Source organism: Macrotis lagotis, unplaced genomic scaffold (genome assembly GCF_037893015.1).
Source record: "Macrotis lagotis isolate mMagLag1 unplaced genomic scaffold, bilby.v1.9.chrom.fasta BILBYCTG106, whole genome shotgun sequence".
NCBI classification, from domain to species: Eukaryota; Metazoa; Chordata; class Mammalia; order Peramelemorphia; family Peramelidae; genus Macrotis; species Macrotis lagotis.
Window position 1 is genome coordinate 300,442 of NW_027422013.1, and position 72,089 is coordinate 372,530.

Here is a 72,089-nt window from a genome sequence, read left to right on the forward strand (position 1 = left end):
ATTATGTTACATCATAACTAGGTTTTTCCATGCTCTTGTTGGGTTTTCAGTTGCCCAGGTTTTCTACCATTGGTTCCATAACCCTTTAAGGGTGCTCCCTCAATAGTAATACTTAGTTTCCTGAAGTCTAGTTCAAGTGATAGACTAACTTCTTGAAGGAAGTATTTACTTCAGGGGTATAATCATAAATGTGGGGACACATGAGGGGCATAAACTATTCCTCCTTCCCCATACTACCTATGTGTCTGGTAACAGGGGATTAGGTTCACCATTTAGCAAAGTTTCCAGAGAACACACTTCCAAATAGTATAAGAATACCATGAATATTGTTGTAATGAAAGAATAATGATAATATAATAATAAATGAAAATTAAAACAATTCTGAGATATTGTTTTATACTTATTAGATTGGTTTAAAAAATTGAAGAAGAAAGCAACAAATGTTGGAGGAGATGTGGAAAAACTGGGACACTAATTCATTGTTGGTGGAACTGTAAATGAATGCAACTATTTTGGAGAACAATCTAGAATTAAGCTCCAAGAGTTATTAAATTGCCTATTCCCTTTGGCTCAGGAATATAATCTAGGTCTATTTCCAAAGATGATTTAGGAAAAAGGGGGAAAAAAACTTACTTGTCCTAAAATGTTTGTAGCTGTTTTCATTGTGGGAGAAAAGAATAGGAAGTTGAAGGTATGCCTATCAATTGGGGAATGGCTAAACAAATTGTGGTATATGATTGTGATGGAATACTTCTGGCTATAAGAAATAATGAGCTCTATGAGTTTAGAAAAACATGGATAGATTTGTGTAAAATAATTGAGGGTGAAATAAATGGAACCAAAAGAATGTTGTTTACGGCAGTAGCAATATTGTTATAAGATCTATTTTAAGTAAATAAATCATTTTGACTATTATAAATGCACAAATTAACTACAAAGGACATAAAAAGTAAGATACTATCTGAATCCAGAGAAAGAATTGATAAATAGAAGTAAATATGGAGAGACTTTATATAAATGTGCTTATACACAGGTTTTTACATGAGAATATTATGTATTTAAATGGAATAATAAGTTTTATGTGATAGATTTGCAGTTTCAAGTGCATTCATCTATTTTTAAATTATGTTATTTTAAAATTATATTTAATTATAATCTTAATTATATTTTGGAAATCCTTGCTTCAATCCATAAATTTAAAATAATATAAATAAATTATATTTTAAAAAGAATGTGAACTTTACTGCTAGATAGTAGCAATCTGGTGATTTTAGATTTTTCATAGTATTTTTAATATTCAGTAGTTCTTTTTTTAATTTTTAAATTAAAAAAATTGTTTTTTTTGCAAGGCAATGGTACTAAGTGACTTGCCCAAGGCCATACAGATAGGTAATTATTAAGTGTCTGAGACCAGATTTGAACTCAGGTACTCCTGACTCCAGGGCTGGTGCTCTATCCACTATGCCACCTAGTTGCCCCTAGTATTCAGTAGTTCTAAAGAATTCATTAATACAGAATGATTAAGTATATCAATTTTTACATAGAATTCAATAATATTAAAAGTATCAATATTTGAGCAAGTTAAACAGTCAACAAAAAAATCATACCAAGTGCAGACCTGACCTGTGAGGGAACATACACTGGGGAATATCTATTGTACACCAAATGAAATATTTTCTCTAGAATCTTGAGACTTAGAATACTCAAGGAAGTGCTCTAGGTAAAGAATCTCTCAAGTGATTCCCCAAAATTCAAAGGTTCCTATTTTAACTCCTGAGAAGACCAACTTTGCAGTAATTTCTATCCTGTTCCCACTGTTGAAAACCATGTGTTACATTTCACCCATTTCTCAAGATTTTCTGCTATCCTTAAGTATCATGGAGTCTAGCCTCTTTGTCAAGAGGGTCAGGTCCCACACATGATGTTTCCTTAATTGTAAGAAGTAGGTGCTTTGCTCACCAGTTTCATCTTGCAACTTATAGGGTGATAAGCTTTTTTTTTTCTTTAGATTTTTCAAGGCAATGGGGTTAAGTGGTTTGCCCAAGGCCACACAGCTAGGTAATTATTAAGTGTCTGAGGTCGGATTTGAACCTAGGTACTCCTGATTCCAAGGCTGGTGCTCTATTCACTTCGCCACCTAGGTGCCCCAGGTGATAAGCTTTTAACACAATTTACTTCAAAAGGTTTAATCACAAATATTCAAACTAAATCCCCTCTTCCCCAAAACAAGGCCCTGATCCTCCCCAAAATACATTCATAATAATGTGTTTTTACTGTGCCAGGGAAGTCCATGGAACAAATCCAGAAGGGGTAAATAACTCTAAGACATCAAAATCTCAAAAAGGAAAACACTAGGTTGGTCATTAAGGCAGTTAGAAATCTTAGAATTGAAACAAGATCCTTTTAAAAGGGTTTTTTAATGATGTTATAACTGAAATAAGAACTCTAGAGTAAACTTTCAAAAATGAGGACATCAGAAGAATATCTTGGAAGGGGAATTTATAACAGCACCAAAGGGACAGCAACTTATGTAGGTAACAGACATCCTAATAACTAGAAACTACAAAATAAATGTTATTAACTGCATTGAGCAATAATAGTGAAACAAAGTCAAAAGACAGAAAAATGTGAAATAATGCAAAATATCTCATATCAGAAACAAATGACTTAGAAATTTGCTCTTTTAACTCAATTACCTAAAATTCATACCAACAAAAAGAATTTAGATAACTTAGTTTAGAAAACATTCCAAATCTATTAGAATTAGAGGACAGAGCAAATTACGAAGGATCCATTGGTCACTTCCTAGAAGAAGCCCCAAAATTAAATGGCATTTCTTACCTAAAATCCAGAGTTGAAAGTAAAAAAGATATGGTTATCACCAAAAAAGAAAGATTGTGTGTACAGATGAGACATACTGAAAAGAACCAAGATTTAGAAGGTACAACTATTAAAAAGGAGTGTAGAACTTCAAAACTGAGATTACAAAAAAGAAAAAAGATGAAGGCTTAGAACCAAGAATAGTTTACCCCTTTAATGAGCTTAATACAGATCAGAAGGGGGCTGTCTAATAAAATAGAGACCATCTAAACATTACTGAGGAAAAGAGAAAAAACTGAAAAACAAATACAAGAGAAAAGAGAAACAATCAAAACGAATTATTAGTGTGTCCTTAGCTTGATCTGGGCAGACCAAGTTCATCTCAAATGGAAGTAGTATGAGGAGCCATTACAACATGTCCCAATTGTCTACTATGGAGCTCCCTGTGCTGTCTATCATGTGGGGTAGTAGTAGTGGTAGCCTTCCTTGATTGACTGGCTATCTGCATCCTTTCAAATGATGATACTGAGTCATCCTCTTTTCCAACATTCCTTCAGTTGCTTTTGCTTTGGAGGGTGTTAACTTCACTCATATCATGAGGGTCATGAACTATGCTGATGAGAGGGGTAGGACTTCTTTATGAAAATGGATGGTGCAGTCCATTTATTTGTTTTAGGTGTTGCTTGTCCTTCACAATTTCAGGTGATAGAAGTGATTCTCACAGGACCAAAAAGTGGTGAAACCAACTCACACAGCAGAGAAGACCTATAAAACCAGGGTTTCTGGGACTCAAGAGCCATGCTAAACCATAACCTAATCCCCTTCTCCTACGTAGAAGGAGGCAATGCTGGCACAAGGAGTGGGGGAAGCCTTATGCCCCACACAAGTTGTCAGTGTTAATTTTGTATACTTGCAATTTAACCTTTTGAAATAAATTATGATTGTTGTTCAGTCATTTCAGTCACATCCAGCTCTTCATGGCCTCATTTGAAATTTTCTTAGCCAAGACATTGGAGTATGTTGACAAATACTGAAGCATTTGCCATTTCCTTCTCCAGCTCATTTTATAGATGAGGGAACTGAGGCAAACGAGGTTAAGTGATCCTGCCAGGATTGCATAACCAGTAAGTTTTTCCTGTTAGATTTCAACTCAGAAAGCTGAGTCTTCATGACTGCAGGTCTATAACACCACTGCATTACCAGGCTAACCCCTCTAGCCAATCATAGCTGCATTCAAAACCTGAATAAAAGTAAATTACCATTGCAAGAGATTTTTACTTCATATATATAGCAAGCTTCATTAATTACAGCTTAGGGTAAGGTACAGTTACTATTTCTCTAATATTGTTGCAATAAAATAAGTTAACAACCCTTTCAAAAAAATCATGCGACATTAAAAAATTACTCATAAAAATAAATTCACTCAACATTCTTTCCTTTTTTTCCTAATTAAAACTCAACCTGGTATAAAAATCAATCAGAAAGTAAGAAAATGATCACACTGTACATTTTGACATTATGAAATTCTGAAATTATCAGATTTTTTAATGATGAGTTAATTTGATTAAAGGACAAAAAAGGTAAAACAAATGAGCAACATCAAACTTGGAAAAGAGAATTTACAGCAAATGAATAAAAAAACCTATGAAATTAATTGAAATTATTTTGCCCAAACAACATCTCACTTTAAAAGACAAATCAAAGGAAATAGGTGAATAGTTATAAAAATATAAAATATTTACTTTAGCTGAAAGAAATAGAGAATTTAAACAACCCAATATAATTTGATCCAAATAGAAATGAATGAACAAAATGGAGGAACTTTCACAAATAGGTAAATTTGCAAGCAAATTCTATTAAACAGTCAAAGAAAATTGAATTTCAATGTTTATTTTTCCACAAAGAGGGAAAGATGGGGTTTTACAAAATTTCATCTATTATACAAACATGTTCTTGCTAACAGGCAAGAAAGGTCAAAAATGAAGAAAGAAATTGACAGACCAATATCCTTAATGGACATTGACAGGCAAATTTTAAATAAAATATTATCAAGGAGGTTATAGCCACTTAACAAAAAATTACACACTATGAACATATTTGATTTATGTCAAAAATGTAAGTTCAATAGGATGAAAATTATATTTAAAAATATGAGCAACATTAATAATACAAAGAAAATCATATTATTTCAGTAGGTAGTGAAAATATTTTAATTCCAAAGCCCCTTTTGAAAACTCATTGGAAAAATCGAGGAAAAAATGTATATTTTTAACATGGTAAATAGCACCTATCTAAAACCAAGAGTCAGGGTTTTGTATAAAGAGAAATTGCTAAAGTCATTTCCAATAAAATTAGAAGTAAAGCAAGCATATCTATTATCACCACTATTATTTAATATTGTTTCAGATCCAAACTTACCAATAAAAGGAGCAAAAGGAATTTAGCAAAAAAAAAAAAGCATATGCACAGAAAGAGAAAATATAATTCCTATTTTTTGCAGATAAATTCTGGTTTCCTTAGAAAATGGTCAATTTGAAATTAGTTGAAAATATAAATAATTCCAGTCAAGTTGCAGGATATGAAAAAATACATATAATTATCAATATTTCTATATATCATCAGAAAGAAGTTGGATCAGTGGGCTATATTAGATATAAAAATGAACCTATCAAAATCCAAGAATTTCAACAAGGCAAGGAAGTAAGAAAGAAAGGTACTTAAAAAAATAATCACAGAACATATACAGTATTTAGAAATCTACCTACAAAAACAAATGCAGGAACTATGTACATACAACAGATATAACGACACAATACAAGGAAAGAAATATTCATTGATCATGAACAGACTGAGTCAATATAATGAAAATGGCCAGACCACATACATTATTTATTCACTCCCTCACCAATCAAATCACCAAAGGATTTTTAAATAGATCTAGAAAAAATAAGAGCATTATTTATCTGGAGGGGAAAATACCAAAATTCTTAAGGAGGAAAAAATGAAAAAAAGAGGGAAAGAAAGTGACCTGGACATGAAAGAAACTCGAAAATCTAGGAGACAGAGATGAAGAGAGAGAAAATTTTCAGGCATGGGGAATAGCCAATGAAAAATCTTGGCACTACAGAAAATGTCTTTTCTTGGGAAACAGGAAAAAGACCAGAGTTGCAGACTGACTGTGGAGTGAGGAGGTATAAGAATATTATAAAGGTTTGGGAGCAGATAGATTATGAAGGATTTCGAGTATCAAAAAGAGGAGTTGCTATTTCCTCTGGAAGATGGTCATATACCTGAGAGTCAGTGAGTCTTCAGGAAGGACTGAGGAATGGTCCCATGGATATAATGTTTGCTATATGATGACTCTAGGAGAAATTCCAGGATCAGAATACAAATCCTGGCCTAGTGTTTTTGCATTCTTACCAAAGACTTGGATGCTGTCAGTCATGAGAGTTTGGGAAAAATTATGTTAAAATTTGATTCTGCAAAAGAATTCATCAGCATTATATATCAGTTGGATGATGGCTAGATGGACAATGCTCATGTGCTTTCCAAATCACTAATGGAAGCAAACAAAGCTGTGTGCTTACTCTAAGCTTTTTAGCATGATGATTTTTTGTTGCTTTTCTTTAAAAAATAATTTTTATTTATTTAAATTTTCCGACAAGATACAATGATAGTTTTCAAAAAATCTTTTTTTGGCAAGGTTTTGAGTTTTGCATTTTTTCTCCCTCTCTCCTTTACCTCATCCCCCTCCTTCTGACAGAAAGCAATCTAATATAGACTCTACATATATAATTATAGCATGATGTTTTCAACAATGTTGTCAGACGCCTTCAGTAAGGATATAAACAGCATCATAGTCAGGTCTGTACAGATGGTAAATTATTTAATTTGAAAAGACTATAAGCTTTTTACAGATTAAAATGGAGAAAGTTGATGAATGGTCTTTTGTTCACAGATGACTGACAACTGAATGCAGCCTCTGAGTTTGGTGAAGCAAAGAATGAATTACATATCATAATACATTGGTTATAGCAAGTGGAGAAAATTTGTACTCAATGGATAAGTTCACTTTCTTTGGCAGTATACTTTCCAGAGATGTACACAAAGATGACAAGGCTTAAACATACATTGTCAGAGGTAGCTCAGTGTTTTGGAGGCCCTGCAGGAAAGGGTGGGGAAAAAAGTAGTAGATTGCCTACCAAACTGAAGGTCTGCAGACCTATTGTGCTGACTTCATTGTTGAATGACTGTGAAACCTAAACTATATGATGCCATGGCAGTGAAGTGAATCACTTCCATTTAAATTGTCTTAGGATGATTCTGAAGGTAACCTGGCAAGATAAGGTAATCTTTTCTTAAGCTAAACTGGCAAGAATTAAATTCTACTGCAAAAACCGAAACTGAACTGGTTGGTCCCATTATTTGAATTGGAGGAAAGAAGAGGGGAATGAGGGGTGGATAAAGTAGGGGAAGGGAGAAAAGAAGAGAAAAATGAGAGTAGAGTAGAAGAGTTCACAAAAGAATAGAAGAATGGGATCACTTGTGAATGTGCATAGTTTTGTTTTGGCAAGAAGGGCCACTTATTCAGGAACAGCAGGATTGAAAGCTGAGGCACTAACAGAGTACACAAGAAAGTTGTGAGAAATGGAATAAGAAAGAAGTAAAACATTTGTTCCCTGGAAAACTCCCTTTGGGTAATGGCTTCCATCCACCAACTTTGCCTCCTGTTTCTCCTGCCCTGTGGTTGTTTTGGCCTTTGTTTCAAAGAGAACCAATGAAATCATAAGGTGAAGACTTGACCCAAACTTGAATTGCATTTAAGTAAAAGAGAGATGCATGAAGTCATCATGTTCTCTTCCAGAGTCAATGATGTTAAGTGGCAAAACTAAAGTCAGGATAGCAGGCTATGAGCTTGGGTGCAGTGGATTACTTTGGTGTCTTTGATGGTTGACCAAACTCTGATGACTCCATAGCACCTACTTCAGCCGCCTTCATGGCCACTGGGAACAAATTCTTCTCATCAGTCCATCTGTCCAGGGAAAGTCTTCACATGCCTAGGTAGATATCTCCCCCAACAAGAGCTTTGAGTCCTGTCAGTTACCCTCAATCTGCTTTTCCCCATTTGCCAAGAAGATTAGGTGCACAGGGTGTGGCCTCTTTACATGTTACACCTTCTTGGAGCCACAAGGGAGAGTTGGATATAAGAGGATTCCTAAGATGGATGAGAAATTATGAAAAGGGCTTGGTAAGAACACACACCAGATCTATGGTGCATCTCAACTGCTTGGTGCTGATAGATCCACATTAATTAATAATAGGGACATGATCCTAGAGAGAAGGATTTAACACTTCCATGATGTTCATAACAGGCCATCATCAATCAATGCAGAAGCCATTGACTACTTCCCTTAAAACTGAAGTCAATCAATCAGTTCCTAGCTGAAGTTCCAATTGAAGAAAAATGTCACTAGGCTTTCAAGTGGCAAAACACTTGGTGATGATTCTACTGCAGTTGAGATCTACAAAGTTGGGGTGTCCACTGCTCCTCCAAAGGCTGACATGAAGAGGCTATTTCATAAGAATTCAAGAATGTCTCCATCATCAATTTCTATAAAGGTAAAGTGATTAGGTTGTCCCAAGAAAATCCCAGGGATATTTCTTTTTGAGTCATTGTTGGTAAGATTCTTCCCTGAATCCTTCTGGTTTTTTTGGGGGGGGCATGGTAATGGGCTTAAGTGACTTGTCCAAGGTTTGAATTCAAGTACTCCTGACTCCAGGTGCTCTATCCTCTGTGCCTCCTAGCTGCCCCGCCCCCCATATGTCCTCATTTTAATAATACTGAGTATGGGAAGGATATCTCAAGCATGTTGTGGTTGTTGTATTGTTGTGGTTCTGTTCTGTTTGATTTTTCAGGACCAACGCATAGCAGGACTTTCTCTACTCCACTGTCTCTCCAAGTTTATGTTCACTGTTTCCATTCCATCATCTACCAATCTTGTCTTCAGCAGTTCCCTTCTCTTTTTTGCCTTCAGTCATCTTCACCATCATCATCTTTTTTGACCAGAATATTTACGCTTCAGCTTCAATGTATTCACCTTCCAGTGAATAGTACATTGAACTTCTGCAAGAACTGACTGACTTGATTACGCAGCTGTCCAAGGGACTTTCAGAAGTCTTCTCCAGAAGACAATTTGAACACAGTGATTCTGTAAGCCTCAGCTTAGAGTCCAACTCTCATAATCTTAAATTGCTTCTGGATTACTATGATTGATTAGATGAACCTTTGTTGGCAAGATGGTATCTCTGTTTTTGAATATTCTATACAGATTTGTCATAGATTTCTTCCAGTGATCTTTGAGCTGAAGAATATAAAATCGGACATTACTTCCATTTCTTCTCCCTCTATTGTTCAGGAAACGATGGGCCCAGGAGGACAAAATGGGATGTCCAAGTTGCTTTTCATCCTTCATTCTCAAAAAGGACCAAGGGCAGCAGCAGTATAAAGTCTCAATGTGCAAGTGAATTGGACTGAGGTAAAGCAGGACTGTGCAAAGTCATCAGCATCATTCTCTCCTCTAGAGCCAGATCTTTGTCTGTTTAAGCTAAGGTCTCTCTCAGGTCTCAATTTGTGGAGACATTCAGTGAATAAAGGCTAGGCCTAATTTGGGGGTAATTAGTCATGTATTAATTATGGCTGGCAAAGAGTTATTAGAGTGAGATCAATGACTTTCGTTCCTAAAGATGTTAATAGCTAGTGTTTTAATGGTGTTTGAGTATGGTCTTTTGCAAGGCCAGTGGGGTTAAGTGGCTTCCCCAAGGCCACACAGCTAGGTCATCATTAAGTGTCTGAGGCCACATTTGAACTCAGGTCCTCCTGACTCCAGGGCCGGGGCGCTAGCCACTTCGCCCCCTGGCCGCCCCATGGGTTTGAGTATTTTAAAAAAGTCTCACGCTTGTTCTAACTGCTGGTCTTCAAGTTCCGTTCAGCATCTCGGTCGGGGTCCTCAGCAGCGCCTGGGGCAGGATCCGAACTCAGGCCTCTGGGACTCCAAGTTGGGTGCTCCTGCTTTTATGGAACCGAGTCTGAAGGCGGGTCCGGGGAGGCGACACGTGACGCCGGGCCGGGGAGGGGGGGGTCCCCGGAGGGGGCGGGGGGCGGGGCGGCCGAACCCCCAGAGAACGCGCCCCTGCCAGCTGCTGACCAATGGCAGGCCGGGGCGGCGCGGGGGCGGGGCCGGAAGCAGGAGGGCGGGGCAGCCTTCGGGTTCCGCCTTCCGGCCGGGCCACACGGGACCGAGGTCACGTGGCCTTGCTGCTCCCGCCGCCCGCGCCATTCAGGAAGCGGCTTCTGCGCCGCCGCCCTGGGGCCCCCTTCTTCCTCCTCCCGCCCCCCCCCTCCGCCGGGTCCCCCCCAGGGCGCCCCCCCTTCCCCCCCCCGGTCCTCTCCCCGCCGGGGCCCAGACGCCCCCAGAGCCCCCGCCTCCCCCAGCCGCCTCCGGGGGGCCCCCATCTGCTCCCCCGAGTCAGGTCTCCCCCCGGGGGCCCGGCTGAGCCGCCCCCCAGGGCCCCTCCCCCTCCCCTCTGCCTTCCAGAACCTTCTCCCTCCGGCTCCCCGCCGCCTCCCGCCCCGGAAGGGAGACCCGAGAGAACCCCTCCTCCGGGACCCTCCTCCCCCGAGGGAATGGCCCCGCGGAGCCGCAGACCCCCAGCCCAGGTGAGTGCCCTCCGGCCCGGGTGAGTGCCCTCCGGCCCGGGTGAGTGCCCTCCGGCCCGGGTGAGTGCCCTCCGGCCCGGGTGAGTGCCCTCCGGCCCGGGTGAGTGCCCTCTGGACCCTGGAGTGCCCTCCTGCCTGGGTGAGTGCCCTCCGGCCCGGTTGAGTGCCCTCCGGCCCGGGTGAGTGCCCTCTGGCCCAGGGCAGGTACCACTGTGCCATCTCTGTGGCGCAGTGCCTAGAGCACCTCCCCTGGAGTCAGGAGGAGCTGAGTTCAAATCAGATCTCAGACACTTGATGGTCTAACTGCTTGACTTTGGGCGAGCCACTTCATGCCCATTGCCCTGCAAAAACAAAAACAAAAATTCCCTACCAAAAGGGCACCGTGAGGAGGTGAAGGAGAACAGAACTTTTTCCGCATTAGGAGGGCAAGACTAGATCTTCCTTTCCAATTGTCAAGGCTGCATTTCTTTTCTGGATTAAGGAGTCCTGGACTAGTCTGCCTTTCAGGCTAAAGAGGACACATTCCCTCCCTTCCTAAGAAAAATGATCTTTGATGAGGAATAGTTGTAAAAACTTGTAGGCACCCAGCAAACTTAATATCCATTTGTTGAACCAGTGGATTAGGATTTTCAAGCAATTTCCTAGGCTGTATTTATTAAAACCTAGAATGAGAAGTGAAGCTCTGTCTTCTGTACCCAGCTGCCCTTATTTTGGGCCATAATCCCTGAGGAAATGACTTTAAGGAGGGAGAAGTTATTGCCTCAGGAACGTCAAGAACATTGGAAAAGAGGGGAAATACTTCTGCATAGGCAATTAGGAAACCTGGTTTCAAATTCTGCTTCTGCTATTTACTAGAGGTGTGGTCTTGGGGGGATCACTTCTGGCCTCTCTGGCCCTGCTTTTCTCAATTCAACTCAAATGTTTAGCTCTTACTGTGTATAAAGCAGTGGGAAGTGTTCTCTGCCCTTATCTTTCACTAAATAAAGGAGAATATGACCTATTCATAGTTAAGTAAAATAAAAGCTCCAGGGTTATGGGATCAAAAAGGAAATGTCCTCAGCCATTTCTAACTGCTTGCCCCTGGGCAGGTCACTTACCACCATTTGCCTCAATTTTCTCATAATAAAATGAGCTGCAGAAGGAAATGGTCAACCATTCCAGTAACTTTGCCAAGAAAACCTCAAATGGGGTTGAAAACTATTGACCAATAAGAACTACTCTTGGAAAATAAATGGTAGGAAATTAACCATTTATAGAGCATTTGCAAGTTGGCAAAGCACTTTATAAACATCCTCTCAGACTCACCACAAGCCTGAGGTTAGTTACTGTAAGTGTCGGCCCCATTTCACAGATAAAGAAACTAAGAAGTTAGTTGACTTGCCTAAGGTCACACAGGTAATGAGTATCCTAGACAGGGTTGGTATCCAGGTCTTCTTCTGTCCAAGACAAGGATTCTGTTCATTATCGAAAAACAAAAGATTTCATCTAGGAGATGTCAACTGAGCCAAGCCTAAAAGGAAAATTAGGGTTCTGCAGGCACAGATGGGGAAATATTTCCTAATCCTTTTTAAGCTCTGCAAACTTACAGAAATGTGCAAGATGGGTTGTAAGGTCCCCTCTTGCCCCAATACTTGATGAAGTGCAGCTAGGGGATTCAGTGGAGGGAGAACACTGACATTGGAGTCAGGAGTTCAAATCCAATGTCATGGACTTGGTACTCACTAGCTATGTAACCTTGGGTAAGTCACTTAACCCTGATTGACTTCCCATCTAAGGCCATCTCCAGTGGACCTGATTCATATCTGGTTACTGAATCCAGATGGCTCTGGAGGAGAAAATGAGACTGCAGACAGCACAGCCTCCCCTTACTCACATCCAGTTCGTGTGTTTCCCTCATGTCATGATATTTTTTGAGAATGAATGGCAAGCAGTATTAAAATGGATAGGTTTAGATTTGAAAATCTGATATTAGGCAGGTCTCTTCCCCATAGCATGCCCATCATGGGCATCACCTAAATTGACTTTGCCTAGTCTAACCAGACATCAGTAACATCTCTGGAGCTGAGAAATATCATTGTATTGGAAGACCCACCCATTAGGACTTCTCAGTCTTTCTGCTGAAAAATAATCTTTTCCACAATGACAGTTCTTCAAAGAATTTTCCCTGCCCATGATCTTAACCTGCCTAAGAGGAAGCCAGGGCAGTCATTTTACAAAACAGGAAACTGAAGTCCAGAGAGGTTAAGGAATTCGGTTAGATTCACAGTTCACTACGTGGTGGAACTCAGTTCTGTTTTGAACTCTGAAAAGGTGTCCATTCCTACCTTGAGCTAATAATGCCTTTACCTTATAGTAGAGGACATACGCAGCCACAAGAACTCTGCAAAAGGAAATCCACACATGGATAGAGGCTGCTCAGACCCTGGTATTCTGTTCCTTCTCCTTCAAGCTGCTCCCATGGCTGTTGTCCATGGCCCTGGCCATGGCTGTGGACAAAGTGGTGAAGTATAAACCCCATTCTAGCAAAGAGAAGAGAGCATCAGTGAATCCTGGGTAGCAGGTTTAACCTCTCAATCTTCAGAATTATTTTATGACTTCTAACCTCTACAGGAACTTCTGGGAAATGTAGGATGGAAACTTTTAAGGGAGTGTGGCCAAAAGCCCAATTAAGTGACTACTCTTAGCCCATCCTATATCTAAGTAGAACTTAAAAGCTAATTCCATAGCTTGGTAGCCCAGAGAAGGTACCAGAATCATTGTTCCCACAATTCCCTACTCTACCACCAGGAATTTCACTTTCCAGGAATCCTGGAATCAAAGAATTCTAGAATCTTAAGTTGTATAAATGAAATAGGAAAATTAGATCCTGAAGGAGCAAAGGGAAGATATGTGTGCTTGTTCTCTTCCATTTAAACAGGGGATTGATTTTTTTTAGAAAAATTTATTTATTTTGAGCTTTACAATTTTGCCCCATTATTGTTTCCCTCCCCCTACCCCCACAGAAGGCAATTTGTTAGTGTTTACATTGGTTCCATGCTGTACATTGATCCCAGTTGAATGTGATGAGAGAGAAATCCTATCCTTAAGGAAGAAAAATAAAGTATGAGATAATAAAATTACATAATAGGATAATTTTTTTTTCTAATTTGAAGGTAATTATCTTTGGTCTTTGTTCAAAGTCCATAATTCTTTCTCTGGATACAGATGGTATTCTCCATTGCCGACAGCCCCAAATTGTCCCTGGTTGTTGCACTGATGGAATGAGCAAGTCTAACAAGGTTGATCATCATCCCATGGTGCTCAAACAGGGAATTGATTTAAGCATCCCAAAAAACAATTTAAAATTATACAAGGAAAGTTACTGAATTATTCATATTCTTTATAACAGATGTTCCATCTCATTCCTCCCATCCTCTCATTCCTCATCCCTTCCCCAAGGAAAAACATTATTTTGATTAAAAAAAAAACAAAAACTAGATAGCTTTGTAATGCTTAGGGAACAGTTGAAGCACATTGAAGATAAGAGTTATTGTGGGTATAATTATATCATAAAGAATTGTGAATAAGAGGAATTCAGAAAATCATAAGAAGACTTGTATGAAGTGATGTAAAGAAGGAATAAAAGAACCAGACAATGGCTCCAAAAATGTCAGTAAAAAAAGTTTTGAAACATAGATGAACTCAGTTCATCTACAAAGAGGCATAATATGATTAAAGTTAAAGAACACATAATTTCCCTTTTGTTAATAAGCAGCAAACCACATAAGTGAAAAGTGACACATTTTAGCAGTTGAAATCAGGATGTTCTGCTTAACTCTTTGGAGGGCAGGATGAGCATTATTGGGGATGTGTTGAGGGTATGGTATTAGGTAGTATTTAGGAAATAGCAAAATGTATTCTCTGAAGTACAGTCAAGAAGCTCCAGAGGCAGAATGTAAATACAAATATAAAATTCTGACCTATTTCTTCTTTTTTCCCTGGATGCATTTGATATCCTTTGTATCTCCAGGAGTCTGTCAGTGATCAGGCTTTCTCCACATATATTGAGGTTACTTGTATGTATCTTCCTTTCCGATAAATGCAATGTTTCAGTACAAATTTTTGCCCAAAACCTATGATTTTTGAAACTCTTTGATTTACTAATTGGCAGGCAGAGATCTTGGTTTACAAGTAGAACATTTTTCAAAACCAAATTTCATATAATCCAGTTTCAAAACTCTTTTTGAAATACTTGAAATAACTCTATTTTCCCCATTTGGAGGATTGTGTTCCACTAACAAAAGTAACTTCCATAACAATAATCAGGTATACATCAGTTTTAACCATTTTTTTTTGCAAGGCATTGGGGTCAAGTGGCTTGCCCAAGGCCAAACACCTAGGTAATTATTAAGTATCTGAGGTTGGATTTGAACTCAGGTACTCCAGACTCCAGGGTAGGTGCTCTATGTACTGCGCTACCTAGCCTTCCCACCATTTGCCCATTTTTAAAAGAGTCAGAAAGGGCAAAAAAAAAAGATAACAAAAATGAAAAGAAAATTTTAAAACTAGACCACAGGTCTCCTTTGTATGTATTTAGTTGACTTGCTTAAATATTCCTTTAGCACTTTGAAATGCTAAAAGATCTTTATTCTCACAGAATCATGTGACTCATGGCTTTGCAAAATTTTGGGGCTGAGTGCAGCCTGCCTGTGGGTCTACTAAATGCTTTCCTAAAGGAAGTGGAGCTACAGGAGACCTCTCACTAAAATGGCAAGAAGTATATATTGCCTATGGCTTCAATAAAAACTTTTAAAAGCAAGATTGGACAGCCCTGATGTGGTTGATAACAAATGCCTAGGTTAGCCCATCTAGCTTTTAGAATTAGATAGTTGTAAGCATGTATTTCTCTGTTATACTGATCATCTGACATAAGAGAGGACAACTATCCTTTGTCATTGAGATGAGAGTTATTGTGACTATAAGAATTATAAATAAGAGGAATTCAGAATGTCATAAGAAGACTTGTATGAAGTGATGTAAAGAAGGGATAAAAGAACCAGATAATGGTTCTAACAATATCAATAAAGACACCTTTGAAACACAGATGAACTTAGGTCATCTCCTAAGAGGAATGTTGACATAATATGATTAAACACAGCTTTGAAACACAGATTAACCTCAGGTTATCTACAAAAAATGCAAAGAATAGGAAATTGAGGCATTGTTCATCAGTTGGGGAATGGCTAAACAAATTGTGGTGTATATATGAGATAGAATACTGTTCTATTAGAAATCTGGAGGGATAGGATTTCAGAGAAGCTTGGGAAAACTTACCTGAATAAATGCTAAATGAGATGAGCAGAACCAAAAGAATGTTGCACACCCTAAGAGCAACATGAGGGTAATGATCAAATTTAATGGACTTGCTTACTTCAACAGTGCAATAATTAGGAACAATTTTAGGGAATCTATGATGTACAATGACATCTGAATCCAGAGAAAGACCTGTGGAGTTTAAACAAAGAACAAAGATTATTATTTCAATTTTTAAAAAAAGTTGCCTTTTGTACTACATAATTTTGCTATTTCTAATACTTTATTTCTTCCTCAAGGATTGTTTTCTTCTCTCAACACATTCAGTTTTCATAAATGAATATCATGGAAACAATGTAAAGATTATTAAATTCCTCCTGCTGTGGGTAGTGGGGAGGAAAGGGAGATAGGGGGAAAATTGTCAAATTCCAAACTTCACAAAACAATGATTGGTAGAAACTACTATTGTATATAGTTGGAAAACAAAGAAGATATTTATAGAATAGATATCATTTTCCAGGTAAGGCTAGATTGATGACTAAGTTTGCCTTGAGTCAGATCTCAAATCTGCCAGGTAAGACATTTCCAAATGTCATATTGGAGAAGTGAGTTCAGAAGTTAGGAAAGTCCAGTCTCAGTACTTGTTGAACAATTGCTTCCCCAACCTCTCTCAATTAATCCATCTCAGTCACTGGTCCAACCAAAATTTCCTTTTTCTTTAGATTACAGACTCAAAAGACCAATTTTCAGGCTCATGAGGTCTTTGCTAGCAATTTCCTATAATCAGACAGAGAATGAGTCCTATACTTTATAGTCCAAAGGATCAGAATATGCCACACAGTGACTGTAATCTTTCAGTAGCAACAATAATTTACTGTTACAAAACAACCTCACAGCTCAGTTCTTTGGTTTCACAAAAAGACTGTGGTTTAAGAATTGAAATAAATTTGGGATTAAAATAAAATTAACAATCCCAATTGCCTCTTGATTAGGCCTTATTAAAAAAAGATGTTTTTGTAGAAGAATATTTAGTTATTAACCAAGGTTAAAAATCAGCATAAATAAAAATTGCTTTTAGAATCCTTTTAAACAATTAAAACATCTTAGATTAGATGATTTTTTAAAAATTTAAACAGGTATTATGAATTTCAAACAAAAGTATTATAAGAACAGTCATATTTCCGGGAAGGATAGCATGAATTATAAACATGTCTTCCTACTCAAATCTTATTTCTTAGCAGAGTCAAAATAGCATAGAGGTTTTCTTAATTTTAAGCTTTTGCTTTTTTTTATACATTTACTTCTACCCAGATATGTTCTGGATAGAACATACATTCTCAGAAGAAAATGAGATTGTTCAGGAATTTATTTTTTTTGTGAAGGATTTTATTTTGGATTTTACAATTTTCTCTATACAAATTTCTCTACTTTATTCTAACTGCAAATATAAAAAACTCTCCTAGTATTGTACTGAGCTTTTCCTGACTGTGATTCTAAGTGTTGACTCTGATCCTCATGAGGATATAGGAACTTTGGGGAAATCCTTCCTTTGTGTTTCAATTTCCTCCTGTAAATTGATGAACATTAAACTAGATGAATTCTGAAGTGTCTTTCAACTCTAAATCTTGGTTTTATTCATGGATTAGGTGCTGGTGACTTTCAAGGATGTGGTTGTGGACTTCACTTGGGAAGAGTGGGGCCTGTTGAAGTCTCCTCAGAAACAGCTGTATAAGGAGGTCATGCTGGAGACTGCCCGGAACCTGCAATTCCTGGGTAAGGGCCATTCCTGGGTAACTGAATCTGCTATCAAAGGAAATGCTTTCATTCCCTCCCTCATGTTCAGGGTTTGCAGTATTTATCAGTTCTTAGAAAGACCAAAATGGTAGTCCTCCTGCTGCCTGGTTTTCCCATAAAGGGTCTTTGCCCTGTGTTGCAGGATACAGGGCCTTTCGTCTCCTTCCCCTGGGACTGTCTCTTGATGATTCTAGAGATCCTGAGGTCAAAGATCACAACAATGTTAGAGAATCTCTGACTTAGATCTAATCTTAGAGGTTGTATATAATCTGCCATCTCTCTGAACATTATGTTTGTCTGCGAAATCTGAAAACTGCTCAAGCAGCTTTTCCTTTGATATGGGCAGTGTTGAAAAACCCTTCCTTCACAAAGTAGTCCCTTCCTCTTTGGGTTGGGTCTGGTCTTTGGAGGTTAAAAGAAGTCTAAAGTTGTAGGTCCTTACTCCTACTCTTATTCTTAGAAGGCTGGTGGAAGTAGTGTGTCACTGGTTCTGCTTCATACTTCTCCCAAATTCTAGAACAAATGGTAGAAAAGGAAAAGAATGAGGCAAGCATTTGTATATACTTAAATGGACTAAATGCTTTCATTACAAGTATTTTCTAATTTGATCCTCAAAGTAAGAGTGTCAGATGATATTATCATCACTGTTTTACTTGGAGAAAACTAAGGCCAAAAAGGGTTTGTGTATCTTGCCTCAGATACTCAGGTAATAACTGTCTGAGACTGGATTTGTAAAACAGGGCTTCTGGAATCCAGGAGCAAAACTTTCTACCCTGTATTGTCAGTTGCTTTTTAATTTTTAGATCATGGAATCTATGAAATCAGTCAATGCTTCAATGAAAGAAGTATATAAAATTGATTTTTCTGTTTCCAAATTACTTCTTTCCCAACTCCCACCAAAGTTCCTAGATACAAAGACCATGAAAATGATCCTGGAGGTATCCTGGAAACCATCTGGTGACCCTTCCTCTATGCACTCTGTCCCCGAAGAGAACCATATTGTGGGGCAGCTAGGTGGCACATTGGATAGAGCACTGACCCTGGAGTAAGGAGGACCTGAGTTCAGATCTGGTCTCAGACACTTAATAATTACCTAGCTGTGTAGCCTAGGGCAAGCCACTTAACCCCATTGCCTTGAAAAAACTTGAAAAAAAAGAAGAGAACCATATTGAACATGCCTCTCCCTCTTTTATTTCCCACTCCCAGGTGTTCCAGTTCCCAGGGAAGATTTGATCTCTCATTTAGAGAAAGGTGAAGGACCTTGCCTACTGCAGCGAGGAGATCCCAGAACCTCTTGTCCAGGTGTGTTAAATGGAATCAAGTTCTTGAGGGCTGTCATCAGAAGAACCAGCTATATGTCACAGAGAAGGGAATGATAGACTTGGGGGTATGAAGATCTGATTGCTAATCTCGTTTAGGCATTTTGAGCAGTGGACTCCTGGGCAAGTCATTGAACTTCTGAACCGCAATTTCACCCATCTGTGAAATGAAGTGACTGCATGGCCTAGCCTTTGACTTCCAGGGATAAGACTGTGATCCTGTCAGATTCACTGCTTGGAATTCTAGGTCATGGAACTCTCAGGTATCCAGAGAGAACTCAGCTTGTCTAATGAAAGCTGTTCTCTAAACTCTTTTCAAGTCAACAAACATTTATGAAATGATGGAGAGGGCATCAAGGTCAGCTATCACACTGCTGGTAAATTCTTCAACTTGAAAAGGCTACAAGCCAAGTTCAAAATGGAGGGAGTGTTGGTGCATGGTCTTCTGTTTGTAGATGATGGGGTCCTCAATGCAGCCTCTGGAGCTGAGATGCAACAAAACATGAATTCTGTCTCTGGTTGTTTCTCAAGCATTCTAACATTATTACAGAGAGCAAAACTATGATGGACTGGCAGTGTTATTCTAAGGACAGAAATGAGGTTGACAAAAAGACTATTTTATGGAAAATTCACACAGGGCAAGTGCTCACCTTAAGGTTAGAAACATCAATAAATGGACACTGATAAATGTACACTCTCAGGATCTCTCTTTTTTAAAAAAAATTATTTTATATTAAGGTAATGGGTTTAAGTGACTTGCCCAAGGTCACACAGCTAGGCAATTATTAAGTGTCTGAGGCCAGATTTGAACTCAGGTCCTCCTGATTCCAGGGATGGTGCTACATCCACTGAGCAACCTAGCTGCCCTGTGGTGGAGCATTCTGAGCTCATATTGGTCTGATCAACCTTAATTGGACACATTGTAAATGACCTCTATCATAATGATGTCATTTTGTTCTTCTTTTATAACAAAGGACAAGAATCAAACATCCCAACCATGCTTCAGGCTAAGTGCTCTATTCTGGTGATTCAGAGAAAGATAATGCATACATATCCTATCCTGAGAGGGAAAGACAATTTGGAAAAATTGTGTAAAAAAGTTATATAAAGTATAAATCAGGAGGATCTTTTGTGAGAAAGGAATGCAGAAGGCATCTCATTTCTATGAGATGAGGAGAAGGTAGAACTACTGATAAATGTACAATTGTTTTAATGACATATGAGGTCAAATTTTATACCAAGAGCATGCATACAGGGTAGTAAGTCATATGGGAATGCTGGGAAGGAATGAAAAGATTTGGAAAGGCTGTTGTGAATGGCATAGGGAGTCAGGAAGAAATCAAAGGATTGCCTTGTCATAATGCCAGTTGAGAGGATGTTGCCTAAATTTTTTTGTGGAGAGTAGCAACCTCTAGGATACTGTGGGAGAGGATTAAGGGCTCATAGATCCTCTGTCAGATTATAGATCTTCTGTCAGATTTCATCCTTCCCTACAGTATCCCACAAAGTAGGATGGACACCTCCTGGACTTGAAGCATTGCTTCCCATGGTCAAGATCCTATAACTTTTCTGACTGTGAAGACCACTGGATACAACTGCAATAAAACATTACATTGTACCATGAAAACTTGGTAGCTGTGTGCTGCATTATCTGAGTGTCAGGAAAATATAAAAGACTTCTCTACTCAAAGGCATCCTTATATGAAATCTATGGCAGCTGCAAACAATGCAGAGAACTATTATCATATGAATCATCCAAAATATGCTAACACAACCACTGAAGGAGAGACTCAGAAATATTTATAATTATAAGCAGGAAAATATTTACTATAAGTCTGGGGATCAGATATATTCTTGCTCCTAGGACTTGGCAATGACAGCCACCTAATGCTGGGTGAGATGATAGTTCACTTCCTAGAATCAAATGGTAATAATCATTGGTAACAAGGTTAAGAAATATAGAATGTGACAAAGTAAAGGTTTAAAGCATCCAACTAAACTTGGATTTTAAGCATGTCAGGTTACTTTTTCTTACCATTCATTATCTCCTTCCAGTGCAGCAATACCTCATGCTTCCAAATTTAAACAAGTGGACATAATAACAAAAGAGTTTTACTATTTTTTCTAAAAAGGGGTAATGGGGGTGGCTAGGTGGCACAGAGGATAGAGCACTGACCCTGGAGTCAGGAGTACCTGAGTTCAAATCTGGCTTCAGACACATAATAATTACCTAGCTGTGTGGCCTTGGGCAAGCCACTTAACCCCACTGACTTGAAAAAACAAAACAAAAAAGAGGGTAATGGAGAAATATTATTGAGCTATGGACAGAGATTGACTAGTCACTGAATTTATCTCTTGTCTGAGAGGTTGGTCAGGAACGTGTCTTTCAGATTCATAGCCTGATTTGAGAAAAGAATGAGAATGTTGGTTTTGTCTGTGTTGCAGGTTTGTTTTGAGAATCTAGTTACATGTGAAACTCTTTGTAAGTGAAATCAACCTGGAAATGTGAACTAATATTGTGTTTTTCTCTGTTTTCTGACTAGTATTTTTTGTTGTTTCCTTCAGATGGAAAGACCAGGAATGAAATGAGGGCGACTACTTCAAAGCTGAGCATGTCTGTGGAAGCATCACGAGGGCAGGATGCTCACTGTGACCTACATCTCAGGGAAATCTGTGATTCTGAAATTGAGAGAGGGAAAAAGCAAAAGAGTCACTGGGACTTTGCTACAGATAGGATGAATGTTAGGCAACATTCAGGCCTAATTCAATGTAAGAAAATATTGTCAGGAAATGACTCTTCTCAAGACAAGAAATATAGTGAGTGCTTAACTGAACAGTTAGGTGTTCAGTCTTGTGACAAGTGTCCTGAAGTGCAAACGGCTTTCAGCTTGAATTTGGAAAATATTATACCTCAGAACAGCCATGTTGGAAAAATGCCTAATATCTGTAATGAAGGCGAGATGGGTTTGAACTGTTATTCAGAGCTCAGTGACCTTCAGAAAATTGAAAATGGAAAGGAACATTATAGTTGTAATGAATGTGGTAAAGCTTTTAAGCAACAGTCATCCTTCATGTACCATCAGAAATTTCATATGAGAAAGAAGCTACCTAAGTGTATGCAGTCTAAAAATGCCTTCAGGAGACAGTCATCGCTTTCATCCCACCAGGGAATTCTTACTAGAGAGAAGTTCCAAGAGTATGTTGAATGTGATAAATCGTTCAGTGAAAAGTCATCTCTCCTTATCCATCAGAGAAACCAGACTGGAGAGAAACCTTATGAATGTAACCAATGTGGAAAGACTTTTAGATTGAGCTCCAGTCTAGCTCGACATCAGAGAATCCACATTGGGGGAGAACCTTATGAATGTAATCAGTGTGGTAAGACTTTCAGAGTACGCACCACTCTAGCAAGACATCAGAGATTCCACACTGGGGAGAAACCTTATGAATGTAAGCAATGTGGAAAGGCTTTCGAATTGAGAGGCAACCTTACTAGACATGAGAAAATGCACAAAGAGAAACCTTATGTATGTAATCACTGTAATAAGAATTTCAGGGAGAGATCCAGTCTTACTGCACATCAGAGAATCCACGCTGGGGAGAAACCTTATGATTGTAATCAGTGTGGTAAGACTTTCAAAGTACGCACCACTCTATCAAGACATCAGAGAATCCACACTGGGGAGAAACCTTATGAATGTAAGCAATGTGGAAAGGCTTTCGAATTGAGAGCCAACCTTACTAGACATGAGAAAATGCACAAAGAGAAACCTTATGTATGTAATCACTGTAATAAGAATTTCAGGGAGAGATCCAGTCTTACTGCACATCAGAGAATCCACGCTGGGGAGAAACCTTATGAATGTAACCAGTGTGGAAAGACTTTTGGAGTAAGAGCCCAGCTTACTAGACATCAGAGAATTCACACAGATGAGAAACCTTTTGAATGTAATCAGTGTGATAAGACTTTTAGAGAGAAACACAACCTTGTTACACATCAGAGAATCCACACTGGGGAGAAACCTTATGAATGTAATCAGTGTGATAAGACTTTTAGAGGGAGGTACAGCCTTGTTACACATCAGAGAATCCATACCGGGGAGAAACCTTATGAATGTAATCAGTGTGGTAAGACTTTTAGAGAGAGACAAAGCCTTGTTAAACATCAGAGAATCCACACTGGGGAAAGACCTTATGAATGTAATCAGTGTGATAAGACTTTTAGAGATAGATACAGGCTTGTTGCACATCAGAGAATCCACACTGGGGAGAAACCTTATGAATGTAATCAGTGTGATAAGACTTTTACAGGGAGACACAGCCTTGTTAAACATCAGAGAATCCACACTGGGGAGAGACCTTATGAATGTAAGCAATGTGGAAAAACTTTCAGATGGAGGTATGAGTTTGGTACACATTGGAGAATCCACACTGGAGAGAAACCTTATGAATGTAATCAGTGTGGTAATGCTTTCAGAGAGAGATCCAGTCTCATTAGCCATCAGAGAATCCACACTGGGGAGAAACCTTATGAATGTAATCAGTGTGGCAATGCTTTCAGAAAGAAATCCAGTCTCATTAGACATCAGAGAATCCACACTGGTGAGAAATCTTATGAATGTGATCAATGTGGAAAGACTTTTGGTTTGAGAGCCAAGCTTACTAGACATCAGAGAATCCACACAGGAGAGAAACCTTATGGATGTAATCACTGTAATAAGACTTTCAGTGAGAGATTCAGTCTTATTGCACATCAGAGAATCCACACTGGGGAGAAACCTTATGAATGTAATCAGTGTGGAAAGGCTTTTGAATTGAGAGCCAAACTTACTAGACATCAGACAGTCCACACAGGAGAGAAACCTTTTCAATGTAATCAATGTGCAAAGACTTTTGGAATGAGAGCCGAGCTTACTAGACATCAGAGAATTCATACAGAAGAGAAACCTCATGAATGTAAGCAATGTGGAAAGACTTTCAGATGGAGGTATGAGTTTAGTACACATTGCAGAATCCACACTGGAGAGAAACCTTATGAATGTAAGCAGTGTGGAAAGACCTTCAGATGGAGGTCTGATTTGAGTAAACATTGGAGAATCCACACTGGAGAGAAACCTTATGAATGTAATCAGTGTGGTAATGCTTTCAGAGAGAGATGCAATCTCATTAACCATCAGAGAATCCACACTGGGGAGAAATCTTATGAATGTGATCAATGTGGAAAGACTTTTGGTATGAGAACCCACCTTACTGCACATCAGAGAATCCACACAGGAGAGAAACCTTATGAATGTAATCAGTGTGATAAGACTTTTAGAGAGAGATACAGCCTCATTGCACATCAGAGAATCCACACTGGGGAGAAACCTTATGAATGTAATCAGTGTGGTAATGCTTTCAGAGAGAGAAAACATCTTATGATGCACCAGAGAATCCACACTGGTGAGAAGCCTTATGAATGTAATCATTGTGGAAAGTGTTTCAGATGGAAGTCGGATTTTAATACACATCAGAGATTCCACACTGGGGAGAAACCTTATGAATGCAGTCAATGTGAAAAGACTTTTATATTGAGAGCCAAGCTTACTAGACATCAGAAAATTCACAAAGGAGAGAAACCTAATGAATGTAATCACTAATAAGAATGTAAGTGAGAGATCCAGTCTTATTAAACACCAGAGCATCCACACTGGGAGAAACCTTATCAATGTAATCAGTGTGGTAATGCTTTCAGAGAGAGATCCAGTCTCATTAGGCATCAGAGAATTCACACTGGAGAAACCTTATGAATGTAATCAATTTGGTAAGACTTTCAGACAGATCTCCATTCTAGCTAGACATCAGAGAATCCATACAGGAGAGAAACCTTATGAATGTAATCACTGTCATAAGACTTTCAGAGAGCGATCCAAACTTATTAACCATCAGAGATTTCACACAGGGAGAAATCTTATGAATGTAATCATTGTGGAAAGACTTGGAATGAGAGCCATGCTTACTAGACATCAGAGAAGTGTGATAAGACTTTCAGAGAGAGAACCAATCTTATTAAGCATCAGAGAATCCACATTGCAGAGAAGCCTTATGAATGTAATCAGTGTGATAAGACTTTTATAGAGAGATCCAGTCTTATAACACATCAGAGAATCCACTCTGGGGAGAGACCTTATGAATGTAATCACTATAATAAGACTTTCATTCAGGGATCCAGTCTTATTGCACATCAGGTAATCCACACTGCGGAGAAAGCTTATTATTGTAATCAGTGTGATAAGACTTTTAGAGAGAGAGCCAGTCTTATTACACTCAAAATCCACACTGGGGAGAAACTGGGTGTAATGACTGTGGACTTTTGAATTGAGAGCCAAGTTTACTAGACATCAGAAAATCAGACAATCAGAAAAATTATGATTGTAATCACTGTAATAAGACTTTTAGTGGGAGATCCAGTCTTGTTGCACTGCAGAGAAACCTTATGAATGTAATCAATGTGATAAGACTTTTAGACATCCTGTCTTATTACATCTCAGAGAATCCACACTGGAGAATAACCTTATAAATGTAATCAGGACATACTTTTGGCTGTAAGTCTCATCTTGTTAGTCATCAGAAGACAAAACCATAGAGAAGCCACTTGAATGTCATTTTTGTGCAAAGAGTGTCCATGGTCATGAATCTTTGATGATGTAATTCTTTCACCCACATGCTCAGTTCTGAAGCAGCCTCCATCTTCATCTGAAGGAAGCAACCAGACATATAGATGGTGTAACATGCACAAAAACACAAAATCTAAAAATCTTCCCTCAACTGAATCAAAGGAACCTGATTTATAATGTATAAGCCTAGGGAAAGAGAAGATTCCTCAAAGTTAAATGGGGAGGATCAGTCATTTGAAAATGTCATTAGTTCACATTTCTAGGTTGATTTAATTTACAGTTTCATAAACAATTGGATTCTGAACAACAAACCTGCCCCACAGGGAAAACCAGAATTCTCACTTCAGCCTCAGCTCATGAAGTTCAGAATGATAGTTACCAGACTTTTAATTGGGTCATGATGCTTTTTTCTCTATTGACCAACTCTGATCCATTATCACATTTGTTTTCTATTAATTTCATATACCAATGTAAGAAACAGTTCTCTTTTTTTTCCTCAGAGCTTTCTATATTGTATTCTATATTTTTATATTCAGAACTATTCATATCTATGCATAGATATAAAGTATAATTTCTCTGCTGATCCCTTTTATCTTTATATTTTTGTTCTTATCTAAGGCGACATCATGATTGTCAACCTTGTTTTATGTTTTTTATTCACTTAAGGAATACTATATTATGTTCAGGCCTATCACTTTTTTAGGATGGTAATGATTAGCTTGTTTTTGAAATTTTATCTTTGAATGCTTCTGCTCCCTCATTAGAAAAAGAAAAGTCACAATCCTTGTAATAACTACAATTAAAAAAATCATGAACCTAAAGTCTATTTCCTTCTGATAGAAACTGGACTACATGCTTCACTGTTGCTCCTATTGTACCTTTTTCCATTTTGTGCTTGATGTACCTTTTGGGGTTTGAAAACAAGTTGAAAATGTTTGAGCTAAAAATTATTTAATGAAATTGAGAACAGAAGAATTATTGTTAGAATTTTTCATAAGTATTTTCATAGAAAAATGTAAAAATGTAAATATCTCAACATTTTCCTCTGGAACAACAAACTTGTTCATATCAACCATAGTTGTTTTCTTTCTATTGGGACTACGTGCTGTCATGATTGACCATACAGTGTTCAAGTCCATGCAGTGATTACCTCAGACCTTGCCCACTTCTAAGTGCAACACTTGAAAGTATAAGTTCAAATGGATTGTTCCTTCAACTGATAAAAAGAATTATTAACATGATCAATTATATCAATTACAAAAGTTTTAAAAATTAATTTCTCATCACATTCAACTTAGATCAATGTATACCATGGACAGAATGTAAAGACTAATAGACTGCCTTCTGTGGTGGGGTAGAGGGAGGGAAGCAAGATTAGGAGGAAAATTGTAAAATTCAAAATAAATATATTTTTTTAAAATCATGGTCACAAAAACCTTTTGATATGTATAACACTCATTTCAATTAAAAAGACTTGAAAGTATTTGATTCATATGAAGAGCAATGTGGAATTAAGCCCAAAGAGCAATTAAAAATGGGCGCATCCTTTCATCCAATACCCCTACTGGGTCTATATTCTGAAGAGACCATAAAAGGTAAAAACATCACTTGTACAAAAGTATTCATAGCAGCCCTGTTTGTGGTGACAAAGAATTGGAAATCAAGGGGATATCCATCAATTGGGGAATGACTGAATAATTGTGGTAAATGAAAGTTATGGAACACTATTGTTCTATCAGAAACCAGGAGGGATGGGAATTCAGAGAAGCCTGGAATGATTTGCATGAACTGATGCTGAGCAAGATGAGCAGAACCAGAAGAACATTGTATACTCTAACAGCAACATGGGGGGGGGGGTGATGATCAACCTTAATGGACTTGCTCATACCAACAGGGCAACCGTTAGGCACAATTTTGGGCTCTCTGATGGAGAATACCATCTGTATCCTGAGAAAGAATTGTGGAATTTGAACAAAGACCAAGGACTATTAACTTCAAATTTTAAAAGAAATATTATGTATTATGTAATTTTGCTATCACTTATAGTTTATTTTTTCCTCAAGGATATGATTTTTCTCAACACATTCCATTTTGATCAGTGTATAGCATGTAAACAATTTAAAGTCTATCAGAATGCCTTTGGGGGGGTTGGAGGGAGGCAAGCAAGGTAGAGGGAAAAATTGTAAAATTCAAGACATTACAAAATAATAGGTAGGAACTACTATTGTATAAAATTGGAAAACAAATAGAATATATTTCCAAAAAACCAAAGACTTCAATAAAAATGTAGGAAAAATTGAGGACAAAAGAAATATCAGTGTAACAACATTTAAAGAAAGCATTAAAGTTTGCAAAGTATTTTTAAAAAGACTTCAAAGTATAGATGTAAATGGATTATTCCTTCAGTTGTTAAAAAAAACATTTAAACCCATCCACAAGCATTAATTAATCCAGAAACTCTCCCATAGACTCAAGGATAAAACAAGAATGCACAGTCGTCACTAATATATAATATTGTATCAGAAATTCTATCAATGGCAAGAGAAGAGAAATAGAAGGGGCAGGTGTTAGATTTCATAGTTTCTGGATTTGAATATATATGGGTTTTCGATGCCCTTCCAGGTAACATTTAGGTTCTTTTCTTTTTCCATCATCATCTAGAAAAATAGATCTAATAATATTCTTGTTGGGTCAAAGTTGGAGTTTTTTAACTCTGGGCATAATTCCAGATTGTTCTCCAAAATGTATGGATCAGTGCACAATAAAGAAAAAATGAATGTGTCCCATTTTTTCCATACCACTCCACACATTTGTCACTTTCCCTTTTGTGTCTTTAGTCAGTGTGGTAGATGTAAAATAATAGCTTTAGGCTGTTTTGATTTGCATTTCTCTAATCAATAATGATATAGAGCATTTTTCATACTTCTCTGTTTCTTCAGAAAACTTCATATCCTTTGACCAATTATCATTTGGAAAATGACTCATATCCTTATGGAATTAGTAAAGTTTTTAATATGTTTGAGATATGAGATTGTTATCTGAGAGACTCTTGTTTTTTTGTTTTGATTTTTCCAGGGCAATGTAGTTAAGTGACTTGCCCAAAGTCACACGGCTAGATAATTATTAAATGTCTGAGGCTGGATTTGAACTCAGGCCATCCTGACTTCCGGGCCTGTGTTCTATCTGTGTACCACCCAGCTGCCCCAACATTCTAAGAAATTCTTATAAACTGCCCCAATTTTCTGCTTTGCTTCTGATCTTAGCCATATATACTCATTTGTAATCTAAACTGAAATTATCCATTTTGGGCCTTACACTGCTTCCTAGCTCTTGTTAATTCATGAATTGTTCACCTACCCATAAGTGTGACAAGAAATATATTCCAATATTCAGCTTATGAAGTCATTTTGACCCTATCTTGGTAAATGGTATAAGATGATTTATGTCCAGTTTTTGCCAGACTTTTAATTTCCCCAATAATTTTTTACCAAATAATGAATTCTTAAACCCTCAATCATGTCTTTGAATTTGTCAAATGCAAAGCTATTATATTTACTTACTGCTGTAATTTGATGTATTTTCTACTCCATTGATAGACCTTTTTTTTTTATTAACCAGTACCAGATAGTTCTGATAATAACTGCCTTGTACTATAGGTTTAGATTTGATACTGTGAATTTTCCTTTCTCTATATTTTTTAAATCAATTCCTTGATATTATTGACTTTGTGCTTTTTCCTAATGAATTTTGTTTTAATAATCCTGAGTGTTGCCTTCTGCTCTCATATAGGAGTTGGGGTTCTAGGGAATGCCTTCTTTATTTCTGTCTTCATCTTTGTATTTTTCTCAGTGGACACAGGGTGAGACCTATAGACTCCATTGTCACTCAGCTGGTCTTGTTGAACTTCTTGGTCCTTCGGGCAAGGGGCATCCCTCAGACGATGGCAGTTGTGGGTTTGATGAATTTCCTGGAGGGACTTGGCTGCCAAATCATTTTCTACTTTCACAAAGTAGTTTGGGACCTTTCCCTCAGTATGATCTGCTTCCTGAGTGGTTTTCAGGCCATCATCATCAGCCCCAACAATTCCAAATGGGTGGAGCTTAAAGTCAGAGCCCCCATAATACCTCATTCCCTCTAGTCTCTTCTGTTGGATTTTTCACCTGGTTTTTTTTTTTTTTGCAACCTTGTTATTTGGGAAAGTAAGGGATCAAGACAAAACAAATATCACTGAGATACAGCATAATAGAAATTGTTCTCATGATATTCTTTCTGGAATTCATAACTTAGTTGAAACTTCTCTTTATGCTTTTTTGGGGGGGAGGGGGAGGAGTTTCATGGTCTCCACCAGTAGCTACATGGCATCACAAGCAGGTCTGGAAAATTCATCTTAGCTCCTTCCCAGAGCCTCCTGTGAGACCAGAGCCACCAAAACCATCTTTCTCCTGGTGAGCACTTTTATTTTCTCTTAGTTCCTCAATTGCATCTTGATGAAATGTCATTAGTATCAACTCTGGTTGATGCAAACCTCTACTTTCCTGGCTGCATGTTCCTCAACCATTAGCCCCTATGAGCTGATCAACAATGACTCACAAATTCCCAGATACCTCTATGCTCTTTGAGGGAGGAAATTCATATATTGACCCTGATAACAGATGAATATCCTCTGGTCAGGATGACTTTCTGAAATCTCCAGTAAGAGGAATGCAATCACCATATCAAAGAAACCTGGATCTGATGCTAGATATTACATTAATCTTCCATTTCTTAGAAGCAGGAGATGCCTTAGGAATAGGATACAAAGGTTAGGGAGGGATCTCAAGTAGATGATTCTTGGAATTTTTCCCCTTTGTGTCAGCCAAAGGATACTGAAATATCAATATCCGAGGTTCCTATTATTTGGTCAATACCTCACAGAAATCAAAAGAAAAACAGATCTCTATGGACAACACTTGTCATAACTACTCTTCTTATTGTAGTCCCAAATTGGAAATTGCTGGGGTAACAATTTGCTTGGAATGGCTAAGGAAATCACATTATATGAGTTGATATTTCCTCTGCAAGATGATCATCTACCTGAGAGCCAATGAGGCTTCAGGAAGTACTGAGGAATGGTCCCATGGATATAATGCTTGGACTGCAGGAGAAATTCCAGCATCAGAACATAGATCCGAGCATAGTATTTTTGCATTCTTACCAAAGACTTGGATGTTGTTAGTCATGAGAGTTTGGGAAAAATTATGTGAAAATTTTGTTGTCCAGAGAAATTCAACAGTATTGTACATCAGAATGATAATAGCATTATTGCCCAGATCCTAGATAACGGACAAGGCTTTTCTGTTTCCCAAGCCACCAATGGGAGAAAGCAAGATGGTATGCTTGCTCTGCTTTTTAGCATGATGGTTTTGTTTTGTTTTGAATATTTTTATTCATTTTTTCTAACAATATGCAGTGGTAGTTTTCAACAATCTTTTTGGCAAGGTTTTGAGTTTTACATTTTTCTCCCTCTCTCCCTTATCCCCCCCTCCCTCTGACAGAAAGCAATCTAATATTGACTCTACATGTGTAATTATAGCATGACATTTTCAACAATGTTGTCAGATGCCTTCAGTAAGGATATAAACAGCATCATGGTCGGTACTGGACTGATGTAAATTATTTAAGTCGAAAAGGCTACAAGCTTTTTACAAGAGTGCATTGATGAGTGGTCTTTTGTTCACAGATGACTGCCAAATCAATGTAGCCTCTGAGTCTCTGGTGCAGCAAAGAATGAATCAACTCTGTTACTGTCCTAAATAAAACACAGGCTTCTCCACAGGCCAGTATCATACCATTCATGTGTGGACACATTGGTTTGAGCAAATGGAGAAAATTTGAACTCTATTGATAAGTTCACTTACTTCAGTAATATACTTTCCAGAGATGTATACAAAGATGATAAGGCTCACACATACACTGTCAGAGGCAGCTCAGTGGCTACCTGAGGCCCTGCAGGAAAGTTTGGGAAAGAAGTAGTAGACTGCCTACCAAACTGAAGGCCTACAGATCTATTGTTCTGATTTCATTGTTGTATGCCTGTGAAAACTGAACATATCATAGAAGGATAGTGGATCACTTCCATTTAAATTGTCTTAGGAAGATTCTGAAGATAACCTGACAAGATAAGGCAATAGACACTGAGGTCCTTTTTCAAGCTGAACTGGCAAGCATTCAAACTCTACTGCAAAGAACACCACTCCAGTGGACTGGCTGGGCTTGCTTGTGATGCCTGTATAGAAGAATTACCCTGTAGCTACTGGCAGAGACTATGAAGCTCCCCACCCCAAAAAAGGCATAAAGAGAGGAAAGAAAAGTTGCAACTAATAAGTTATGAATTCCAGAAAGAATATTATGAGAATAATATCCATTATGCTGTATCTCAGTGACATTTCTGTTTTGTCTTGATCACTTACTTTCCCAAATAACATAGTTGCAAAAAGAAAAAGAAAACAGGTGAAAAATCCAACAGAAGAGATTAGAGGGAATGAAGTATTATGGGGGCTCTGACTTTAAGCTCTGTCCATTTGGAATTGTTGGGGCTGATGGTGATGGCTGAAAATTGCCTGTTCATATCCTTTGACCATTTATCAACTGGAGAATGACTTGTAATATTAAAAATTTGACTCAGTTCTCTGTATATTTTAGAGTCCTTTCACAGAAAAACTATGAAAATTGTTTCCCAGCTGCATTCCTTCTAATCTTGGATGCATTGGATTTGTTTGTGCAAAAGTTTTTTAATTTAATGTAGTTAAAACCATTCACTTTACAATTCGTAATGTTCTTTATCTCTGTCTGGTCAAAAACTTCTCCCCTCTCCATAGATTTTACATATAGACTATTTCTTACTCTCTTAATCGGTCTATGGTAACACCTTTTATGTCTAAATCCTGTAGCCATTTCAAACTTATTTGGTATAGAATATGATATGTGGGTCTATGATGAGTTTTTGCCATGCTACTTTCCACTTTTCCCAGCAGTTTTTGTCACTTAGTGAGTACTTATCCTAGAAGCTAGAGTCTTTGGGTTTATCAAATAATAGCTTACTATAGCCATTTACTATTCATTTAATATTACCTAATCTATGTCGTTGATTTACTTCTCTATTTCTTAGCCAGAACCAGATAGTTTTGCTGATTGTCTCTTTCTGATATAATTTTAGATCTGTACAGCTAGGCCACTTTCCTTTGCATTTATTTTTTCATTAATTCCCTTGATATTCTTGACTATTTGTTGCTCCAGATTAATTTTGTTATTTTTTTCTAGCTGTGTAAAATTTTTTTTGATAGTTTGGTAGGATACTGGATAAGTAATTTAATTTCCATTTTTATTATGTTAGCTCTGCCTAATAAGTAATTGACATTTTCTCAGTTGTTTAGATCTGACTTTATTGTCCAGAAAAAGTATTCTGTAATCGTGTTCACATAGTTTCTGGATTTGTCTTGGGAGATAGATTCCCAAATTTTTATGTTGTCTGTTGGTACGATGAAGAAAATACCTCTTTTTATCTTTTGCTCTCAGACTTTGTTGGTCATGTATGGAAATGCTGATGATTTATGTGTATTTATTTTATATCCCATTATTTTGCTAAAGATGCCAATTATTTCAAGTGGAGTTTTCTAAGTATATCTTCACATCATCTTCAAAGAGTGAACATTTTGTTTCCTCATTGACTCTTCTAATTCCTTCAGTTTCTTTTTCTTTTCTTATTGCTAAAGCTAACATTACTAATACAATATTGAATAATAGGGGTGGTAATGGGCAGCCTTGTTTCATCCCAACATTAGAAAGGCTGCTAATTTATCCCTATTAAATATAATGGTTGCTGATGATTTTTGACAGATACTGCTTATCATTTTAAGGAAAACTCCTTTTATTCCTTGGCTCTCTAGTATTTTTAATAGGAATGGAGGCTATAATTTGTTAAAGGCTTTTCATCATCTATTGATATGATCATATGATTATAGCTAATTTTGCTATTGATATGTTCAATATGAATTGACACTAACTATATTTTAGACTGGTAGAACCCACAGGAAGACTGAGTGAAATGATTTTCCAGCTCAAGAAAACTTGGAAGGTATTGCAGAATGGTTTGTTACACTGGGGTTAGAAGGGGCCACAGCACAGCCAAGGTCATGCACAGGGATTATAGTCAGGAAAATTCAGCTTCATGAGCTCAAATCTGACCTCAGACACTTATTAGCTATGTCACCCTGGACAGGTCAATCAACCTTGTTCATCTTAGTTTCTTTCTTTGTAAAATGAACTGCAGAAGGAAATAGCAAAACACTCCAGTATCTCTGCCAAGAAAACCCCAGGTGCCTTGGACACAACTCAAAACCCAACAACAACAACAACAAAATGAGTAGCAGACATTATTATTGGTACTGGAATTTTCCTACTCACATCTTTCTGTTATTTAATTTATTATGAAAAGAGACTGCATACTTAAAGCACACAAAAGGTTACCAAGAGATGTCTTGGCTGCCATTTTTGATTCATTATATTTCTTTAAGAATTGGACACTTGTATTTTTTTCCATTTTCCAAAGGAGAATCTTTGAACTATTCTTCAAGGATGTCTGTGAGAAATTTTTCTTTTTTTTTTTAGGTTTTTGCAAGGCAAATGGGGTTAAGTGGCTTGCCCAAGGCCACACAGATAGGTCATTATTAAGTGTCTTGAGGCTAGATTTGAACTCAGGTACTCCTGACTCCAGGGCAGGTGCTCTATCTACTGCACCACCTAGCTGCCCCTAAAAATTTATCTTTTCAAGAACATAGCTACTTTGATAAATAGACCATCATTTGAAAAAACAAGAGAAAAAGAGGAGAGATTTTTCACTTTGGGTCTAGAATCACAAGTTTTTTTTGTTTGTTTTTAAACAGGCCAGGGACATTTTGTGAGATGCTCCATATGGAAAAGACGTTGACATTCCTTATCAGAGGAGAGGACACTCAGCCAGCATGAAACTCCTATGTACCTACATAAGGGGGGGACTTGGTTCCTTACAAGAGGTCTGACATACACTTGGGGAGAGAAGATTTAAAAGACCATAGATGAGACTGAAATGCAGGGGAAGCCAGCTCCTCAACTCATCCCTTATTTCTAGCTTGCTTCCCTGGAGATGTTTGATCCATTCCTCTTGTGTAAGACAGGGGTTTCTCTTGATTTGAATTGAGATCTCATTCCATTTCTAGCAAAGATTCCATTCATTCTTGTGTGCTTTCTGTTTTATGATAATCAATTAAAACTTTCTGATTTCTATTTATTATTTCTATTTTATTATATAGGTTTACTCACTATAAAAATATTTATTAAAATTCACTTGTAATTCAGTCTGATCCTAGAGATTTTTTCTTACAGAGTTTATTGTTGATTTCATTTTTTTCTGAAATGGTCTTAAGTGTTTATTTTCTTGTTAATCTGGGTAGTTTATGTTTTTGTAAATATTCTTCCATTTCACTTATATTGTCAGATTTGTTGGCATTCTGTTGGGCAAAATAGCTCTGAATTATTACTTTAATTTCCACCTTTATGGTGGTAATTTTTGATTTTGGCAATTTGGTTCCTTATAGATATAGGCATAGTATTGGTATTTCTGGGTCAAAGGGTATGATCAATTTTATTGCTTTTTGGACATAGTTCCATATTGCTCTCCTGAATGGTTGGATCAGTTCACAACTCCACCAACAGAGCATTAATGTCCCAATCTTCCTACAATGTCTCCAACATTAATCATTTTCCTTTTTTGTCATTTTAATCAATCTGATAGGTGTGATATAGTACCTTATAGTTGCTTTAATTTGCATTTTTCTAATCAGCAATGATTTGTAGTATTTTTTCATTTTGCTATATATATATATATAGCTTCAATGTCTTCAATTGAAAACTGCCTGTTCTTAACCTTTGACCATTTATCAATTGAGAAATGGCTTGCAAACCATTATAACTTTGATTCAGTTCTCTACACATTTTAGAAATGAGATCTTCATCAGAATTTCAAGCTGTCAGAGCTATTTTCCTTCTAATCTTGGCAGCATTGGTTTTTATTAGTGCAAAAACTTCATTTAATATAGTCAAAATCATCCATTTTGCAATTTTTAATTTGATCTATTTCTTGTTTGGTTTTAAATTTCTCCCATTTCCATAGATTTGACAGATAGAGCACTTTATTTCTTTTTTTTTTTTGCAAGGCTGTGGGGTTAAATGACTTGCCCAAGGTCACACAGCTGGATAATTATTAAGTGGCTGAGGTTGGATTTAAACTCAGATACTCCTGACTCCAGGGCTGGTACTCTATTCACTGAGCTACCTAGCTGCCTGAGCCCTTTATTTCTAAATCTTATTTCTAAATTTCTAAACCCAATTTGCCCTTATTTTGATATGTATAAAATGTGGGTCTAGACCTAGTTTTTGGTCATACTATTTTCTAGTTTTCCCCACAAGTTTTGACCTAATAGTGAGTTCTTATCCCAGAAACTAATGTCTTTAGGTTAGTCAAACAATAGATTACTATTGTCATTTACCACTATCCAATCCATTAGTCCATTACTCTCTTTCTTAACCAGCATCAAGCAATTTTGGTGACCACTATTCTATAATATAATTTTAGCTCTGGTAGGGCAAGGTCACCTTTCTTTACATTTTTTCATCAGTTCCCTTGATATTCTTGACCCTTTTTTTGCTCCAGATGAATTTTGTTTCTATTTTTTTTTCTAGCTCTGTAAAATAGTTATTTGGTAATTTGATTGGTATGGTATTAAATAAGTCATGAGGACCAGAGTTCAAATCCAGCCTCAGACAAGCTGTATGACCTTGGGAAAGTCACTCAACCCCATTGCCCAAAAACCAAAACAAAAAATTCTACTCTTAGCTATATTAATTAGTTCAATACATACTTTCACTTTTATTAATTTCTCCTTTGATTTTCATAATTTCTGATTTAATTTTGAAATTTTTATTTGCCATTTTAGTTATATACCCTGTTCATTGATTTCTTCTTTCTCTAATTTATTCATATAAACATTTAGAGATGTAAAGTTTCCCCTAAAAACAGCTCTGGAGGCATCCCACAAGTTCTGGTATGGTGTCTTGTCATTGTCGTTGTCTTGGATGAAATTGCTGAATATTTCTATGATTTGGGATTTGATATACTCATTCTTTAAAATTAGGTTATTTAATTTCAAATTAATTTTTAGTTTATCTTTCCATAGCACTTTATTATATGTAATTTTTTATTGCATCATGATTTAGAAAGGATGAATTTAATATTTCTGCCTTACTACATTTGATTCTTAGATTTTTGTGTAGTTGCCATATACAACTGAGAAAAAGGCATATTTCTTCCTGTACCCATTCAATTTTGTCTGGTGATCTATCTTATCTAATTTTTCTAGCATTCTATTCACTTCTTAACTTCCTTCTTGTTTACTTATTTATTTAGGTTTTTTTGCAAGGCAAACAGGGTTCAGTGGCTTGCCCAAGGCCACACAGCTAGGTAATTATTAAGTGTCTGAGACTGGATTTGAACCCAAGTACTCCTGACTCCAAGGCCAGTGCTTTATCCACTACGCCACCTAGCCGCCCCCCTTCTTGTTTATTTTATAGTTAGATTTATCTAATTCTGAGAGAGGGAGGTTGAAGTCCCCCAATAAGATAGTTTTGCTGTTTATGTTTACCTATAACTCATTTAGCTTTTCCTTTAAGAATTTGAATACTATACAACTTTGTGCATATATATTTTTAATATCAATAGTACTTCACTGCCTATTGTACCTTTTAAGAAATTATGTGATGTAGTAGATAGAGTGATAGCTAGACCTGAAGTCACAAAGACGTCTTCCTGGTCCTGGACACTTGCTGGCTGTGTAATCCTGGAAGAGACACTTAACCCTGTTTGCCTCAGTTCTGTAATCTGTAAAATGAGCTGGAGAAGGAAATGGAAAATGCTTTATTATTTGTCAAACATACTCTAATATCTTATAGCCAAGAAAATTCCAAATGAGGTCAATGAAGACTGAAATGACTGAACGACAATAGTAATTTACTTCAACATTTATAATTTCTAGTATATAAACTAAGATTGACAATTTATTATGAGAAATGTTGCTTTGTGTCACATTTTCCTGTCTATTGACTTTGTTTCAATGTTATTGTCCAATACAATGAATGATATCTATTTGGTTGTTTCAAAATATTAGGGTATCTGTTAACTGCTTATGTTTCTGTCCCTTTCATGTTGAATTGTAAATTCTTTCTTTAAGACTTTCTTGTAGTGTCCTCATTTTTGGGAAATTTTCTTCTAGAGCTCTTATTTCACTTGTAACATTATTTAAATTTTTTTTTTAAAAGGATCTTGCTTCAGTTCTTGGATGTCAAACTGCCTTAATGGACCATTTGTGTTTTTCTTTGACATTCAGATTTTTGATATCTTAGAGTCATTCACTTCTTCTGGATATGTGTCTTGGCAATCCCCAGCCCAGTAAAAGCTCTTTATTTTAGAAATATTGGGGAGAGGGGAGATTCAGGACCTTGTGTTAAGGAAGGGAAGAGTAAGTTTGTATATCTGTGATTAAACCTTTTGAAGTAAATGTTATTGTGTAAAAACACTGATCCTCCTGACTAAATGGAACTGCTGTGCAAGGGAATACATTTCTTTCAATTAAGAAAACACTGTTTGTGGGAATGGAACCATGGGTTAGATGCTTTGATATATCTTAATGTTATCAAAGAACCTTGGGCAGAGGATGAAATTTAACACATGATTTTCAAGCAATGGTGCCAGGATAGTAAGTAGTGCAAATTTGGTCTTCTCAGGGCTGAATTGGGTCCTTTGAATTTTGGGGGGCCAATGGAGTAATTCTCTGAAAAGAAAGTTTCTTTAGGTGTTCTAAAAATGCAAGCTACTAGTGGTATTTTCCAAAATATTTGATTTTGCATTTTAAATGTCCAGTCAATATTCCTCAGTGTATGTTCCCTCACAAATAAGTTCCATGCTTGACTATTCCAATATTTATGCTTTTGATATTATTGAATTTGGGGTAAATGTCAATTATACTTCTATAGAAGTTTTTATATTAAGATTAATGTAAGAAATCTATAATCAGAAGTTTAGTACTATCTAGGAATAAAGTTCGTATTCTTTTAAAACATTTTTATTTATTTATAATTTATGGAATAAAACAATGATTTCCATAGCATAATTTAATTCAAAAGTATAATTAAATGCCATTTAAAAATAGACTGATGATATTTTGGGGGCGGCTAGGTTGGTGTAGTAGATAAAGCACTGGCCCTGGAGTCAGGAGTACCTGAGTTCAAATCCAGCCTCAGACACTTAATTACCTAGCCGTGTGGCCTTGGGCAAGCCACTTAATGCCATTGCCTTGCAAAAACTAAAAAAAAAAAAAAAAATAGACTGCAAGAACCAGAAAAACACTGTACACCCTAACAGCAACATGGGGGTGATGATCAACCTTGATGAACTTGCTCATTCCATCAGTGCAACAGTCAGGGACAATTTGGGGCTGTCTGTGATGGAGAATCCCATCTGTATCCAGAGACAGAACTGAGGAGTTTGAACAAAGACCAAGAACTATTACCTTTAATTTAGAGGAAAAAACTGATATCTTATTGTCTGATCTTGCTGTCTCTTATACTTTATGTTTCTTCCTTAAGGATCTGATTTCTGTCTCATCACACTCAATTTGCATCAGTGTAGATCATGGAAACAATGTAAAGACTGGCAAAGTGCCTTCTGTGGGGGGAGGGGGAGGGAAGTAAGATTAGAGGAAAAATTGTAAAACTCAAAATAAATAAAATCTTTATTAAAAATAGACTGTAAATGAATTATGTACAGCTTATTTCTTTTAAATACATAAGATTATTTTGTAAATTTCTTTTTTTTCTTTATTTTTCTTCCTTACCGTTTGCCCTATAGAGACAGACACAAATACATTTGTGAACACACACACGCACATATATATAAAATCTCTCCATTCATATTTCTAATTTATCAATTGTTCTCTGTATTCAAATGACATTTTCCTTTATAGGTCCTTTGTATTTAATCTGGGTATTTACAGTAGTCAAAATGATGTATTTGCTAAAAGTTGTTTTTAAAACAATATTTCTATTCCTTCATACAACATTATCTTGGTTCTGCTCATTTAACCTCACTTATTTTATAGAAGCTTGTTCATGTTTTTTCCTAAAATCATTGAGTTCATCATTTCTTCTAGCATAGTATTATTCCATCACAATTATACCACAATTTGTTGTCATTCCTCAAGAATCTTGAATCACATCAAGTTAGAATCACTTCATACCTTAACCTTTCTCAAGCATGCACCAGACACACAGTCTTCATGAGTCAAAGCATCATGCAAAGCCAAATCAGTTCATGAATCATTTGTACACTACCTCCCCAAGCTACTTCCTCCAATTGTAGTCCGAACTTCCTCCAAAGCATATTTCTTCATGATGTTTTCAAGTATATCCTGTCCGTCTAAGTGTACTTTTCTCCCTCTATCTATAGTGCTCCAACTACAGCCCCACAGCCCTCCCCAACCAAAGTATCAGGAACACTCTCTCCCACTGTCCCTTTAGCACTCCAGTCATGATACAAAATCCCAAAATATGGATTAAAATAAGATCAGGTCCTAATCTCTTTATCTTTAACCCTTCTAAGTAGGATCCCTCCCTCTGCCCCTATTGTACTATAAACACCTAAGTATCTGGTAATGTCTCTTCTGATTTAATTATACAAAACCTTCAAGTACTCTATGTACTGGGACACCCTGTCTCTCTTAAAAACAAGCATTGATTGTAAGACATGACAGACATTGGCACAGGACCACCCAGCAAAGGATGCCCTCATCAGAGACAGTACTGAGCTCTATGAGCAAGGAAGAATTAAAGTAACTCAATGGAAACATGAAATATTCATTTAGACTGAACACCCCAGGTGTGTACCTGGTCTACTTGTGTCTGACCCCTGGTAGAGCATTCTGAGCACAGGTACATTCAGACACACAGTAATTAGACTCAAACATAGTGGTGCCACTATGTTTGGACAAGAACCAACCATATCCATATCCTTTAAGTATAAATTCTTCAACTATGTTAAACCCTTTAACTATCCTAAGAGAAATACAGTTCTCAATAGGTGCAAGTATTATCTTCCCATGTAGGGTTGTATACAATTTAATGTTCTCATCTAACATTTGTTTGTTTGCTTTTCCCCTTCTACTTACATTTTTATGCATCTCTTAAGTCTTGTTCTGAAGATGGAATTCTCTGTTCAATTCTGGTCTTTTTATCAGGAAATTTTGGAAGTCCTCAATTTCATTGAACATCCGTCTTTCCCCCTGACAGAACATGCTGAATTTGCAGGGTAGTAAATTCTTGGTTGCAATCCAAAGTCCTTTACTCTCTGAAATATCATATTCCAGACCCTCAAATCCTTTAATGCTGAAGCCTATATGTCCTGTGTAATTGTAATTCTAATTGTGTTTCCTTTTCATTTAACTTGCTTCTTTTTGGCTCCTTGCCATTTTTTTCTTCTTTATTTGAGAATTCTGGAATTTGTTTATGATAGTCCTTGGAGTTTTTATCCTGGATTTCTCTCTGGAGATGTTTTGTGGATTCTTACAAGGGTTATTTTGCATTCTTGATCAAATATATTGTGAGAATTTTCTCTGATAATTTCCTGAAATATATTTTCCAGGCTCTTTTTTTGATCTAGACTTTCTGGTAGACCAATAATTCATAAATTATCTCTCGTGGATTTATTTTCTAAGTCATTTGGTTTTCCTAAAAGGTACTTGCATTTTCTTTAATTTGTTCAGCCTTTTGACTTTACTTGATGGAATCTTGGTGTCTCATAGATTCATTTTTTTTTTATTTGTCCAATTCTAATTTTTAGGGTTTTATTTTCGTCACTTAACTTTTGTGTCTCCTTTTCCAGTTTGCTAATTTTACTTTTTACTGAGTTGTATTTCCTTTCCAGTTGATCAATTTGAGTTTTAAATGAGATTCATTCCTTTTCCAGTTGGTCGATTTTATTTTTTGATGAGTTTCATTCTTTTTCCAGTTGATTATTTTACTTTTAAAGTAGTTGATTTCTTTGATCAATTTTTCACAATTATCCTGAATGGCTCTCATTGCTTATTTCCATTTTTCTTCTTTGGTTTTTAATTTTTTTTAATCTCTTCTCTGAGTTTTTGGATTTGAGTCCAATTCATAGACTCCTTTGACAGTTCCCATGTAGGTAATTTGTCACTGTTTCTTCTGAGGTAGCGTTTTTATATCTCTATCTGCATGGTAACTTTCTATGGGTAGCACTTTTTTGAGTTTTTTTGCTCATTTTGTTTGAGCTCTGGTCCTGGGGCATCTAGAGCTGGAGTCTGATGCCTGGCTTATTTTTGACCAAGTTGTTGCCTGTGCATTACCTATGCAGAAGTTTCTTTCCTCCTTTATGTCCAGACTCTGTCTATGCAATGCCCCAGTCTTCCCAGAGTTCATACTTTGTCTAATGTTGGGACCTTCCCCAATAACTTGCTATCTAGCTTCCAGGACACGTGCTACTATCTGGCTTTTAGGATGCGGACTACACTGTGGCTAAAAGCCTCCTGCAGGCTTTCCCCACACTCCCACTCAGCTGGGCTCTATTTCCCCAATTCTCCAGAAGAGACAGCTTGTCACTGAGGACCCTGCATGATGTCTTTAGTTGAAAATGTTTTTGATCTTTTTTTGGTGGGATCTGTAGCTTTAATGTCTGTGAAGAGACTTCATTTAGCATTTTGGAGGAAAAGCACTGGAAGCATGCTAGACTCATGCCGCCATCTTGGTTAACTGCAAAATTTCTTGAATAAGTCCTTTTCTTTCCTATGAGACAGCCACCATTGATAACACTCATACTATCGTAATGTTCTATTCTTTTTCCATTCATATCTATCCTCCATTCAATTGTGGAGATGATTTTCCTGAAGTTCAGCTCTGATCATATCATTCCCAGATGCAGTAATTCCTATAGGTTCCTATCACTTCTTGGATCACATACAAAATCCTTTGTTTTGGTGTTCAAAGTCTTTAATAACCTGCTCCTCTCTCCAGTCTTCCCACAGCTTCCCAACATGTTTCCTTCAATTAAGGGACACTGGCTTCCTGGCTGTTCCATGAACAAGACTCTCCATCTCTTGGCTTCAGGTGTTTTCTGTAGCTATTTCCTAAGAATGGAATGTTCACAACTAAACCTACGAATTTCCTTGGCTTCCTTTTAAGTTCTAATTAAAATCCTGACTTTTACAGGAAGCCAGTCTCACCTCCTCTTAGTTCTAGTATCTTCTTTTTGCTAATATTTCCTTTTTTCCTATAGTTTGTACATTTTTTGCGGTCTCCTCTATTAGAATGTCTTTTGTTTTTCTTTGTATCCCAAACCCTTAGCACAATACCTGGGATACGATGATAATGATGATGTTGATGATCATGATGTTGCTTATTCTTTCACTAGAATCAGGTTGTATGCACTCCTCCAGGTAATGTCAGGAACCTGCATGGCCCTCATCTTTATTTTAGGGGCCTTGTCTTGTTTCAGTATCAAGTTCAGCTATAACAGGGAGGCTCAGGTCATGGAGCATCAAATTGTCAGGATGCCCCAAGCAATCTGATCTTAGCTGTAGTCTGAACCCTACTCTCTTGGTCTGAGTTTTCCAAATACTAATTCTGAGTTTAGGCAACACAATGATAAATAATCCCCCAGGGAGATCACAGGAGACAGTTGCCTGTCTGACCCACTGCGAACTAGCTCAATGATTCTACAGGTTCAAAGTGTCAAAGCTATGGACAGAGACCCTGACCAGGTCATTCACATCTTGGCAGAGTCTAAGAGTTCCTGGTTTAGAGTGATAGAGATTGCAACCAAGCTCTGGTCTTCTGAGACTTGAATTCATGATCCCACTCTATAGTCAGTAACCTATGTTGTTTGCCTCTATTTGGGATAAAATCACTGATCTTCGGAAGTCAGTAAAAACTCAAGGTTTAACCCTTTTTCAAAGTCCTTGCCAAATTGACTTGCCAGTGGGCAGAATTCATGCTCTTGGAATGGGGAGCTGGACAACTACCTTCCACTACTGCAATTTTGCTGATCTCTCACTTAGCTTCACTGAAAGCATTGCTCAGATACCACCTCTGAACCAAAGATTTCTTGGTTCCACCTTCCTTCTCTCTGTCTCCTCACTACAGCTATCAGCACTTTTTCTGTTCAAATATTTTATTTATTTACAAATATTGATTACATCCTCATAATTGGTAAACATGAGAGTTTTGTCTTGGACAGCTAAAACATGACTAAAATAGCATTTTCTTATGAAAAGCTCATATTCTCTAAGGTTGAAATATCACACATACACACACACACACACACACACACACACACACACACACACACACACACACACAGACAGACAAATCCACAACTTTGGTAAAGAAACATTCAGCTCTGAGGTTCTTGGCTACATTGGTGAGTGTAGGCATCTTACAACCTGCATGGTTTTTCCCAAGGCAATTGTGAATGACTGATGGAGTTCAAGTTGGGGAAGGGAGAGTGTTTTCTAGATTCTCTTTTATAGACCAACAACAGGAGTAGCTGTCCCAGGAGAATATTCTACAAGAAGTGATATTATGAAGATAACAGTATAATCCAAAACAAATACTTCCTTGTCTACAATCTCCTGTATGTTTTACCATTTCCTTCTCCAGCTCATTTTATAGATGAGAAACTGAGGCAAACTTCCTGAAATGACTTACCTAGGGTCACACAGCTAGTAGGTACCTGAGCTTTGATATGAACTCAAGATGAGTCTTTCTGACTTCTGGCTTGGCAACCTCTCCACTGGTCACTTAGCTACCCAGTATTTATATTTCTGCACCTTAAAATCATTCCCTCTATGAATATAAGAAAATGGTTTGTTTCATCTTTCCTGTTCTGGACTTGGGAAATAAAATTTTGTGAACAGTTTTAAGTTAAAATCTATTTTGCTGTTGTAATTTTATAAATTATTATAATTATATAAATATAATATATATAATTATTATAAATAATTATAATGCTGTTGTAATTTTATAAATTCTTCTTCCAGTTCTTTGGAATTAATTCAGCCCTTCATAATCTGTCTACTCCCAAACCTTTACAATCTTTTACCTCACTCACTCCACAGCTAGTAGGCAACTCAATGACTCTGGCCTTTTTTTCTGTTCCCCACCTCCAAAAATACTTTCTTGGCTGTCCCTCATGCCTGGAAAATATCTTCAGCCATCTCTCCTAGATTTTCTGTTTCTTTTATGTCCAAGCTGAAATCTCACCTATGACAAGTCTTTTGTCATCCCCCACAATGTCAGTGCCTTTTCTTGATTAGTTACTGCCAATTTATCTGGGATGTATCTTGTACCTGGGTGCTAGCAAGTTCTCTACCATTATACTGGGAGCTCCTTGAGAGAATTTTTAAAAAACCCTATTTTGCATGCCTCAAGCATAGTTCAGTGCCTTAAAACACAGTAGGAATTTAATAAATGTTTACTGACTGACTTCTGTTCTTTGAAGTGACATTGTTCCACTCAGCCTTACCCTTTTAGAGCTTGGGGGTGTGGTGGTAAATGAGTTGGCAGTGGGAATAAGATTCTGTTCCTTGATTCTTCCTTTGGTTGAACTGTATTTTCATGAGACATACTCAATGATCCACATAATTATAATATTGACACAGAAGTGGGATCTCCAAGACCGGCCAATGACAACGAAGAAAGCTATAACAGAGAGTTATTCAATATGGCAGTAAATAATCCAAAGGAAACAGAGCAGTAGCATAGTTTTAATCACTCTGGTCTCAGGAGAAGCGCTGGTAGAGAGTGGATATTGTGACTTTGCTCCACTTGTTTGTGATGACTATACTGAGGAAACACTATTTAGAAGACAATGAGTTCCCCACCACTGCTTCAAGAAAGATCATAATTACAAATAGGGAGGCATGGAATCCAGAAGGAATTAAATGAAAACAATGTCCCTGTATATCAGTGATATTTCTAGTAGCCTTACACCCCCTGAAGAAGATGGAGAATCCAGTAGAAGAGAATGAAGGAAATGATGTGCTTTGGGGCTTTGGTTTTAGGCTTGGTCCACTGGACTTGTTGGGGCTGATGCCAATGATCTGTAAGTCATTCATAGGGTAGATCATTGGAAAGGGATGACTCAAGACACCCTGTAAAAGTGGATGTTAATTTTGCAGCCAAAGTTATTCAGAAAATTCTTCAGATCAAAGCTTAGAACTGTGGGAGAACCTTCTTTTATGCAAAGTACCAAGCGAGTGGCTAAAGACAATAGGGTGAGGGGCAGCTAGTTGGCATAGTGGATAAAGCACCGGCCCAGGAGTCAGGAGTACCTGGGTTCAAATCCAGTCTCAGACACTTAATAATTACCTAGCTGTGTGGCCTTGGGCAAGCCACTTAGCCCCATTTGCCTTGCAAAAACCTAAAAGACAATAGGGTGAGACTAGTGCCTGTAACTCCTGAAGAAGATGAAGAGGCAAAAGGAAGGAGCTACCAAGATATCCAAATATTAGAATGTCCTTATGACTCATGCTCTTGGTGGTTTTGGGTGAAGAAATTCCATCACACTGAGAAATATAAGTTGATGGTATTTGCCAATATTGCCCCCTCACTCTCATTAAAATTATCTTATTAAAGAAATCTCCTTTGGTTCTTTACATGGACATCACTACAGTCAGTCTTGTTCTCACTTGGATAGGGGAAACAGGTTAGCATTATAGATATGATTCTTATTCTTGATAAGCTGAGTCATATTTTCATGAAGCATTCTCATTATCCTCATAATTCAGAGTCAACAGAGAAGAGGGGGTTCAATGAATCAACATGGACCATGTAGAGACCTGTTGTGTCGGATCTCAGAGGCTGAGAATTTAAGAATGACATCTAGTTTGCAAACCTAGATGACTGGGAGTATGAGGGTACCCAATGAAGTCAGAAAGAGAAAAAAATTTGAGGGAAAAGAAAATGAATTCCATAATATGTGTCAATTGATAGTTTGGATTGCTGCATTTGCAAACTACCACTCCACATCCTTTCACAATTTATCATCTTGGGGATAATTCTTATTCTTATGAATTTGAATTTATACTTTATATTTTGTGGAATTAGGTCTTTTGTTCAAAACAAAATTGCTTCAATGTGTTTTCCCCTAATTACATGTTTACATTCTAATCTTCCCTAAATTCATCTTGCTTATAAAAAAATTCTGAAATTTTCCATTATAAAAATGATCAATTTTATCCTCTGATACCTTCTTTGGTCAGAAAGTTCTCCACACATAAATCTGAAAGGTAATTTTTTTCCATGTTCTGCTAATTTTTTTTTAATAATGTAAACTTTTATATCTCAATCAATTCTCAATTTGGATTTTATCTTTATTCGTTATTTATGGTGTGAGTTGTTATTCTTTTTAATTTTTAAATTTTTTTATGTTTTTGCAAGGCAAATGGGGTTAAGTGGTTTGCCCAAGGTGATACAGCTAAGTAATTATTAAGCCTCTGAGCCCGCATTGGAACTCAGGTCCTCCTGACTCCAGGGCCGGTGCTCTATCCACTGCACCACCTAGCTGCCCCTGAGTTGTTATTCTTTCTTTTTTTTTTAAATTTTATTTTTTATTCTCATTTTGTACAAATTTTTTTTTACATTAATAAAATATTCTTGTTTAAGAGTAAACAAAATAACCCCTCCCCCTCATGAATATAGACTTGCTTGAGCGATAAAATAAAGGGGAGAGGAAAAAAATTAAAATCAAAAAATAGTAATAATTGTAGGTATGGCCAGGTGGCGCAATGGATGAAGCACCAGCCCTGGAGCCACGAGCACCTGAGCCCACATCCAGCCCCTTAGACCCAACAATCACCCAGCTGTGTGACGTGCAAGCCACCCGATCCCCACTGCCCTGCAAAAACCAAAAAGAAGAAAAAAAAAGACCCAAAATAAAATAAAATAGTAATCATAGTAGGGGTGGCTGGGTGGCAGACAGAGCATTGGCCCTTGAGCCAGGAGCACCCTGGTCCAAATCTGGCCTCAGACACTCAAAGATCACCCTGCTATGTGGCCCCAGGCAGGCCACACAGTCCCATTTGCCCTGCACCCTCCCCCAAATAATAATAATAAAAAATGTGCTTCAGTCTTTGTTCCAACCCCAATAACTCTGTCATGGGTGGATCACATTCTTTATGATAAATCCATCGCAAAAGTTACTTCCATATTTTTCCAACGTTGCTATTGCTGATCACAACTCCCTCCTTTCTTATTTCTCCACTACCATGTACTGTATTTTCTTTCTCCTTTCACTCTGACTCTGCTGTAGGGTTGTTGACTGGCTCAGCAGACAGATCCCTGGTCCTGGGGCCAAGAAGCCCTGAGCCCCCATACCACCCCTTAGGCCCAGAATCCACCTGACCCTATGGTCCTGGGCAGGCCTTCCAATCCCAGCCCCTTGCAAGAAGTAAAAAAGAAAATGTGTTATATCTTACCACTCTCCCCCCATGGTCAATCCTCTCCTCCTCTATTCCCATCCCCACCCCTTCCCCCTGCTCCCCCCTCCTTCTTACTCCAGATGTCTATACCCCATTGAGTATATTTGCTGTTTCCTCTCCTAGCCATCTCTGATGAGAGCAAAGGTTCCCTCATTCCCCCTTGCCCTCCCCCCTTCCATATCATTGCAATAGCTCATTGTAATAAAAAAAAATCTTATTATGTGAAACATCTTGTACTATTCCCCCTCTCCTTTTTCTTTCTCCCATTCCATTTCCCTTTTTTTCTATGGACTCCATTTTTACACCATATTTTATCTTTGAATTCAGCTTTCTCCTGTGCTTCAACTATAAAAGCTCCCTCTACCTGCTCTATTAACTGAAAAGGTTCATATGAGTATTATCAGTGTCATTTTCCATGCAGGAATACATGCAGTTCATCATCATTAAATCTCTCATATTTTCCCCCTCCCCTCCACTCTCTATACTTCACCTGAGTCTTGTATCTGAAGATCAAACCTTCTGTTCAGCTCTGACCATTCCAAAAGGAACATTTGAAATTCCCCTGGTTCATTGAAAGTCCATCTTTTTCCTTGGAAGAGGACATTCAGCCTTGCTGGGTAGTTCATTCTTGGCTGCATTCTAAGCTCCTTTGCCAAGCCCTACGAGCTTCCAATGTAGCTGCTGCTAAGTCCTGTGTAATCCTGACTGCAGCTCCACGATATTTGAACTGTGTCCTTCTGCCTGCTTGTAATATTTTCTCTTTGACTTGGGAGTTCTGGAATTTGGCTATAATATTCCTAGGGGTTGGTTTTTTGGGATCTCTTTCTCGGGGGGGCTTGATGGATTCTCTCCATTTCTATTTTGCCCTCTGCTTCTAGAATATCAGGGCAATTTTCCTGTAGTAATTCTTTGAAAATGATGTCAAGGCTCTTTTCCTGATCATGACTTTCAGGTATTCCAATAATTTTTAAATTATCTTTCCTAAGTCTGTTTTCCATATCAGTTGTTTTTTCAATGAGATATTTCACATTTTCTTCTAATTTTTCATTTTTTTGGTTTTGAAGTATTGATTCCTGATTTCTAGTAAATTCTTCAATCTCCCTGAATTCTATTCTTTGTCTGAAGGATTTGTTCTCCTCAGAGAGTTTTCTTATCTCTTTTTCCATCTGGCCAATTTTGCTTTTTAAAGCATTCTTCTCCTCAATAACTTTTTGAACTGTTTTATCCATTTGACCTAAGCTGGTTTTTAGCATGCTATTTTCTTCAGCATTTTTTTGGATTTCCTTGACTAGGCTGCTGACTTCATTTTCATGTTTTTCCTGCATCTCTCTCCTTTCTTTTCCCAGTTTTTCTTCCAACTCCCTCATTTAATTTTCAAAGTCTTTTTTGAGCTTTATCATAGCCTGAGCCCAATTTTTCTTAGGGTCTTTAGATGCAGGAGCTTGTGCTTCCCCATCTTCAGACTGAATATTTTGATCCTTCTTGGGCTCATATGCAAAATATTTCTCAATGGTCTTCCTCTTATTTCTCTGCTTGCTCATTTTCCCAGCCTGGGCCTGGTTTTGGGGTGCTTCCTGAGCTTTTGGGACACTCCCATCAGGTTCTCAGTGAGTGAGGCTCTGTCCTCCTTCCTGGTCTGTGAGTGATTATATGTGCCCCCCTTTGCCATGGGGCTGAGGTCGTGGGGGCCTAGACTTCGTTCAGGATCTGAATGTGTTCAGAGCCCCAGAGTCCTGTTCCAGGGGCAGAGGACAGAGCTCTGCAGTCTCTCTTCACTCCCCTCCCTCAGCTCAATGGGCTCATGCCCTGGAGGCTCCACCTGCTTCTGTCCCTGGATCTGGGCTGCTGAAAGACCATGCTGCTCGCTGTGTGCCCTAAGGGCTGGGCTCCATGTGCTCACTCTGGCAGAGGTCCCCCACTGTTCCCCCACTTTGTGCCCAGTGCTCCCCGGGGGTGTAGCTCAGGAGACTCCCCAGCTTCTGTGAGCTGCGGCTCCCAGTGCCCTGGGGCTGCCTCTGGGAGGCTGAAGTTCTTTTGCTCTGGTGGGCTGCCCCTCTGACCCTGGGGAGCAGAGCCTTTCTGCTCTTTTCCAGGTTACCTTGAGTAGGAGGAGAACTGCCTCACTTGGTCTCTTTGTGGGTTCTGTCTCTCGAAGGTTTAGTTAGAGTCCTTAGTTTCAAGTTTTATCAGAGAGCGCCTAAGACTCGATCCCTTCTTGTCACCATCTTGGCTCTGCCCCCGCTATTGCCCCTGAGTTGTTATTCTTAATTAAATTTCTGACAGCTGTTTTCTAGTATTCCCAGAAGATTTTATTGCTTCATATGCCTTTACCCTGGGTTTTTTCTTGGTTGAGTAAATCATAGGCTAGTAGGTTTTGGGGTTTGTTTTTTTTTTTTTGACTTTTATGTGCATTGTACTTAATGATTGACCCACTAATCAACCTATTTTTAACCAGTATCCAATATGAGTTATGATGACTGCTTTTTCAAATATTTTCAGATCTGGTACTTCTACTGCCTCCACTCCTACTTTTTTCATTCTTGCTTGAGAAACTTGAACATTTGTTCCTCCAGGGAATTGGACTATTAACTTTTTAAAAAATCTAATGAATAACAATCTTCTAGGACTTTGATTATGAAGGTAGCAAATACTTTTGATCTTTACTGCTTCATAGTCCAGTTTGAGATCTGGTATTGCCAAACCACCTTCTTTCCCTCATTTTTCCCTTAAGAATTTAGACATTTTCCTCTGCAGATAAATAATATTCTTACTTTTTCTAGCTCTATTGAATAATTCTTTGATGATTTGATTGGAAAGGGAGTGAATAAATAATCTTTGTAGTCTTGTCATTTTCATTAAATAGGTTGAACCAACCCATGATCAATGGATATTCCTTTATTTGTACCATCTCTATATTTGTTGTTTCTTATATAGTTTCTGCATTTTTGGAAGTAGATTCAAAAATATTTTATATGTATTTAAGTTATTTTCTTTTTTCTTTTATTTCTGCAAGTTAATGGGGTTAAGTAACTTGCCCAAGGTCACTCAGCTAGGCAATTATTAGGTTTCTGAGGCTGGATTTCAACTCCTGAGCCCAGGGCAGTGCTCTATCCACTGTACCACTTAGCCCCATGTCCTGTATTGTTTTTAAATTATTCATTTTATTTCTTACTTCCTTGCCCCAGTTATTGATATCCTTGGATTTTGATAGGTTCATTTTATTTATTTATTTTTTTGCAAGGCAAATGGGGTTAAGTGGTTTGCCCAAGGTCACACAGCTAGGCAATTATTAAGTGTCTGAGACCGGATTTGAACCCAGGTACTCCTGACTCCAAGGCCGGTGCTTTATCCACTACGCTACCTAGCCGCCTCATGATAGGTTCGTTTTAACTTGTATGTTTTATATCTAACATATTTCACTTATCCAACTTCTTTCACTGGTGATATATAGACAATTTGATGATTTATATTAGTTGTTTCATATCTTGTAACTTGACTGAAATTAATTGTTCCAATTATAAACCGACCATTTTCTAAGGAAACCATCATTCACCTGAAAAAAGTAACAATTATATTTTCTCTTTGCAAAATTAATTTTATTTCCTTTATTGGTATAATTTGAATCTGTAGCACAATATTAAATAATAGTGGTGATATGGATATGTTTGCTTTACTTCTGATATTGAAAATGACTTTAGTAACTCCTCTTTATACAAAACCCTGGCTCTTGGTTTGAGATAGGTGCTATTTACCATGTTAAAATATGTATTTGTTCCTTAAATTTTAAATGGATTTTTTTAAAGCAGAAGGGGATATTATAATTGAAATATTTTCTCTACCTGCTGAAATAATATTTTTCTTCTTTGTGTTTTTAACATCTCATATTTTTAAATATAATTTACCTATTATTGAAGCTACATTCTTGGCAAGAATCACACTTGATCACAGCGTATAATCTCTTTGTTAGGTGGTTATAACCTCTTTGCTCATATTTTATTTAAAATGTGTGTGCCAATGTTCATTAAGGATATTGACCTATCATTGTCTTTCTCTGTTTTGACCCTCTTTTGTTGTTAGCAAGACCATATTTAATAGATGGAAATATGTGTAAGTAACCAATAGATTTTTCTAATTTTACTCTCCCCTCTAATTCTAATAGATTTGGTGAGTTTTCTTTCATGATTTCTTGAAATATGGTATCTAAGTTCTTTTTGTGGCATGGATTTAAGGTATCCAATTAATGGTTAGATGATATGTCCTTGAATAATTTTCTAAATCAATAATTTTTGATAAGAGGTATTTTGTATTGTGCCATCCTTTTCTGTCTTTTGCCTTTGTTTCAGTTAATAACTTTCATTTTGTAGTTCCAGTTATTAGGGTGTCTGTTACCTACATAAGTTTGTCCCTTTTGTGCTGTTACAAATTCTCCTTCCAAGATGTTCTTCTGATGTCTTTGTCAATGAAAGTCTCATGTAGAGTCCTTATTTTACATATAAAAGTTAAATTAAAAAATGTTTTAAAAAGAATCTTGCTTCAGTTCTAAGATTTCTACCTGCTGTAATGACCAACTAGTGCTTTCCTTTGAGATTTTGATTGTAGATGTCTTAAAGGTATTCATTCCTTCTGGATTTGTTCCATGGACTTCCCTGGCCCAGTAAAAACTCTTTATTATGAATGTATTTTGGGAGGGTCAGAGCCTTGTGTTGGGGAAAGGGGGAAGTTAGTTTGGATATTTGTGATTAAATCTTTTAAAATAAATGTCTTTGTGTTAAAAGTTCATCATCCTATAAGTAGCTAAATGAAATTGATGAGCAAGGCATCAGCTTCTTACAATTAAGGAAACATCAAGTGTGGGACCTGAAACTATTGGCAAGGAGGCTAGGTTCCATGATAGCTCTTCAGGGGACCAGAAAATCTTGGAAAATGGGTGAGATGGAACACATGGTTTTCAAGCCATGGAACCAGGTTAGTGAGGACTGAAAAATTTGGTCTTCTTAGGGTTAAAGTTCTATTTGAATTTTTGAGAACTACCTGAGAGATTCTCTGCCTAGAACATTTCCTTGGATAGTCTAAATCCCAAGATTCTAGAGAAAACAGTTGATTTGGAGCTTCAAATGTGCAATAGACATGGCCCCAGTGATATGTTCCCTCACAAGTCAATTCCATTGGTGTGATTATTGGTTGATTGCTTAACTGTTCCAATTTTGATGCTTTTAATATTATTGAATTGTGTGCAAATATTGACAGATCACTCTGCATTAAAGAATTCTTTAGAAGTATTCTCTATTACAGTTAATAGGAGAAATCCAGACTCACTAGATTGTTACTATCTAGGAGTAAATATTACCCAAACACAGTATAATTAAATATAATTTTGAAATGGTACAATTGAAAGAGATGAAAACATATGAAACTGCAAATCTGTCATGTTGCTCTCCCTTTTAAGCACATAATGTTACCAAGTGAATTCCTTTTTTCCCTATACTTTTCTTTCTCCCCCGGCCCAGAGACAGCTGCCATTACACCTAAATGCTTGTATATATATATATATATATACCTGAATTATTTTATACACATCTATCCATGTCTTTCTAAAATCATGGCGTTCAAGGTTTCTGATTGCCCAGGAGCATCCCATCACAATCATATACCACAATTTGTTCTGTCATGCCCCAGGTGATGGACATCCCTGCATTTTTCTAGTTCTTTTACACCACTAGGAAAGCAGTCATAAACTTTTTAGGATAAAAAAAAGGTTTTTCCCCTTTTTCCTTAATCATCTTTGGAAATAGATCTAATATTGTTATCCCTTGGTCAAAGGGTATAGGTAGCTAAGTAACTTTTTGGGCATAATTCTAGTTTGCTCTCCAAAATAATTACATTCCTTTACAATTCCACCAAGTCCCAATTTTTCCACATCTCCTCCAACATGTACTGCTTTCTTCTCCAATCATTTTAGTCAATCTCATAAGTACAAAATGATATTTTAAGATTGTTTAAATTTGAATATATGACTATATTATCATTATTCTTTCAGTATGACATTTTCATATTACACTTTTGTATTGATATATCTCTATCTCCATCTCCATCTCCATCTCTATCTCTATATCTATATCTATTTACCTATACTACTTGGGACTGTGTTCTTAAGAAACTTTGCTAAACCATGAATTTAACCCCTTTCTTGTTGCCAAACACATAGGTTGTATGGGGAACGGGGAGGACATTATACCTCTCATGTGTTTATACATTTGTGATTATACCTTTGAAATAAATACAACTTTCAAAAATTAGTCAATTTGTGGCTAAATTGGACTGTACTATGGGAGATAAAGTCCTACCATTGAGGGAGTACCCTTAGTGGGTCATGGAACCAAATGTTAGAAAACCTGGTCACCTAAAGCCACAGAGAGCATGGAAAAACTTGGGGACAGTAATGATGGAACATACTTGACTTTTAGACAGTCGAAGTCATGGTGGTCAGTGTCATCTGCTTATTTTATGAAAATCATGAGGAATTATAGTCCCAAGATTCTTCATTCTGAGTTCCTTCTCTGATGCCATTATTAATACAGGCAAGGCAACCTTGTTTCTAGGATATAGCTATTGTTCTTTCGTTTCAGTTGCGTCCATCTCTCCACAACCTCTTTTTGGAGTTCCTTGACAAAGAACCTGGAATGGTTTGACTTTTCTTCTTTTCGCTATAGATGAGAAGACTGAGATAAACAGAGTTAAGTGACTTGCCCAGGATCACATATCTAGTTCAAAGGCCTGATTTACATTCAGAAAGATCAGTCCTCCTAACTTCAGGGTTGGCATTTTCTCTATTGGGTCATCTAGCTGCCCATTCTAGAAAATGGAAGACTGGTCTACTATCTGGAAATACATTTAGGTTTCACTTGATGTAGGTATTCCTTCACTCTGATGGGAACTTTTTTGCAGCCACAATGCATAAAGGATATGCATGGGCTGCCTGTGTTAAAATGGGGAATGCTCCTTCCACGAAGAGCATAAAGGTATCTATGAATTTGTGAGTCACTGCTGATCAGCACATAAGGACAAACAGCTGGGAAACTGGAGTTTAGGAAGGCAGATGTATGCATCAGTCCTGAGGGGAATTTTACAAAAGATATATTTGCTGTCAAAATACAATTCAGTGAGTAAGAGATGAGAAAGGTGCTCACTAGCAGGAGGATAGCTTTGGTGGCCCTGATCTCAGGGGAGAATTTTGGGGAGCTGCAAGTAATGTGAATTTGTTGGATTTGTTTGTGATGCCTATACAGAAGAATGACCATGTAGCCACTGGAAGAGACCATGAATCCCAAACACACAGCATCAGGAAAAGAAAAAATGGTTGTGAATAAGGAAGCATAAAAGCTTGAATGAATTTCATGAGAACAATACCCATAATGTTGTATCTCAGTCATGTTTCTTCTGTGTCTTGGTCCTTTCATTCCCCATGCAACACAGACATTTAAAAGCAGGTGGGAAGTCCAACAGAAAAGACTAAAGGGAATCAGATATTTAGGGATTCTGGCTTTTAGTTCCACAAAGTTGGAATTGCTGGGGCTGATGGTGATGGCCTGAAAGGCACTCAGGAGACAGGTCATACTGACAGAAAGACTTCGAGCAACTCTGTGAAGGTAGAATACAATTTTACAACCAATATCATCCAAGAAATTTGTCAGACCCAATGTTGTCATTGCCTGAGGGATGCCCTTTGAGAGAAGCCCCAAGCAGTTGGCCATTGCCAGCTGGGTGACAATAGTGTCTATAGATCTCAACCTTTGTCCACTGAGAAACACAGAAAGGAAGAGAAAAATAAGGAAGGAGTTCCCTAGAACTCCAATTCCTGTCTGGGAGAAGAAGGCAAAACTCAGAATCATGTCTTTGGGTTTCATGGTAATGGGGTCTTGGTGAGAAGAACTGCCATCAAAGTTGGAGAGTCCTAGAAAAAAATGGAAACTGATGTTATTTGTGAACATTGTCTCCTCATTGCTACTTAGTAGATTTTTTTTTTGAGAATGTCTCCTGTTCCTCACAGATTTCTACACTGATACTTGGACACAGCCCTGAGTCTTCAGTTGTAAAAGGTACGATTTGGCATTAAAAGTTTGATGTAGATTATTCTTTCCTAGACTTTTCTTGCAATATTCAAAAATCATCTATATGTATATGCATATGTCTGTGTCTGTGTCTGTGTCTGTGTCTGTGGCTGTGTGTCTGTCTATTCCTACTGAAACAGAATTCAAAGGGTTTCCAGACTCCAAAAATGGCAGGTTTGGTTTATGTGGGGTGATGTGAGTATATTTTCTTTATTATGGGAATGTCCCAGAATATAGACTTCTAGATTCCACTGACTTTTAATTTCACAGTTACTTGAAGTAATTATCAGAAATAATAGCTACTCATTAGAAAATCATTCTAGTTTTCTACTATACATTATATTTTTAGAAATCTATATATTTCTACATTATAGAGAAATATATTTATCTATTATATATAGTGTAATAAATTACATATAATATCTATCATTTGTGATAAACACTTTATTTAAAATAATGACTGACAGATGAAAGAGTAATATTACTGTTTATATATAAGAATATTAAAAAGCGAATAGAGAGAGAGATGAAGCTCCTACATCTTTGGCATCCCCCACTCCTAATCTGCAATTCTACCTCATAACTTTTCATGGGAGATATTGGACTAGATTTTTCTCCCAACATTTTATATAATGTTTTCTCTTACTCTTATTCACTTTCCACTGGAAAAAAGAACAAGTTCCTCATTCTAAATATGCAGAGTCGAGTAAAAAAATCCAAAGGGTAGCCATATCCAAAGATACATGTTTCATTGTCCATTCTAATTCATCATCTCTGTTAGTATGGAGGGAGCTTTTTTTTTTTTTTTGCAAGGCAGTGGGGTTAAGTGACTTGCCCAAGGTCACACAGCTAGGTAATTATTAAGTGTCTGAGGCCAGATTTGAACTCAGGTATTCCTGACTCCAGTTTCGGTGCTCTATTCACTGCACCACCTAGACTCCCCAGGTGGTAGCACTTTTTTTTTCAAGGCAATGGGGTTAAGTGGCTTGCCCAAGGCCACACAGGTAATTATTAAGTGTCTGAGGCCGGATTTGAACTCAGGTACTCTGAACTCCAAGGCCAGTGCTCTATCCACTGTGCCACTTAGCTGCCCCTGCTGGTAGCACTTCTAACAGAACTTTCTGCTGTAATTCTCTTCCTCCCGAATCCATCTATGATCAAAACTGTTCTCTTGATATCTATAATGTACTTATATAATAGCCTTTCTTTTCCTGGAGATTCCCTTTTCTTGAATTTCAGGGACTAATGGCCAAGATGGTGGAGAGAAGTCAGGCACTGTTGTAAACTCTTCTGGCCTCCTCTCAGAACTACCATGAACCAAGCCTCTTAACAGATTTTGGGTCCACAAAAACCAGAGAAGAAGGTAGGAGAACATTGCACAGCCAGGTCTATCCCAGGGGAGCATGGGTGAGGCAGAGGCACAGAGCAGACACCCAGGACAGCTAGGCATTGATCCCATTATTTGGGCTTGGTTGGAAGACCAAGGCCATGTTTTCAGTGAAGTCCCCATGTTTCCAGTTAAGTCCCCCACCCCCATTCCTGTGGGAGAAAGTGACTTTTCTCAGAACAAACACAGTAACAGCCCCTCACTGACCCCAGGCTCAGGTGTGGGCAGCATATCTCCCCAGTGCTTATTGAGGAGTAAGTAGATTAGCAATCTAGCATGAGGCCCAGCCCATATTGCTCCCGGATAACCCAGCTCCTGCTGCCCCCCAAGTGGGCCATTAAACATGGTCACAGACACTGCAGAGAAAGGCATCTAGCACCCCCTACTGGATGGCCCACTTGCAGTTCCTAAGCCCAGTGAGCTAGGCCTCCAAGGATCTCAACACCCAAGGTCTGTGAACCAGGCCCACCCCCCAACACAAAATCCTAGGAAAATTAAGAAAAGCCAGCAGAGAAAGGGATCCATTGAATGTTTCCTAGAACACAAGGATCCTAACTCAGAGAAAACTAGAACTTCTGAGGAGAATATGAATTGGTCTCCAATCCAGAAAGACTTCTTAGAAGAGATCAGAAAGGAGTTTAAAAATCAAATGGGGGTGCTTCTAGATGGCACAGTAGATAGAGCAGCACCCCTGGAGTCAGGAGTACCTGGGTTCAAATCCGGCCTCAGACACTTAATAATGACCTAGCTGTGTGGCCTTGGGCAAACCAATCAACCCCATTTGCCTTGCAAAAACCTAAAAAAATATCAAATGGAAAATTGGGAAAAGAAACACAAAAGAAAATCAACAACTTCCAACATGAAATTATAATTGGACAATTGCAAAAATAAAATAATTTTCTCAAAACCACAACTGGGCAAATGGAAAACTCCTTCAAAAAAGAGAATTAGCCAATTGGAAAGGGAGTTACAAAAGGCAAATCAACATAATTCCTCTCTTAAAATGATATTGGAATCTGTGAAAACTAATGACTTCATGAGACAACAAGAATCTGTTAAACAAAATTTAAAAAATAGAAGCAAATGCAAAAATCTCATCAGTGAAAACAACTGACCTAGAGAATAGATTGAGGGGAAACAGTTTAAGAATCATTGGGTTTCCTAAAATTATTGAGGATTAAAAGAGCCTGGGCTCCTTACTTTAGGATACAGTGAAGGAGAATTGCCCTGATATCATGGAACCAGAGGGCAAAATAGTTATTGAACAAAATACATAGATCTCCCCTGAAAGGGATCCCCAAATTCAAACACCAAGGACTACTGGACTACTGTGGTCAACCTTCAAAGAGATCAGATCAAGGAGAAAATCCTGCAAATGACAGAAAGAAACAATTTAAATGCCCAGGAACCACAGTAAGGATTACATAAGACCTGGCTGCATCAACATTAAAGGAAAGAAAGGCCTGGAATATGATATTCTGGAAGGTAAGGAGCTTAGAATGCAGCCAAGAATTCACTATCTGGCAAAACTGAGCCTTCTCTGCCAGAGGAAAAGATGGACATTTAATGAAACAGGAGACTTTCAACTTTTCCTGATGAAAAGAGTTGAGATAAAGAGAAAATTTGGACTTCAAACAGGAGACTAATGAGATACATGAAAATGTAGAAAGGGGAAAAGAAAATAAAACTGTTATTCAATAAGATGAAACTGGTTGGGTGGCTAGGTGGTGCAGTGGATAAAGCACTGGCTCTGGAGTCAGGAGTACCTGGGTTCAAATCCGGTCTCAGACACTTAATAATTACCTAGCTGTGTGGCCTTGGGCAAGCTACTTAACCCCATTTGCCTTGCAAAAACCTAAAAAAAAAGATGAAACTGACTATATCTCATAACTCTTAAGAATTGTAACTCTATTAGAAAGCATATACTTAGCCAGAAGTAATGGACACCCATAACTTGTTTGTGAATCTGATGGAATGATTTCAAAACAATATCTCCTTAAAAAGGGGGGACAGTAAAAAGAGAGGCAGAAGGAGGAGATTGAACAGGGTAAATTACATTACATGAAGGGGTGCAAAGGACCTATTGAAAGATAGGGGAAGAAGGGAGTAGGAGAGAACCACCTGAACCACATAATCTCATAAGATTTGCCTCAAAGAAGGATTAACACACAGAGACACACAGTTTAGTTTAGAAGCTTATGTTACCTTTCAGGTATTAAAAGGGGATGGGGGAGGGGGAAAGGGAGTAAAGCAGGCTTTACACATTTGCATGTCATGCATGTGCAGGGGCCATGCTATTCTTCTCCATTTCATTCCAATTTTAGTATATGTGCTGCCAAAGAGAGCATGGCAGTAAATGCGGAACTGACAGAAGGAAGGGAAGGATAAAGGAAGAAAGGGAAAGGGGAAAGAAATATTGGGTGGCTTAGATATAAGGGAGAAAACACACTGAAGAAAGTGCTATTAAGAAACAAAATACCAGGGAATATAAATAAAGTGAAAAACAGAGCATGGAGGACAATAAAGAGTTAATAATTATAACTTTGAATGTGAATGGGATGACCTCTCCCATTAAACATATGCAGATAACCGAGTGGATTAAAAACCAGAATCCTACAATATGCTGCTTACAAGAAACTCATTTGAAGCAGAGAGATGCATACAGAGTAAAAGTAAAAGGTTGGAGCAAAATATATTATGCTTCAACTAAAGTGAAAAAGGCAGGGGTAGCAATCCTTACCCCAGGCAAGGCAGCTGCATAAATAGAGGTCATTAAAAGAGATAAGGAAGGAAACTATATCCTCCTAAAAAGATATCATAGACAATGAAGTAATTTCAATACTAAATGTTTATGCACCAAGTGGTATAGCATCTCAGTTCTTGGAGGAGAAGCTGAATGAGTTGGAGGAAGACACAGACTGCAAAACTCTGCTGGTGGGAGACCTCAACTTCCATCTCTTAGAGTTACATAAACTAACCATGAAATAAACAAAAGGAAGTAAAGGAGGTAAATAGAATGTTAGAAAACTTAGACATGATAGACCTTTGGAGAAAACTGAATGGTGATAGAATGCAATATGCCTTTATTTTCTGCACATGGCACCTACTCAAAAATTGACCAAGTACTAGGGCATTTAAAAACTTCATAATCAAATGCATAAAGGCAGAAATAGTGAATATATCCTTTTCAGACCATAATGCAATAAAAATCACATGCAATATTGGGCCATGGAGAGATAGACCTAAAAGTAATTGGAAACTAAATAGCCTCATTTTAAAGAATGAGTGGACCATGCAACAGATTTTAGGTAGAATTAATGACTTCATTTTAGACAATGACAAGACTGAGACAACATACCAAAACTTATGGGATACAGCCAAAGCAGCTATTAGGGGATATGTTATATCTCTAAATGGTTACATGAATAAAATAAAGATGAAATCAATGGACTAAGCATGCAACTAAAAATTTGGAGAGATTCCCTTTCCTTCTCTGAATCTTTTCTTCCATTCATGACTTTTTCATAGAAACTTCACCTTGAAGAATGACTCAAGCTGGGCATTCCTCATTGTTTGAACTCTGCTTCTGATTCTCTTGATTTTACTACAATACCTCAGCTGCCTTCTTATCTGCTAAATCCTTATCCTAGAGGCTATTTTTCTCCAATTTTAAAGTTTTGAATTCTAAATTCTATCCCTTGCACCCTTTTTTACCCTTTCCCCCATCCCTAAGATGGTAACGATAATTCAGTTATACACGTGCATTTCTGTTAAACATTTCCATATGGGTCATTTTGTACAAGAAGATTTGAATAAAAGGGAAAAATGAAAGTGGAAAATAGCATGCTTCTCCTATATTCAATAAATATCAGTTTTCTTCGAAATGGGTGATTTTCTTTACTTTTTTTTGATATTATGTTATTTTTCCCTAATTAGATATTAAGAAAATTTTTTGCATTCACTTTTACGAGATTAGGAGTTCCAGATTTTTCTCCCCAGTTGTCCCTCCTTCCTACCCTTACCCTTTTCAGACAAGGGTAGGCAAAAATAATGTAAGTTCCATGGGGCCTAAGTCTCTATTGCTTTTGTCTTGTTTTTAAATCCTCATTGCTTAACAGAGTACCTGCCCGGATAGTATTATTATTGTTATTGTTGTTATTATTAGTGGTTATTGCAGGGCAATAGGATTCAGTGACTTGCCCAAGGTCACACAACAGGGCAATTATTAAGTATCTGAGGCTGGATATGAATTCAGATCCTCCTGATTCCAGCTCTACCCACTGGACCACCTAGCCACCCCCACATGATTATTGATTAATCAATTTTGCTTGACTGGATTTATTGACTTTCAATTTTCAGCATTCCGTCATCAGCTTACATTCAACTTTGCAAAAGTAGTTCTTTCCATTTGAAAGTGAACCTTAGCATTTCTATCTCACAAATATGACAAATGGGATTTTATAGAAAGAAAAAACATCATCAGAACTGACTGATGTATTGAAAAAGTCTGAAAACATGCGCCATGTGAAACATCTATGGAAATGGTTTTTATTTTTTACTGTTTACAAGATTGTCCATGTTTTGCCCATCCTCAAAAAACCCTCACTTAGGGGTAGCTAGGTGGCACAGGGGATAGAGCACTGGCCCTGGAGTCAGGAGGACCTGAGTTGAAATCTGGCCTTAGACACTTAATAATGACCTAGCCGTGTGGCCTTGGGCAAACCATTTAACCCCATTGCCTTGAAAAAAACTAAAACAAAGAAACAAAATACAAACCCTCACTCATTTCTTCCATTCCTGCCAGTTATTGTCCTTTATTTCTTCTGCCCTTTATGACTAAAGTCCTTGAAAATTCCCTCATAATAGGTGTGTTCACTTTCTCACTTACAAATTTCTTCTTAGAGGTTGGCTCTAACCTCCAAACTTCCTAATTATCTCTTTTCAAATATTATTTCTTTTCAAAAATTTTCTCCAAAATTCCAAATTATCTTTTTTTCAAACATTATTTCTTTTCAATAATTTATTCTAAAGAAATGCAAAACAAGAACTAAAAGAACACTTCTATGTGCACAGCAGAACTTAAAGTTTGAACATGAAATCATAAATTACCTTTACAGATAGCTTACAATTTTCTGAAAAATTTAATCAATACTAAACAGTATTTTTATAACTACCTGGATTATTTTTGCTTCATTTCAAGGTTTCTTTTTTTCCTCTGCAATGCACTTTTTGTTTTTTCTTCTCTTCCTCTCCACTACAGAAGCCCTAAGGAAGGCTGCAATTAAACCTGTGTGTATATATGTGTATACACACACACACACACACACACACACACACACACACACACACACACATATATATACATGAATGTATTAACAACACATACACACATGTAAGACCATGCTGCACAGATTTCTACTTCACTTCTCTCACTGGAGGTGGACAGAATCTTCCTTTATATGTCCAAGTGTTTTCATGTTTTTCTAACATCAGCCAGTTCCTCATTTCTCAGACCCCACCAATAATTGTCTCCTTGTCAAATCCAGCGGTCTTTTCTCACAATTCATCATCTGAGGTCAAGACCTTTTTTGCATTTTTTGCCATTTTCAACCTCTGCCTTCTTGATATCCTCTTCTCTCTAGGTTGCTGGGATTCATTCTTTTCTGATTTTCCTCTGCCTGCCTGACTTCTCCTCATTCTTTGCTGGCTCCATATAGAGGACATTGTCCTTTTTCTCATTCTATTCACTTGTTGGGTTAAACTTCCAAGGATTTAATGATCAGATCTATGCTGATGATTCTCAGGTCCAACTATCCAGCCATAACCTCCCTGCTGAATTCCAAGGTCACATCTTCCGTTGATCATCTTGCACTAGATATTCTTGGACATCCTAAGCTCAACATACCCCAAAAGTGAGTTCACTTTTCCCCTAAATCTTTCACTTTTCTAAACTTCCATTTTTACGCTCAAGGGCACCACCATCTTCCCAGTTCCTTAGGCTTGTGGCCTGGATATAATCTTTAAAATCTCTCACCACCAATATCCAATTTGCTATCATAGCCTCGGGAATTCGTTGTTCCATCATTTCAGTCACATTCACCTTGTTACCTCATTTGGGGTTTTCCTGGCAAAGAGAGTGGAGTAGGCTGCCATTTCCTTTGCTGCTTATTTTAAAGATGAGGAGACACGCAGAGTTAGGAGACTTGCCCAGGATTCCATAGCTAATAAGTGTCTAGGGCCAGATTTACACCAGGAAGATGAGGTCCTCATCACCTCAAGCTTATATGAGTACAATAGCCTACTGGTGGATCTAGCTGCTGCCTTAAGTCTTTCCCCACTCACAATTGTCCTCCATTCAGTTAAGGAAATGATTTTCCTGAAGTTCAGGTCTGACCAGGTCACTTCCACACTCAGTAAATTCCAATAGCTTCTTCCCACCTCTAGGATCACATACAAAGTCCTCTGTTTTGGAGTTCAAAGCCCTTTATAACCCTGTCCCTCCCTCCAGTCATCCTACACCTTACTCCCCAAAAGGGATGTTTCAGTTCAGTGACCTGGCCTCCTGGCTGTCCCATGAGCAAGAGCCTCCACCTCAGCTGCAGGCACTTTCTCTAGCTGACTCCTCTGCCTGAAATCTCTCAACTCCACCTACTGATTTCTTTGGTTTTCTTTAAGTATCCATTTAAATCCCAACTTTTACAGGAAGCTAGTCCCTCCTCTTCTTCCTAATATCTTCCCTATGTTAATATTTCCTATTTGTCCTATAGATAACTTGTTTGTACATGTTTCTTTTTCTCCCCTAATAGAATGTGAGCAGGAATTGTCTTTTGTTTTTCTTTAGAACCCAATCTGAGCCTCTTGAAAATGATGATGATGATGACAATGATGTAAATCCTTTTTCTTGAAGAAGACTGTGACACTAGGGAAGTGGTTCTGTGACATCCATGGGAATTGGTTTTGAGTGAGGGGGTGTTGTACAGAATTACCAACTCCACTTTCTTCTCTGGGATCATCTGGGTCCTGTGGCCAGGTATGAATCAGGATGATGGGAGAAAGCCCTTGGCTGCAAGACAATCAGCTTAAGTGACTTGCCCAAGGTCACACAGCTAGTAGATGTTAGAGGGTAGATTTGAACTCAGGTCTCCTGACTTCAGGGCCAGCACTCTATCCACTGTGCCAACTAGCAGACCCCTGTTGGCATATAATAGGCCCTACATTTTTATTTATTAGCTAACTGATTCTTATAAATTTGGGCTTCATCCTGGAAATGATTTTTATCAGAGGAACTTACTACAAAAACTTTTCCTCAGCTAATTGAGTCACATCATTTTGAATTAAATTTTTATGCAAAACTTTAATTTTCATATCTAAAACATTGCCCATTTTAACCCTCTATGATGCTTTCTGTTCCTTATTTGGTCAGAAACTCTTCCCCAGTCTGCCGATCTGACATGTAATTTCACTCTTATTCTACAAATTTGATTATGATGTAATCTTCTATATTTAGATATAAATCTTTTCATTTTAAATTTTTTAAATAAATATTTAAATTTAGATATTAAGAGTTTATCTTGCTAAATGATATGAATGCTATGACTCACTAAAAATTAGTGAAATGTAAATTAAAGCCAATCTGAGCTTCCACTTACATCAGATGCCATTGCAATGACCAAATAGCAAAAATAATTCCTCCCATATATACCCCCTTTCTTCCCTCTGATAGTGCTACCATTATGTTCCGTCTACTATCATCATCATCACCTCACAGTTGAGCTAAGGAAATGGAATGCTGATGGGGCTTCCTGTCCCAAATTCCTCCTATTCTATTCCATCTCCTACTTTATTTGTCACATTGGTTTTTCCAACTGCCAAGTCTCACCACTGAATGTTGTCATCAGCTTCAGTGGCTCCCTATTGCCTTTGAGAACAAATATAAAATCTGTTGAGTTTTAAAGCCCTGCATCAGCTGGTCTCTTCCTACCTTTGCAGTCTTCTTGCACCTTTTTCATCGACTCTATCTCATGCTACTTCACACTTTTTGAAACAATGTCCCTGAGCCGCTTGCTCTTCATTTAACTAAGCCTCTCACCTCTGTGGAATTTTTTTTGGCTATCCCCCATGCCTGCAACTCTCTTTCTTTCTCTTTCAATCTCCTGGCTTCTCTACATGTCTTCAGATCATGGATAAAATTTCCCTTTTCTGTGAGAATTTTTTTTTTGATTCCCTTTAGTACTAGGATCTTCTTTCTCTCTGTGTATTTTTTGCACATCTGCCTCATTTGACTGTTAGTTCCACATGAGCAGGGCTTGTTTTTTGTCTATAATTCCTTAGAGCTCACCACAGTGGCAGTCCCTAGTGACCACTTAATAAATGTTTATAAACTGACTGACAGAGGCCTTACTTATCAATATTTTGGAGTTATTCAACTCTTCGTGGTTTGCATCTTGGGCAATTCTGGCACTTTAAAAGTTTATTATTGTTATTAAGGTAAGTATTTTTGGTTTACTCATTTCACCAGATTTAATTTCTGCATTATGTCCTTGCATAAGAACCAGCTGTATGCACTCTACTGTCAAGAATTTAGAAGACCCCAGGCTTTATTATAGAGATCTAGGGTTGTTTTGGAGGCTACCTGAGGAGGCCCAGGTCATGGAGCAGGATGGCAGGCCTCCCCAAGAATCTGGACTTAGATGTGGTCTGATCCCTGCTCTCTTGGACTGAGCCTTCCAAGTCCTGACTCTGTGTTTAGACAACACAAGGACAGATGTGCCCTGGGAGGGATCTCCAGGAGACAGTTGCCTGTCTGAACTATTGTGAGATAACTCAAGGATTTCCCAGGTTCATGTTAACAAAGTTGTTGGTGGAAGCCCTGACCAGGTCCTTCACCTCCTGGAAGAATCTAAGAGTTCCCGGTTCAGATTGACAGAGATGCCAACCCAGCCTTGTTTTCTCCTTGAATTCATGACCCCACTCTGTGGATAGTGTCTGTCTCTGCTTGGGGTAAAATCCCTAATGATGGTGTGGAATCTGTCAAAACTCAAGGTTCGACCCTTTTTCAAAGCCCCTGCCACATTCACTTGCCAGTGGGCAGAATTCATGATCTTAGAATGGAAAAACTATCCCACTGTATTTACCCCTTAGATTTTCTGAGTGGTATTGCTATCTCCCGCTCCTCCAGTGTTGCCAGTGTCTCTCTTAGCTTCATTGCAAACACTGCTCAGATACTCCCTCTTGGACCAAACACATCCTGACACTCCTTTCCCCTCCCTGCTCCCTCACTATAGTTATCAGCACTTTCTATGTTAGAACATTTTATTTATTCACAAATATCGATTGCATGCAAACACAAGAACTTTGTCTTGGAGGAATAAAAACAGGACTGAAATGGCATTTTCTTTGGAAGAGTTCACCTCCTCTGAGTGGGACTACCCCCCCCCCCCCAGACACATACAACTCCACAATTTAGGTAAAGAACCATTCAGCTTGGCCACATTGGCGAGTGCAGGCACACAAAACCTTTATGCTTTTCCCCAAGGCGATTATGAATGGCAGATGGAGGGGAAATGCCCTTCCCCAAGCAGAATCCCAACTGCCAGCTTTGCCTTAGTTTGTAGTATTTCCAGAACAAATTTAAGTTGGGGCAGGGAGAGTGTTTTCTAGGTTTTCTATTAAAGGCCAACACCCATAGGGACTGGCCCAGGAGAATGTCCCCCAGGAAGTGATGATAGAAGATGCCATTACAATCCTAAACAAATCCTTCCTTACCCATAACCCCATGAAGCTGACCAGCTGCGCCTTTTGGATCTAAATCCATGGTAGCTCAGGAGATGACCACAAGAGGCTTCTGGGACATCAAGTTTACACTTAATTTCATTTTATTCACATTCATTTTGCTGACAATGTTGTAGGTAGTACAGTGAGTACCTGCCTGACAAAGGGATGGTCTCCACCTTCCTGGGCCTCAGTTTCCTTTTCTGTCAGAATTAAGAGCTCAGCTAAAAATCCTCTGAGGTTCTTTCAAGTTTGAAATCTAAGCCTCATGGGACCTGGGCCTTGTCATCCCCAAACTAGGCTATGGCCAAGCACAAGAGCCCGGGAAGTATGGGACAAAGGGAGGAAGGGAAAAGAGAAGGAAGCATCAGAGGTGTTTGAGCAGAGGATGGGCAGGAGACCAGAGCTAGCACAGAGCAGGGAAAGGAAATATCTTATCTTTCTTGGATATTGGGCAACATTCTAGTTCTGGTTCTCAGAGTCTTCCTTTAGAATCACCTCCCTGCCCTTCTAGACAATTGGCCCCCACGTCTCTGTCCCTCTCCTTGGCTTGAAAACCTGCAATCTTTTTAAGAATAAATCTCTAAATTTGAGGCCAAGATATAGAAAGACACTCACCAGGTGGCACCAACAGCTGGCACATGGGGACTGAGGCTGGCAGTCAGCAGGTTGGCTGACAAGGTTGGTGAAGCAAGGGCCCTAGTTATAGAGTTTTGATCCCTGAGTTGATCTCCGCCCCCCACAATTACACCCATACCAATGCCACTAGGGAGGGGGGTTTATCTTGTCCTTGCACAAGAGTTGATGTTGACAGTCAGCAAGAAGGGCCTGGGCTGTCCCAGAACAGGAAAACTGTTCCCTTCGATGCTAATTGTCACCTGTAATTACTGAACATTAATTAGAACTTCCCAGTGGAAACTAATTATCTTAATGAAAACTGCCAAATGGACAGCCAGAAGCAGCTGAGCAAGGAACTTCCCTGAGCTCTGAGAGGAGGTTGAATGTGTCAGATGGAGTCACGCAGAGGCCCTGGGGGAGGTGAATAAGCTGAGAAGGAGGAACCCTAAGTCTAGATCCAACACCCCACTGTTGGGCACGGGTATCCTAGAGGCCGGGGTGCTGAGCTTGGAGTGGGGTGGATTGAGTTCAGAGCCTTCCTCCTACACACACTGGCTCTGAAACCCTGAGCAAGATCCTTCCATGTCTCAGCCTCAGCGTCCTCCTCTCTAGTAAGTGTCTGAGGTCAGACCTGAATTCAGCAATGGGAGTCTTCCATATAACAGGCCTGGTGCTCTGGGCACTTCCCGACCCAGTGAAAACCAAAAATAATTTTGCTGTAGGTGAGTCATTTCAGTGATATCCAACTCTTGCCACTCCTTTGGGGGTTTTCTTGGGAAAGAGTTTAGAGGAGTTTATCATCTTCTGTAGCTCATTTTCTAGATGAGGAACTGAGGTCAAGTGAGTGAAATGAATTGGCCAGGGTCACACAACCAGTAAGTATGAGGTCAGACATGAACTCAGGAAGATGAGCCTCCCTGAATTCCAGGCTGGCAGCCTAGACACTGGTGCCATATGGCTGCCAAGTACCTGTCTCATTGCACCTTAAATTCATGCACCTATGAATAGGAGAGAGTGGCATGTTTCATCTTTACTGTTTAGATTTAGGAAATAGAATTTTGTGTTCAGTCTTTTTTTTTAGTTTTTTTTTTTGTAAGACAATGGGGTTAAGTGGCTTGCCTAAGGCCACACAGCTAGGTACTTATTAAGTGTCTGAGACCGGATTTGAACCCAGGTACTCCTGACTCCAGGGCCGGTGCTTTATCCACTGTGCCACCTAGCTGCACCTGTTCAGAGTCTTAAAGTAGGTTTTTTAAAAAAATGTTGTTATAATTTCATAAATTCTTCTTCCAGTAGTGGTCACATTCGTTGGCATCAGTACAGAGAGCTCTTCTCAAGAACATTTCTTATGAGATAATCATACTCTATTACAATAATAGACTACAATTACACCCCAGTAATTTCCATGTCCATTCTAAAATGAGAAGAGTATTATGAATCGTGCTGCTCATAGAGATCCTTTTTTCCTTTTGGTTTCTCTGTGGTATTAACCAAGTCATAGGAATCTCCAACATTGATATTCCGTGATTCTATGGTTGACAGAAAGGGAAAAAAATTCCTCAGAATCATCAGCTTGAGATCACTCTGCTACCTATTCCTAGGTCACCCTGCCCCTAAGAAATAAGAGGTTAGTTAGTCTAATAATCAGGATCAGGCTCAGGTTTCTTCTGATATGATGATTACGTCCCTCTTACTGGAGCTTTCAGAGAGCCATCCTGGCCGAAGGATATTCATCTCCTGCCAGAGTCAATATATGGGCTTTTCTCCCACAAAGAGCTTGGAGGTACCTGAGAACTTGGGGTCACTGGTGATCAGCACAGTGGCCAATGTTTGGAAACCATGAAGTCGGGAAAGTAGGGCTTTGCCTCAACTAGACTGTGCACTTGACTAATGACAGATATGCTGTAAAGGTTCAATTGAGTAAGCAAGAGGATATAAACGTGTTCACCAGGAGTAGGATGGTTTTGGTGACCCTGGTCTCAGGGGAGTCTCTTGGAGAGAGACAGCTAGGGTGAATTTGTTGGACTTGCTTATGATGCCTAGGCAGAAGAATTACCCCATAGCCACCAGTTGAGACCATGAAATTAAAAAAAAAAATAGCATCAAGAAATTCAAGAAAGGTTGCAGTAAATAAGCCATGACTTACAGAAAGAATAATATCCACTATGTTGTATCTCAGTGATGTTTCGATTTTATCTCCATCCCTTAATTCCTCAAAAAATAACAAACAAAGCAAGTGAAAAGTCCGACAGTAGACTAGAGGGAATGAGGTATTATGAGGACTTTGACTTTAAGCTCTGGCTGAGGGTGATGACCTGAAAAACCACTCAGAAGGCAGGTCATGCTGACAGAAAGGTCCCAAGTTACTGTGTGGAGATAGAAAATAATTTTACTGTGAAATTCCTCCAGGAAACTCAATAGACCCAAAGTTGCCATTGTCTGAGGGATGTCCCTTGCCCTAAGGACCAAGAAGTTCATCAAGACCAGCTGAGTGTCAATATTGTCTAAAGGCTTCATACTATGTCCACTGAGGATCACAAAGATGAAGAGGGAAATAATGAAGGAATTTCTAGAACCCCAACACCTATGTGAAAGAAGAAGGCAATACACAGAACTATATATTTAGATATCATTATACTGGTATCTATAAGAACTCTCATCAAAGGCAGAGGAATATAGAAAAAAAGTAAAAGGTGATGTACTTTGTGGGCATCACCTCCTCAATCCTATCCAAGAGATGCTTTGGAAGATGTTTCCTTCTGGTCATTACAGAAACATTCCCATCCTTGGCTTTGGTCTATCTAGCAGAGACCTTTGCTATTAATGGAGGGATTATATTCCTTTTACCTTTCTTAATTTAGCAATAGTTATAAAATATCCAAATAATTAGCACTATAAATATCATCTTGCTACAGAATGAGCCTCTCAATCACTAACAGCAACATGAAGAATGGAGGAAAAACCCAAGAGACATTGATTCTGGGTAGTTAATAATCAATTTATTAATTAGGTTATCAGGCAATCAATAAATTGGGGGTTAGTAAAAACACTAATTAAAACCAGTAATTAAAATACATCCCACAGAGATTTTAATAAGCCTTGAAATGAAACTCCCTTGACAACTCAAATTCAACATTTTGGTAAATATTTAATGAAGAGGTGAACTAATAGTTTTCAACTCCTCTTGCTGAGAACCTGACTTGGTGATGAGATTCAGCTGCCTCCAGACATCTGGACAGGGAAATCCATCTCCATCTAGAGCATTCTAGTTGGTTTTCTCCTCCTTGAGGTGGTGAACCCTAACTTCTACTGAACAGACATAATCCCTGGGCAATCACTTTCCTCAGCTAAGAACTCACTCACACTGGATTTCATTTATCCTCTAAATAGAAATCAGGTGTCCTCATTTGGTGAGATTGAAACGCATATTTCTTGAGAATTAGGGCAATATCCTCAATCAGTGATACCCCTCAGACCCTTGGGCATTATCCTCAGTCAGTGATATCCTTCAAATTTTAACAAGATGAAGGTCACAATGAGAAAATTAAGGAGAAAAACTTCAATCCCAATTTAATAAAAAATTCTTAATAGGATAGCCAAATAATTTCTCCCAACAGATTTGAGTCCAGAGTGTTAGAATTATCTTAGCCATCACTCCAGAGTTGGTGTAAGTTATTTTGCTAAACACACAGAAAATCAATCAATACTAATGAATTTAAGTGGCTACCATTTAGTAAATTTACATTATGGTCCAGAGACTGAGTCCCACAGTGGGGGATACAAAATTAGAAGTCAAACCCTAATTGCTCTCAAGGATTCTATTGAATCAAAAAATCATTTTCCTCCATAAACATAGAAACAAAAACCTGTCTCACTGTGCAGGCAACTGGGCCAGTTCTAAAGGTCAACTTCAGCCAGGCTTACCTAGAGAACTGGAATGTACCTATCTTCTTCCTTTTGCAATTAGAAACTTCTACATTCTAAGTATTAT

General features: G+C 38.0%; 2 protein-coding genes and 1 non-coding gene across 5 annotated transcripts; 1 reads left to right on the forward strand and 2 right to left on the reverse strand.

Moving 5' to 3' along the window:
* The first annotated feature begins 10,270 nt into the window (after positions 1–10,270).
* LOC141504104 (uncharacterized) lies at positions 10,271–28,416 on the forward strand. Of its 3 annotated transcripts, XM_074208938.1 has the most exons (5): positions 10,432–10,537; positions 17,476–17,602; positions 18,830–18,925; positions 21,508–24,433; positions 24,600–28,416. In XM_074208938.1, exons 1-5 carry the CDS (start codon positions 10,505–10,507, stop codon positions 25,057–25,059), a joined length of 3,642 nt encoding a protein of 1,213 aa, XP_074065039.1. In that variant the 5' UTR covers positions 10,432–10,504; the 3' UTR covers positions 25,060–28,416. The 3 variants fall into 3 exon arrangements, with proteins under 3 accessions (XP_074065038.1, XP_074065039.1, XP_074065037.1); XM_074208937.1 differs by having other exon boundaries at positions 10,271–10,537; positions 21,508–24,666; XM_074208936.1 differs by lacking the exons at positions 10,432–10,537; positions 17,476–17,602; positions 18,830–18,925 and adding an exon at positions 19,014–19,205 and having other exon boundaries at positions 21,508–24,666.
* A 26,055-nt stretch (positions 28,417–54,471) lies between these two features.
* On the reverse strand, positions 54,472–56,160 carry LOC141504103 (vomeronasal type-1 receptor 4-like). Its single transcript, XM_074208935.1, has one exon. It carries the CDS (start codon positions 56,116–56,118, stop codon positions 55,090–55,092), a length of 1,029 nt encoding a protein of 342 aa, XP_074065036.1. The 5' UTR covers positions 56,119–56,160; the 3' UTR covers positions 54,472–55,089.
* A 3,790-nt stretch (positions 56,161–59,950) lies between these two features.
* On the reverse strand, positions 59,951–60,057 carry LOC141504110 (U6 spliceosomal RNA). Its single transcript, XR_012473207.1, has one exon. It is a non-coding gene; the product is annotated as a U6 spliceosomal RNA (small nuclear RNA).
* Between the last annotated feature and the right edge of the window lie 12,032 nt (positions 60,058–72,089).

Bases quoted from the DNA above. Each gene is read 5' to 3' on its own strand.
- LOC141504104 (XM_074208938.1), top strand. From the start codon at position 10,505: ATGGCCCCGCGGAGCCGCAGACCCCCAGCCCAG. The intron at 10,538-17,475 runs GTGAGTGCCCTC...TTCATGGATTAG, and splicing joins GCCGCAGACCCCCAGCCCAG to GTGCTGGTGACTTTCAAGGA. The intron at 17,603-18,829 runs GTAAGGGCCATT...TCCCACTCCCAG, and splicing joins CCGGAACCTGCAATTCCTGG to GTGTTCCAGTTCCCAGGGAA.
- LOC141504103 (XM_074208935.1), bottom strand. From the start codon at position 56,118: ATGAAACCCAAAGACATGATTCTGAGTTTTGCCTTCTTCTCCCAGACA.